At 44.3% G+C, this 63,677-nt stretch overlaps 1 protein-coding gene and 2 long non-coding RNA genes across 4 annotated transcripts; 1 reads left to right on the forward strand and 2 right to left on the reverse strand.

Annotated features, from left to right (window-relative positions):
* Positions 1-8: 8 nt before the first annotated feature.
* LOC112952146 lies at positions 9-1,369 on the reverse strand. The gene is made up of 2 exons (XR_003250332.1): positions 1,250-1,369; positions 9-886 (listed from the first exon to the last, which is right to left on the reverse strand). It is a non-coding gene; the product is annotated as an uncharacterized LOC112952146 (long non-coding RNA).
* Positions 1,370-2,020: 651 nt separating this feature from the next.
* Positions 2,021-2,259, forward strand: LOC112952147. Its single transcript, XR_003250333.1, has 2 exons — positions 2,021-2,079; positions 2,159-2,259. It is a non-coding gene; the product is annotated as an uncharacterized LOC112952147 (long non-coding RNA).
* Positions 2,260-11,590: 9,331 nt separating this feature from the next.
* Positions 11,591-47,166, reverse strand: HUNK (hormonally up-regulated Neu-associated kinase). 2 transcript variants are annotated; one of them, XM_026044958.1, is made up of 9 exons: positions 46,880-47,166; positions 40,383-40,438; positions 34,666-34,801; positions 32,732-32,859; positions 26,398-26,533; positions 22,393-22,561; positions 21,303-21,386; positions 16,238-16,418; positions 11,591-13,996 (listed from the first exon to the last, which is right to left on the reverse strand). In XM_026044958.1, the coding sequence occupies exons 1-9, from the start codon at positions 47,083-47,085 to the stop codon at positions 13,338-13,340; spliced, it is 1,755 nt and encodes a 584-aa protein (XP_025900743.1). In that variant the 5' UTR covers positions 47,086-47,166; the 3' UTR covers positions 11,591-13,337. The 2 variants fall into 2 exon arrangements, with proteins under 2 accessions (XP_025900743.1, XP_025900742.1); XM_026044957.1 differs by having other exon boundaries at positions 16,238-16,301; positions 46,880-47,158.
* Between the last annotated feature and the right edge of the window lie 16,511 nt (positions 47,167-63,677).

Below are 63,677 nucleotides of genomic sequence, written 5' to 3' on the forward strand. Positions count from 1 at the left end.
TGTTTTTTTGGAAGTTATTTGATCTCCTGTGTGCAAAGAAATAATGTTTTTGGTTTTTCACTTCCTCATCCAGGTTGTGCTATGACATCTCCTTCTTCAGGAACAGTTCCTGTCCTTCTGTTTAGACCTCATCCTTGATCCTTATTTGCACTCTTGCCATACGAGTCCCACCTCATGCCTATTTTCCACATGAGCTGTAGCTTTCCCAAAGAAGTGTGAAGAAAAAGCTACTGAAAAATAAGGAAAGATTCTTCTCTCCACCCCTTCCTGTTCTCCCCTGTTCAAGCACTTCACCTTTGAAAGAGCTTCTCTTCAGGAGACAGGCTATTTTGGGACCCTTTATTCAACAAGAGTTGACACTGGGAGCAAAGTCGCAGCTCTGGCCTGGTGAATAGCAGCCAGAGTGACTTGACTGAAACCTTGACTCAACATTGCTAAAGAAGCAGTATTTAATGGAAGTTGTAACTTCTCTGAAGATATATATGGAGTCATTCAGCCATCCCTCTCAATCATTGGAGAGAGATCGTCTCCTTTAGAGGAGCAATCCAGATCACTTCAGYCATGCTCCTCCAGTAGCTGACTCAGAGCTGGAGCCTGTCTCTCCCCATTAACTGGGGAAGGAGGYTTCACTGCTTAATTTGATGAGCTAAATTCAGATCCTTTGATGCAGGAGTTATGAGCTTCCCTGGTAGCCTGTGCTGGTCAACGTCAAAATATGCATCTGAATTATGGGCCAGATGACCAACAGAGAAGGCGTCAGCCAGATTTGATCTTCTATCGCTTTCCATGATGATGAGAAGCATGGCTCTCCCTCAGCAGAAAACATAACTTCTGACGAGGATGGATTTTGCAGACTTGTCGATATTTGATTCCCAAGGTACAGCTTCTACAAATAAATATAGGTTACGGAGAATAAAGAAAAGTGGTCAGAAGGATTTTAAGAACTTGAATGCAAAAATTAAAAAACAATCTCCAAAGGTCTAAACACCTCCTCCATCAAAACTGCAATGAGTCAGGAGTGGAGAATGCAGATTTCAGAGCCTACAAGAAAAGCATCGCCTTGCATCTGCGTCTCCTTCCTTCACCTCCATCGCCCAAGCGCAACAGGTTTCTGAAGGGCTACATTTTGACTTGTGCAGTCTCCCACCAGCTGAGATCTCTGCCTCAGCACTACACACCACAGCTTCCCACCGTTTTTAGTTCTTCTCTCCATCAAAACCCAGAGCTTAATTAATTGGTTCTTCCTTACCCCTTTCTCATAAAGAGATGGTCTCACAAGATAACATCTTTCAAGGTAATTTTCAAGTCCTGAGAAACAGATATCAGAGTTATATGGGCATTTAGCAGCACAGGGGGCAGGGAYTGGGAAAGATCAGGAGACTAGAACATGCAAGCCTTAGGTACCTAAAAGAGCAGTCAGAACACCTGAAAGCAATTTAGCTACTTAGAAAGGTTAAAGAGCACATAGGTGAATGAGCACYTCTCATCCATGCATGAGCCTGGGTTGTTCTGTCATCGTGGTGCTTGCCTGGAGCTTGAGAAGGATCAGGAAGACAAATGTTAATTACCAGTTGAAAGTAGCTGGTTGCATTTTAAAAGTGGGACTTGGGGCACTGTGTGAAAGCAAAGGAAAAGAAAGTAGCTGGGTGGGTAGAAGGACTAACTAAGCATGGGCTCCTCCAGACCAGTGTAACAGAGTCTCTGGAGTCCAGTAGGGCATGTGTGGGCTTAGATCGAGGCTTTTCCACAGCTGCACTCACAGCACCTATGTCTTCAACAGATGCTCTGGCTGCTGTTACGAGTTGAGTGCAACCAGCAGCCCTTCCTCTGCCCAGGCATCTCCCTCCTCTACCTTGCTGCATCTTTTCATGAAACACATAGGCTTTTGCCATCCTGTCAACTGCAGCTGAGCTTGGCCAGCAACACAGCAATGACTGGAGAAGACAGACATGCACCCTGAGGGGCAGAAAATGGCCAAAAATGTTGCAAGCCTACCCACTCCCACCTGGCAAGTTGGTCCATGTGGYAGAGGCTTGAAGGTCTCTCCTGCAGATTCCTTATCTGCTGCCCATGTCACCTGTAAGTTACAGTCATATATTAATRTACAATAAGAGTGATGTATAGGAAAAATGCATGAATGCATGATTGTAACCCACAGGTACATTAATAGCTACTAAAACCCCATCTGCAGCTGATAGATCTTTAAAACTCTGAAGACAAAGCGGCAGCTCCAGAGGATCGGCTGCTTTTCCTCTTAAAGGTGAAAGAGCACACACGGCTACAGCACTTTTCCAGGTCAGTACCTGGACTTAAGCAGCACTGTCCCCATGGTGCTTCCTGGGACTTAAGAACCAGACTGACAAGTGCAGCTGTCAGCAGTTTGCCTTTCTCACTGCTGATGACCAGAGCACAAAATACAAAYGCAATAGGTTCCAGGGACCACCTTGGAAATTTCACTTACATGCCTGAAAGGACTTGAGGCGAGGATGTTCAGTGTAAAATACTTGTAAAAATTATTTCCCGGCTGTCAGCATCTCCTTAAATCGACTGAGTCAGATCTCTGTAATTACCATATAATCCTACACTTCTAAAATGGGATGCGCAGGTAACTAATCGGTTTTCTAATCTAGCTGTGTTCTGGGGATTTGGTGTTTTCATTCAAAAAGGATTGCAGGTAACTGAATAAGATGAGACAGGGCTCTGTAAAGATGACACGGTCCATGAAAGCTGCATTTTTGGCAACTACAGTTTGAGAAACCAAAAATATTCAGAGGAGCTGAGGATTTGGAAAGAAGCACACTTGTCTGAGCATTCAGATGCCAGACTCTCCCAGAATGCAGCCTGCAAAGACGAAAGTGAAGGATACATTTTTTTAGGGGATCTTTTTTCCTCTTGACCATCTCTAAATCACTRTAGCGAGAAGTTCAGCCCCTTCAATCTCTCCAAACAGCCAGTGGCCTCAGGTGGGGTTCAGATCTTGTTTTTCAGGAATGAGGGCTCAGCACATGCTTCAGTGGATGCCACGAGGCTTTTCATCCTCGTGTGCTGTCAGCCTGTGCCTTCTCATCACTTATGCATTTGGATCAGGTGCAGCAGGCAGGGAGAACTGCTGAAGTGCCATCTTGCATGAAATCATTCGTTTGGGTTATGGAGGGAATTTTCCGTCTCGGAGTTCTGCCTTGTGCTCTATTCTCTCAACTCCTTCCGCAGACCTAAACAGACCGAGATACAGCAGGGATAACAGAGAGCAGATCCACTGAGTGCAGTGAATGAAGTGCGTCTGTCCCCATTTTTTTTTTCTATAACCAGGGAGTCYTCCTATTTCTGCATCTGGTTTCCTTTGCCAAGTCATAATGCCCTGTCTGCGGAGTTACAATTAATCACTATGGAGACTGCTGCAAAGTCACCAATTTGGGATTAGTATTTCAGCTGAGAACTAAGCAACAGGTGCCGTGTGGCTCTGAGGAAACAGGAATTGCTTTTTTTCTTTTTTTTTTTTTTTTTTTTGTCTACTGGTATGCAGTGGCTGAGGGTGAAGAGAGGCTTTCCCTGGCAGCTGTAAAGCTCAGTGTGCAGGCCAGGTGCTTTGATGGGGTTTTCCAAAGAAGCAGAGCCTTCATCACAGGCTTGGGGTCTCTGTCTCAGATGGGGGTAGGAGGAGGCCTGATTTGTTTGTTAGAAGGGTTGAATTTGGATTCATGCAGAAGGTCTCTGACTTTCCGTGCTGCAGAAGACTTGAACCCCACATAAACCTCTGTCCTCTATCTGGAGGTGTGCGGTGGAGGGGGTCACCTCAGAGGGCAGAGAAGCAGCAGGAGCTGCAGGGGTCCCAAGGTAGATCTATGCGGATGGGTGCCGGTGGAATTTGGGGTTCCTGCACTGGGGTTCCCCTTAGGGTTTGGATGAGAATGCAGACAGCTGTATTAGCACAGAAGCATGGCATGCGCTGCATGCAGAGCAAAGCCATGTGCCTTTCTGCAGCCAAGGTGCATGCAGGCCCCTGTGCAGCAGCATGTCCTCCTGCAAACAAACCTAAATGCAAGAACACAGCCCAGCAGGCAAACTGAGAGGGGGCGGCAGGAGCTGCTGCTGCTTAGAGCCCTGGTAAGAGCGTTACAGGCTCTAATCGCAGCCCTGGGCCATCTGCTGCCCTGCTCTTCCCTCGGAGACAGCAGCCCAGGCATCCTCTGGCTCTGCCCATCACTCCCAGCATGAGTGGTGCTGTAGACAGAGCGCGGCTCTGCAAAGCTCTGCATGAACATGTCCTGGGGCTGAGACTAGCACCAACTGTAGACATGTGGCTCGTTCCCCAGGACCTCAGCACAGGCAAACCGAGGGGCTGCAATCAGCTGTAAGTTGTTGTGAGCTTGTAACCTCACTTGAGCTTCTGGAGAGCAGACCTGAATATGTCATCTTTTCCATTTGGAAGGGAGAGCGCAGCCCTGAGCAGAAGGGAATTGTGAGCATCCTTGGGATTTGCCAGAGCAGGAACCAGCTTCAGGGAAGCACGGCTTTGTGAACCCAGACGGATGGCCCTGGATCCTCAGCAGGTTGGGGTGACATCCAACACACAGAAGAGGAATGACAGCCCTGGACGACGCTGCATAGGTTTTTGTAGTTGAATCCTCTCCGTGTTTAAGCAGCCTTGGAGCAACTGAATGCACAACCTGACAGGTGCTCTGCAAAATAGCAGTGATGAATAAATGCATCCAGAGGCACTCCAGGAATGCAAAAGCAGCGTTTYTGAGCAGGTGGTGCCTCTGCAAAGTCATCAGCAGGGCTCCGTGTGAGCTCCCCATGCAGCTAAAGGTTTATGCCCTTGCCCAGCTGCTGCAAAAAGGACGGGGGCTGGGGCAGATCCAACGCATTCGTGGATGAAATATTTAAGTGAATTGCTGTGGAAGGGCCTCTAGGGGCATGGTAGTATATTGTCCTTGTAATGCACAAGACACTGAGCCTTTCTCTGTGGCTCTGCTTCACCATGGTACATTATCACAGCTGTGCAGTAAAGACAACACTTCTGGACCTCAAATCATTGCCACCACATCCTCTCCCAAGTGCTTTCTTGTTAGGTCAGATGCACTGAAACATGTGCCGGACTCATAGTCCAGTTTTGGCTTTAGGAGTGTCCTGAATACTCCCCAAAGGAGACACTGCTGAGCCCACCATATTGTGCCTGCCCCAAGGAGCCCTTAGGGAGACAAGTGGCCCTTGTGAGTTCAACCAGCTCTGCAGCTGCTCCAAGTGAGCTGGSACAGAGCCCACGTCCCAGCAGTGCTCCCTGGCAAGGAGCCTCTACTCCAGCCCTCTGCACCTTTGGATGTTGCTCCAGCCCCCAAACTGCATGTTCCCAGCATCAAGCAGCAAGTACAGAAAGGTTTGCTGCCTCAGAAGAAGAACTCAAAACACAGCTGCTGGGAAGGACGAGGCATGGTTTCAAAAGCACCCATTCCATCTATTTTCAAAGCTGAGGAAAAGGAAATGTTAGAGCTGCTTTCAGTCTGGGGAAGAGGAGCAGATGCGTTCCGATTTTATCTAAATCCATGTTCTCAACACGTGGACCATATGTCCCTGGTACTGCGGTAGCCCCAGAAAGCTTGCCCTGCTACACAGCCTTTCAAAATAAAGTTGTCCAGTCATCAAAAGTGGYCTAGCAGAAGCCCAGAGCAGCTGCTGAGGCAGAAGCCAACTTTCTTTAGTGCTGCAATCAGCACTGTGATACAAAAAAAATGAGGTTCCTCCCCCTGCACATTTTTATGCAGCTTCTACTCTTTTGCACTTTTTTTGTCATCTAGGGCACTCATTGTTTTGGCAGCTTTGTATCCTGAAAAAAAAAAAAAAAAAAAAAAAAAAAAGGAAGAAAAGAGCTTTCGTTGCCCAAGTATCAGCATTTTATCACATGGGTTTTGCACTCAGACATCTAGTCTGGCTGCAGCGTATCTGCTGTCAGTGCCTCAGGGCTGCAGAAAGTTTAGTAGCAGCGAATCCATCCAGATTCACGTGTGAGAGATTTGGGCCAGTGGAAGTGCTGGGAGCCTGTCCCAGTCGTCACCATACGTGGCTCCATTCCTGGCAACCACGAGTGCCCCTTGGCACGAGCTCGCCGGCTCCTGATCCTCTCCTGTGAGAGCCACAGAGATTTCCCTGCCTCTGGGGCCACGTACAGGAAGGGCTGGTAAGATTTGCTTGGAAGAAACTTGTTCAGCTCTCAGGAGAGGTCCTGCCTGGAGGGAAAGCACCTGAGGGGGCAGTTCTGCACGGCACTGCTTTGGCCACAYGCCTGGCCCTGGACAGCCAGGTCGCAGCTTCCCTGCGCCCTCCGCGCACTTTCCCTTCTCCATTTTTTTTCTCAAGAACATAGGTGGGTTCAGGGAGTTGATCTAACTGAACACTAGCCCAGTAAATTAGATGATTATTTTTTAGCTATCTTCTTAGCTATTTTTTGAGGAATGGAGGCAAGAGAGGAAAGGGAGGGAAGACCCAACAGGCAACCTGGATTTTGAGTTGCCCAAACTCTGAGAGAATCTCCCCTCATTTATTCAATTTCTTCTGCCTGTCTGCCACTCTTCTTTATTTCTTTCATCATTTTGTTCTTTCATTCTTTCTGAGTTAATAATTAGTAACTCCAGGACGGTAACTCCAGCATAAAGCAAAACGTGACTGTCTTTGCTAAGGCGGTTTCTGTCGTGCTTTGYTGCAGGTAACAACAAGTAGAGACATGGGATTCACTCAAGAACAACAGTCTGCAGCAGAAGTGAAGGCGAAAGTTAGGTTTTCCCACCTACCGCACAAAACAAGCCCAAGCAACAGAGATGAACTCCTAAGGCTGCTCCCTGCTAATAAGCCTAGCATCCAGCACGGCGGATTTTACCCTGCAGTCATCTGTGCTGGGCAGTAAATGAAACCTCTCCTTTCCCTTCAGGACACCTGTCTCCGAGGGAAGTGTCACTTATTAACTTTTCCTGCGGCATTTCCCAGGCTCAGTGTGCCCGCAGTGCCCCGGAGGCATTGCTGAGCGCTCGCCTTGACGGGTAAGCTCCGGCATCACCCACTCGGGCGAGGAGCAGCTCCTCATTCCCTAGGAGGAAAAGCAACTCTGCACCTTCGCAGTCTTGTGTGCTGACAAGTGAGCTCTTGCTACACYTTTTTTCCCACAAAACACACTGTCTGAAGCACGTTCCACATATTTTCCACTGGAAAGTATAAAGGAGACCCRCTTGCTCCCAGGCCAGTTTTAGTCATGCAGCAGAGCAGGAGAGCCTCGTCAGAGAGCTGCTCCCCCGGCCACCACCAGCCTCCTTGGCCTTGGCTGCTCCTCAGGGCTGGCTCCCGCTGCCATCGCCGTCTATCGAGCAGTGGAAAAGAGGCTCCTTCCTTTTACCTTCCCTCGCTCCCAAATTCACCTGACAAAGCAGCTCTGTACACTAACACGTTGGCTGAGACACCCACCGCATTGTTGATTTTATAAATAATAGCCGGCTTTGTAGCTTGCAATTTTGCCGCATGCCTAAGTAAGTAAGTAAGGTTTGCATCACTCTTGTTTTTTAAGAAGGTAAGCCTTAAGCCCATCAGTAAAAAAAAAAAAAAAAGAAGTTTTTAACTCTAGCCCTGGGGTTCAGAGTAAAATCTAATTAATTCATAACCATAACAAATTGGTGGCCTCTGCAGGGCCTGGAGACCGGAGCACTGGTTTAACATGTTTTCTGTTAGGATAGAAACCTGAACCTGCTCTGTTCAAAAGACAAGCTGAGCAAACAGACTTTTTCACTCCTCCGAAGTTGTTTTCCACTGGTGTTTTCCACAACRTGGTAGTAACATTCCCATGGACGAGGACGGGCCCAGTGATGGCAAACATCTGACTACATTTCCTTCCTGAGCCCCAGCACCGTGCCTTAGAAGCACAGAAAGATTCTGACTGAACTAAAAGAGATCCACCAGCCAAGCAGAGAAGGAGAAACATGAGGATATCTAAGGATATCTAAGGATTATAAACAGGTGCATAGGGAACATGAGTGCAAGTTCACATAGAGGCAAGCCAAAAACATTGATTATCTGGGGAGCAGAAAGGCTTGGGGGGGATGYCTATTTATCCAACAACCAGTCCTGTGCAGTAAGCACAAGGCAATACTTCTACCTCAAACTGTGAAAGAGGAAAAATTAAAGTATTTTGGAAAAAAAGCCCCTTGTYGCTTTCCTTTGCTTAGTTTTAGATTGTGAGTTTAATTTTACTGCTTGCAAGGAATACAATGAGGGGATTTATATATTTGCAAGAGGAAGATGGTATTCACTTGCACATTAATAAACACATTCCTGTATGATATATGCCTCCAAAACGCAGTATTCTTGCTTTAAGAAATTACCAACATTTTTAAGCAAGTTAAACCACTCACCTTCAATCAGTAAAGCTCTTTCTTCTCCCTCAGGCATACTGCTGCCAAGGTGTTAGCAGCCGCACAGCAGGGGAACCCAAACAAACTCCAGATTTGATTTTACATCCTATCCTGACACCTTTTGTTCCTAACAAGAGTGAATTGCATGTACCTCCGTACTGAAAAGACTGATATTAGACRGTCCTCCTGCTGTCAAATATTTAAGAGACTCAAAACGACTTAAGCTCTCTTCCTCCTACATAYGTCTGCAAGTCATCTCTGGGAAAGACATTTCCGTGCAATGTGAACACGTCTAATGAAATATATGCCCATGTATACGTCTTCAGAGTTGAAGGCTTAAGCAGCTCCCTGACTGAAAAGCTGCTATAAATAATACACTCATTTACTTCGGAAGGAGCATGTTTATCTCACCAGAAAGCAGTGCCATGGGATTGAGYAGGCTCCCAGTATTCCTCCAGATTATTCTCACTTGGCCCTGGCCCAAAGCAGGTCTTGGATCCAGGAGGCCGGCAGCCCAGGGGAAGGCCAGAACAGTCCCTCCTGGCAATGCATTTGCTGCACACAGTTGTGTTTCTGCACAGTGAGTGATTGGTAGCTCGCCTTCCATGAAGCAGGGTGATAACGTTTTGATGGGAAAAGCGGGCCTTGGTCCTGTACCTGGTGGGTTCATTACGCTCCAGCATGAGCATGTGAGGGGAGGGGAGGGTGGACGTTAACCATTTTGGGTCACTCTGTCTTGAAAAGGCAGGGAAGAGGCAGGCGCTGGCATCCAGAACCACTGCACACAGGAAAAGCTACCCTGCAATCGGTGCTCTATGAGCAAGGCTCGGTGTCTTACCAGCTTGGGCTGATTGAAACCATGAGCTTTTAAGCTTTATCACTAGTGAACAAACCAAAGGCCATCATCCTCTTGGACAGGGGCTGTTCAGCACACCAGATGTGGAGAGTGTGCATCCGTCCCATGCTAAAACACCCTTATCACAGGCAGGGATCCCAGAGCGAGCAACATTCAGTGTCTCAACAGGACAGCCTGGAGCTCTGCTACCAACATGAAATCCTCCATGACTCTTCTACCAAGCTCGCTCTCTCTCCCCTCTTTCCTCCTTGATATATTAGGCACAGCCTGCTGTGCAGGGCAGATTTGTGCATAGCTCTTCCTAGGGAATTGCTGACAGACCCGCTTACTGGCATGCTGGAGACTTAAGAGTTTCACAAAAACCCGACCCCGTCCTTTGGCAGTTGTGCAGTAAGGGATTTTGTGGAAAAGACAGAGTGATGTCAAGTGCAAAAGTATGAAACCAACCATCAGTTACTTACAGGATTTGTGAACTTCAATATTCTGGAACTTGCTTTTTTTTTTTTTTAACCTGCTCATTTACAGAACAAACACAAAAATCAACACCTCCAGCAAGAGATGCCAAATCATGTACTCTGTTTTGCTGAATAAATTTGAAACATATTTTTTTAGACAGAAGAGATGGGACAAAATCAGTTTCTTACCATGGTTCCTGAACTGCTCCCTAATGACCATTTAATTTGGAAAATCCTCTTTAAGTGACCCACGGCCAGCCCATTGATGCCACTGGATTCTGCATACAAATACATCCCCAAAAGCCCTTACAACATCACACTGCCTTCAGCTTGCACCTGAAGAAGCAGAGCAATCTTCTCCTCAATGCATAACCTGAAACAGACAGTATATTTTTGGATCTATCAAACACGATCATTACAGGCTTGGTGCCAAGCCTCTTGAGAACACTAGGAAAAGACTTCAATCAATTCTGGAGATCTTCAGATCGTTTTCTTTAAGAAACAGATTTTTTAAAAGGTAAGAGGAGGAAGAAACGCTGTGTAAAAATATTATCTATCAATAACAGAACTGCTCGAATTGGAATCACAAGGCTGCTCACCAGTCTGCATGGAGTGCTAAATTTAGCCAAGATGGGAGTAATCCCAGTGATCTGGAGTCATTAACTGCAAAGGTGCAGAGGACACGGCTGACTGCCCAGTGCTGTCATGTCCGTGTCACTTATTACAGGTGAGATGTACCTGGTTGTCTCAAATCTAGGTGTCTCACCTCACCTGGCCAGCTCTGTTCCCTCMCTCATCAGTGGGAATGGCTATGTGCTGCTGAGGTCTGAACTCCTGTTTTAGACCTCTGTTTTAAGGCAGGGAGAGGTGCAGGTGACTCTCTGTCTCCACTGGAGGCAAAGAGGGCTTGGATGATGAGCTGAGACTTGACACGCAACTTGCAAAGGGCCAATACCAAGCAAAGGGAAAACTCGTCCTGCAGCAACCACTGCTTTCTAGCTCTCACAGCTCATGGGCAAGTCAGCTGCTAGACTCCAAGGACCAGCCTTTGCTGGGTGAAGGTAAAGTGCTGGGATCCTCTTGCCAAGTCTCGCCACACTTCCATCGGTTGTTCTTACACTTAGATATGTCTCGCTGGGCAGTGACCTGGCAAACAAAGTAAGCACTCCATGGCAATCTCGTTTAAAAAGTACATATATTTAATAATGATAACAAATACATTTCCCCCCTGGAATTTACACTACTGTATTTCAGTAAGCCCCTTATATGGTCACTGCAGTTTCGCTGTACATAGCTGCTGCCTAAGTGGGATACATGTTTATGGTTTAGCAGTGTARTACTCATATATTCTCTATAAATATAATAAAAGATTTAACATTTCTGTTTTCTCTCTGACTCTTATACAAAAAAAAAAAAAAAAAATACATGTCTCTTTCCTGCCTCCCCCAACCTTTTAGTGGGTTTCAAATAAACCTGAGTTTGTAGTTCAAGTCAGTACCTGCCATCTATTCAAGTCTGATGCATGCACGGTATTTCAGGTGTCCTCACTCACTAGCTTGTCAATGCAAACATGTTCTTAGCGTGAACAAAAAGAAACATTTTCATGTTGTCACACAAAAGGAAGAGCTAGAATGGACCTCTGAGATACACAGGTGTTCTGTACAAACAGAAAATGACATTTTTCAAACCTCCATCCTTTAATATACTGGGATTTTACAGGTATTTAACCTTATTGGGGGCTTACCAGCCCCAGGAGCAGGTATTCTCACTACACTGAAGAGTGCAATAAGAAGCACACAAACTCCTCCACACTGAACCACCTACCAGCTTGAGTGCTGGTGGTCCCAGCTGTAGGGATGAGCTGGGCCCTCTCCGGGGCATCCGGTCCAGCTCCTCTGCTGCTTCTGGCAGCAAGCAGTCAAAATTAGCTATCTGGTCTGTCAGTATTTCGATTATCCTGCAATTTATTTCTCATAACTTGCAGCAAAAGGCCCTTTTTTAAACTGGGAGTCAGGAGAAACACCCTGAAGTACGGGCTCTAGGTGCCTTTCACCTACCTGTGCTAGCGTTCTTCCTCCCCTAATCTTTGTAAATCATTAAATCGCAAGAGGGCTTTTTGAGTGGGGAAATTCTTAGTATTTGAACAGAAAACACAGCAATGGAGCCGCAAAATTATTTTCAATAATACAGATAGAAATAGGACTTGGATTCCTACAGATGATCTTGACGCAAAAGATCAGAGGCACAGATCTTTGCCTCTGCTGCCTCATTTTCTGAAATGACATTAAGTGGTGGGCTGTAATAAAATATATGTGGCCAAGGGCAACCCACTTGGAAAACACATTAGTTGAAGCATCATCGAGATGTCCCATGTACACAAACACATACGCAAGCACAACACGGACAAACACAAAGCGAAGTCTTTGGCTAAACCTTCTAATTTATAAGAAACAGTTTAAACACAAAAAAGAGAACCAAAAAATGTCACCGGCTTCTCAGATGWATGATTTACGTAGAAAACCAAGACCAATATGCAGAACATGTTGCCTTTTAAGAAAGTCAATATTCACAGCTCGTATCAATACTTAATTTTTTGGTAACCACTGCATTACCATCCTTGCAGTATAAAATGGCATTGGTACTGCTTCACATGTCCTTTATGAGTCTTTTTAATTCACTGCAGTCTCTCAGAAAAGCCTTCAAGTATGTCCAATGCTGTTTTGCTATAACAGGGGCTAAGACAATCCTGCATGTGAGAGTGCCATGGAACTAGTACAGCTACAAAAATTGGAGGTGACTGGATCATTTAAACACAGCATATTGCAATCTGGATTACTGTCTAAAGCATCCACTTGTAAATCCAATATATATGAAAAGGGACGGGCTCTCAGTGGGGTAGATTTCCATTTGATGAAATTTATTTTTAAGTAATAATATTTCCTTTGAGTCACAGCACTTATTCTATTATCATTTTAAGAAAAAAAAATGATTCTACTGTTAGCTGCTTTTGTGTAATTAACACTAAGATCTGCTTTGACTTTGAATACTCCCACTTTCTCTGAACGTCTTGGGCACCCGTGTCCCTATTCGGGCTTCCACAAACTTTGTTTTCCTTCTCGGAAGCACTTGTAGCAAGCTGAGTTTGGAAAGGGTTTTCTGAGTTCCTCCACCTCTTGAGCCAAATGAGCGCCTGTGTCAGTACCATCCACTGTAGGGCACAGACAGATGGAGCAAGGCCAGTCTTACCACAGGCCCTGGATGGGACCAGCATCCATGGCACCACGTGCATCACATCATTGCTCATTCAAGCTGCTAACACTTGCTGTTCTTCCAGTGAACYTTATTGCAATACTACTTCAGAGCACGGAAAACACATATCCATGTAGCTCTTTCAAGACCTGTTTCACTGTACAGTCAAACGCCAAATGCTAATATTCCTTAAAAGCACAAGCAGGGCCCTCTTCTAACAACTTGAACATGTAGGCCAAACCCTTCCTTACATGTGGACCGCGGATTTTCTAAGCTGCACCACTGCAGGTCTCTCATGCAGTGACAGCAACGTGCCTGTGGCCTTCCCTTCTCCTTCAAAGCAGAAAAGGTGCCAGGGAGCAGCAGCACGAGGCCTGGCACGTCGGGTCAGCACTGGCCGTTGATGGCCTCCGCGGCGCCAAAGGAGATCTGCGTGGGGCTCATCTGCTGCAGCGGCGGCATCCGGGCTTCCAGCGGCTTGTCGCTGGCCGACTGCATGTTCTGGTTCCTCTTGCGCAGCATCTGTCCGATGCCCATCATGGGGAACCGGCCACGGCTTTTAACACAGTTGGGGCTGCCCAGGGGGTTGTTGGGGACCAGCTGAGTGGGGGACACAGCCTCGTCTCTCGCCGGATTTGCCTTCTCGTCATACGTAAAGGAGACCTGGGTGGGATGGATGGGGCTTCTGGCAGGGGATGTACTTCCTGGCTGGAAAAGTGGGGACAGTGTCCTTTCACTTGAGCTTTTGTAAGGAAAATTTATTGGYGAGCCTAAAATGCGGTACTGATGCGAGGGGGAAACTTGGTCTATTTGGTCCTCTCTGTCAACAGATTCGAAAGAATGAACAATATTGAGGATCAGAGGAGAGTCCTTCCCTTGGCTGCCAATCCTCGCGGGCTCTTGCTGTGGGGAATCCTGTCTCTTGAGGAGCCGGGGTGTTCGTGGAAGCGGTTGCTGGATTTCGAGATATTCCAGGGAACTGGAAGTGACGCAGCCCGTCTTGGTTGCCRCAGGTTCGTGGAAAGGGCTCAACCCACTCGTGGAGTCTACAACAGAAAACCAGGAGTCAGGAGCACAAATGACTTCTCTGATTCATGGCAGACAGTACCCGAGCTCACCTGCCACCAAGCAGGACAAATGTGCCAGCGAAAGCAAATCTCAGGTCTTAACGATACACACGGCACAGRGCTTAAGAACCTGATTCCCCAGCTCATATCCAATATTTACATAATAATTTCATGGATAATTTATCTGCCACTTCCCTCAATGGCAGGAGGAGTAAGACAAGAACACGAAACAGAAAACCGCAGATGTCTTCAGCTGTTTGCATTAATTAAATGCTCCTGGGCAACATCTGAGAAATCTGACAGTTCTCCCTTTTTATCACAGCTTTGCACGGTTTTAACTGGATCTGCATAATTTATTCACTGCCATACCTATAGACATAAGGGGCAACAGTGAGTTAATTCCTAATGCCTTTACTTGCATTTTGGAACAAAATCTGTTCTTAGTTTCACACATGTAAATATGGAGTAACTGCATTGGCCAGATTCAGGCTGTTATAGTTGGAACAGATTTGCTGCGTTGCCTTCGGTGGGAATTTTCCCCAGCAAGGACTGAACATAAAYGGAACAGTCTTTCCAGGATTTGGACCAATAATAGAAAACAGCTCACGAAGAAGATCCACTCCGTTCCTGCAGAATGTTGGCACTCATTTTTGCCAAGCTAGTTGCAAGAAAAAACACATTTTGCAGTGTTTATGAAAAACAATCCAAAGAGACTAATTTGCTACGGTCTCCTTTGGAAATCTTCTTCCCAACTGGAAAGARTGGACTGGCTGTTAATCACTGTCCATGAGTTTCTCCAGTCTTAGACTTTCTAATATAGATCCAAAATAATTTAGGTCTGCCAGACCTCAGGGTACAGCCACAAATCTCACAGGCATTTCTTTAGGATTTTTGAAAGGGATGGGCTTGGCAGGGGTTGAGCCCTGAATGGAAGTATGGCATGAAATCACATAGGTTGAGAGTTGTTTGGGAGAGGCAGTCCAGGTTTCATCTGACTCGTTTCTTTCTAAAACTGGTCAAAATGATTTGACTGGTTGATTTGATATATGTCAAAGCACTGTTTCAATAAGCAGAAAAATGCTTCTGCTGAGCTCTGAATTATTTTCAGGTTTCATTTCAAAAAGCAGGGAGAAACCTACAGTGACAAAAAAATGAATGCGGTTATTTCTCCCTGTGCTCTCTCCTGTCAATAAGTAACAAACTCTGAACGTGATTTTTTTTTTTTAAATATTTTTTTTTTCTGCAAAGGTATGTCCCATCTCTGACCAGTTCTATGGTCTACTACTGCCCTACAGCAGAGGTGCCTGCACTGCCAGATGAACACCGGTTTGACATGTTTTCATGCTGAACATGTCAAATAATAAACCATCAAGCCGCGAGGAAGTACATGACAGCCACCATAAAACACAAGCCTAAATTACCTCCTTTTGGTTACCATATTTCCCCATAGTGATCTACGGTTACCTTCCTCACCTTGTACCATCATTTAGGAGCCAGCGGCCTCACCTTCTGCCTCTTCTACATCTCCTGCCTACATATGCAGTACTACATTCTATCCTGCATTAGTGTTTTTCTCTCCTTGAGCTGTCTCATATTTTCCTTTTCCTGCTGATGTTTTTCCTCCTTTTACTGTCTGAAACTCCCTGTGATCCCACTCATGTGTCCTTCTACCTGCCCCCTAATTCACTCAGGAGTCTCTGGATACCAGATCTCGCCTGCAGCTCAGCAACCTCTTTCCTTGAGCCCTGTTATTCCTCCCTTACCCCAACCTATTCGCTGGTAAAGAGAAGCTTCTCTATGAGCTTTGGTTTGTCAGCAAGCAACCCAGTACTGTTCTGGGGTGGGTGTTGATGCTTTCAAAGTGCCAATGTGAAGTACAGATGATTTTGTGTAAGTACATACAAAAAAGGAAAGAAGGCTTTTTTTTTTTAAATACTGTGGAATTTCTGTCATTTGACAAATAAAAATAGAAATAAAACTAAGGATTCATGACTGCTGAGCACTGTCATGGTCTCTTCAGGATGTTTTGCTCAACGTTTGGCTGCATTATTCCATCCTCTTTTACATACCACCTCCAGAGCAGACAGTAAGCACAATCACATGCCTATTTACTAACAAACACACAACACACAAGACTCTTACTAATGCCACATAGCCATGCAAACACATTCACCTGGGTGGATGCAGGCAGACAGATGCTGTGATATTTCTCTTACTAACCTTTCTCCGTACCTCCGGTCTTGGTGGTTTTTCGGTCCCTCAGCAGAGCCTTGGTGTTCTGTATCTGTGAGATAAGACAGGAAGAAGGCTGTCTATATGAAACTGGACTTTTCTCAGTTTTCTTTGGGGGTGGACGGTGAAGGATCTCCCCTTTCTTTTCTTGTTCTTTGAGTTTTTTGTCCTTTAAGTTGTAAAACAAACAAGAACAATTTGGTTTACTTCATGGAAGTTTAAATGACCCTAAAACCCCCAGAAACAATAAGCACACCACTTACTAAAGCCAAATTTAAAAAGATATATTTACAAGGAACTTATCCTGGCTAACTAAAATAACTAAATCTTCCATSTCACATTTTCCTCTGATCCCTGTCACATGATTTCATGGCTCCCATCTGCTCTGACGCAATGTCCAAGTTGTGTTCAGAAAGTTAAAAGAGGGAATGCTTTCTCTTCAAAGGCTATTTGTCCTAGGAGACCTTGCTGAAGCAAGCACACGCAGACTTRTGCTCCTTCGCATCTGAAATGTGCTTTTGCATTTAAGCATAGAAAAAGGTCTTTGATTTCCTCTTACTGCACTTCCTCGGACATTTAAAAAAGTGACTTGCAAAAGCTCTAGAAAAGTTTAAACTCTTTAAACATGAGGACGACAGCCTTTGTCTACAACCACAGGCTCTGGTTCCTCATACATGTTATGTTGTAACACTATGGGTACACCTCGAATGAATGCAAGCTGAGTATTAAACCCAGCTCTGGTAGTATTTTATGGTGTCTTTGCAAGAAGACTGCACAAGATGCAGGGAATAGAAGATCACTGCTGGACAACCCAAACCTTCAGTGAGCCCTGCGTGGCATAAGCCATGACGATGACATGGACATATGATGGTGGGATTGCAAATACGCACGTTCTAAAAAAAGTTTTATTTTCTAGCAGTGGCAGAGGAAAGAAATAGATATCGTGGRCCCAGATCTCTAAAGGGAATTCAATTCTTAAAGTATTGTTTTATGATGAAAATGTATTCTAGCATTTTTAAACATGAATCACTTGATTTTGTAAACCGCATAACACTTTATCTGTCACTGATTTCAGGGGGAGCCAAAAGTCTCATTTGAATTCTAAAAATAAAGCATCAAATGTGTGGCTCATATTTTGCTCCTGTTCAATGACTTCAAGAATCTCCCACCTTCCTTGGGCAAAACTGTGTGGTCTGCTTTTAGACACAGCTATGCTGAATCACCAGGAAGTGGGGGGTTTGTTTTGATTGCTTTGGTGCTGCTTTTCTTAGAGGGGCATCTATGTGACATTCTTTTTGTCACTGCTATTCTCAGTTGAGCAACATGTTTTGTTATATGTCTTAATCAAAAAGTCAATGTAACTGCAAGGCTTAAAAAAAAAGAAAAGTAGAGTTCCTTCCTCCAGCTCTGCAGTGAGGCCTGTATTTTGTCCAAAATTTGCAAACTGACATAAGTCTAGTTATTTTGACCATTTTCTTTCAAAAGAAAACCTATCAACAGCTATCAAAAGCAAAGTAATGTGTATACATGTAGAGGAGGGACGGGAAGAAGTAGAAGACAATTCAATTTCTCCTGAGCCACTAAACAGCTCTGGCAACATATTAAGATACATAAAAGGAAAATAACAGGCCAGCACTGACTTAAAGCATTCCCAGAGCTCAGACAGAGTGTGGTGGCCTGCACAGACTGTGCCAGTCACTGCTGGGCTTGAATTTTCAGAAGTAACATAGTCAGAAGGCAGAGCTCCAGCGAACCCCAACGCTGAAGAAATTACAGCAGTACAACCACACCAGCATTACTACTAATAATGCTGTGAGCGTTACAGGCCAGGATGATGATAAAGCCGGTGRGAGCTGCATGCTTAATTCCAAACTCACAGTACTACTTTATTTCTCCCAAGGCACAGAAACTCTGCTGCCACGTTCAGCAGAGGGTGGGCTCTACCAAGCGTATYTTTTTGCAGGTACTTGTAAGGAGGAGACCAAGTCCTGAATGTATGAAGCCTAAGGGAGYCAAACTAAAGAAAAAAAAAGTTAACCGTTTTCTGCTATTTTGGATAGACAAGGAATTTGCATTTCGGTTGCTGCAGCATCTGTCAGAACCCAGCACATTTCAGGGCTGCAGTATTTTTAGCCTAATGGTGCAAGGGCCAGGCCAGATCTCGGCAGCTCTGCTCGGGGCCGCACGCCACATGCCCCGGCTTGGCTTTCGCACAGCTGTAACGCTTTATTAGCAGCAGCAACACACTCATATTGTACAGATTAAAGCAGCCATGAAAAAGAAAACTCACATATCCTGTATTAGCAGTGAATTATGTTACCCTGGACGGATGTTGTAAATGCCCTTTTAATTATTTAGATTTACTAAGGTTGTTTCTCTTTGGAGATAAACGCGGGTGGGGAAACGAGCAAAACCCTGAGCTCCCAAGGTGCCAAAGCGRTTCCATTCCAAGAGGGGAAGGCAGGATTCCCCTGGGGCAGCGACAGGGAAGCCCACCCTTGGGTGCGCGGCGCATGCGCTGCCCGGTCGCGTCCCGCGCGCGGGCACACAATGCTGCCTTGTCCCGCTCGGGAAGCCGCGCTCGGGCAGCGCTGCCGCTGCGTCACCCCTGCTGTTTCYTGCCCTGACCTCGACCCTGTGATCCCTGCGTCTGGATGGAGATAGCCAGGATTGACGTTGGCCAGGTCTGGTGCTGGCGTGGGACCGCGGCACAAGCTATTAAAGCTACAAAGCCCTGGGGCCTTGACCACTCAGCGTGTCCCCTGCCCACAGGGTGGGATCGTGGTCAGCGTGTCCCCTGCCCACGGGGTGGGATGGTGGCCAGGGTGTCCCCTGCCCGAGGGGTGGGATYGTGGTCAGTGCGTGCCCTGCCCGCGGGGTGGGATTGTGGTCAGCGTRTCCCCTGCCCAYGGGGTGGGATGGTGGCCAGSGTGTCCCCTGCCCGYGGGGTGGGAAGGTGGCCAGCGCRTGCCCTGCCCGCGGCGGCGCTCCGGGAGCCGTCGCTGCTGCCGTGCTTCATGTCGCCGGCATCGCGGGCGGCCGTTCCGTGGATCCCGGCCAGCTCTCGCCGAGGCGTTTCCATGGCAATGTGCAGCTACCCGGTCCTCGCGCTTCACGGAGGGACCAGGACTCCCCAGATCAGCCTGGGAGCTGCGGGTGACGGGATGACCCAACCTCCAGCACACGAGTCTGCCTTAGCTGAGCCCCAGCAGATCCCCGCGGCATCGCATGGAGGCTGCGCTCCCGGCCACGTGAGGGTATTTTGGGAGAAGCGTCTGCCCATCTTGCAAACTGCGACAGCCTCTCAGGGGCTCCGCTCACCCAGGTGTGCTGCCTTAACTGTCCTCACGTAGCAACGGGTGCACAATTCTCTTGTGTAAATACAGCTACCATGATATAATTATGCTTTCTACTGAGCTATGCCCATGCAGAAAGAGAATATACTGTAGTATTATCACAGTGTCTGCACTAGGATTACACCAAGGTAACTATTTTGAGAAAAAAATAACGCCCCCTCAAGCTCTAAATAGCTACACTGGAACTAATTCTGAGTGCAGAACAGGCTTTGGAAGCAACCTTTATCTCCTTGTATGCATACAAATAAAACAGAGGTCAGACAGTGGTGCTATCATTAGTTTTTAATTATCCATACAAAAGCCAGACAGTTCTCTCCTAGGGGCGCAGGGATTTCAGGCAGAGCACCAAAACGAGCCACGTGCGTCTCTTTGGGCTGCAGAAAGGCAGATCTTGCACAGGTGTGCAAGTGCCTTACTGCAGGCTCCCTGACACGTGGCACATATGCAGAAAAAAAAGCCAAAATGCCATTCTGCACAGGCACGTGGCCCTTGCTGCCTGCTCTGAGCCATTGCACCCGCAGCAGGAASGATCTGAGCTAGCGAGCACCGTGGCATTAACCCAGGGCACCTGCACGCGTTTGGAGGGGCAGGCTGCGCTGCAATTGCTTGAAGGCACCTGCCAAAGAGCCTTTTGAAACGCTATATTCATTGAGTATGCCCACTGCTGATGCATTTTAAGTACGGCGTTTTTGATTTATGTAAGTAAAGCATGATAAGCACTTTGCTGTGATACTTACGTCTGGCTTGCAACTCAGCTTCGTTATTAAATTTGCAAGCGGTCTTTAAAATAAACAGAACTTGCCATAAAATCTATCTGCCCCTGCAATTCTTGTCTGAGAAGTAAATTTTAAGGATACCGTTCGTGGTTGTGATCATCAGTCTAACATTGAAGAGGAGCTTCTGAAATAGGCACACTTTGCAGGAATCCTGTTATTTGTGTTGCAACTGTTAGATAAGACTTGCAGGCACAAACTACCTGTCTGGTTTTAGTGCCTGGCAGAGTGAAAACAGGAGAAAAACACAGACATTGAAAAATGTCTATAATCTAGTAAGTGTGCCTTTAGAATAAACTACCTTCTTTATCTGCAGGCAGAACAACTGGAGACAGCCAGAGAAAAAGTAAATTCTTTGCTGTGATTCAGGGAAGTTTCTCCCAAGGCAGTGAGCTAATTCCATACTAGTTCTGCCAAGAAGCAAAATATTAAGCTGGACAGAGTTTTGTGCTGATATGCCCTGACCCAACAGGGTCTTCAGTTAGCTGTGGCCTTCTTGCAACACTGCCAATTTGTGCCTCAAAATGAAAGTTAGGAGCCATCTAAAGAAGTGTACGGATTTTGCTAAGCAGAGCATCTAAAAGGCATTTTTATGTTCTTCACGGGAGCTGAAAGTCACCTTTAAATTTATACTCTAGGTGTTTGCCTTTCTCTTCTTCAAAAGAAAATCGAGGTGATTATTTATCCTGTATGGGCAAGGCATCATCCAATTCTTTTTAATGATGGCACCCAAGCCAACTTGGCACAGTTTGGAACAAATAACTGGATTGYTTTCTTGTAAAGCAAGCCTCACAATATTTCTGGCCTTGGAACAATTTCTGGTTTCTCCACAGGTCCAGAAAYCCATTTTCTTAACCACCATACTGGGGATGCTCAAATTCAGTCTGTTTTCAAAATACTTGAACAAGTTTTAATGAGCTTTACCTCATAGGAGTCTTTATTTGCCTTGTATTTTTCTATCTGGTACAGTTGATTCTTGTGGCAAATATTGTCCTGGCCTTCAGACTTCTGCATAGAGAGAAGCAGAGACAACAAAAGCACATAAGATAATTAGCAAAAACTAATGTTCAACTACTGTTTAATGGACCACATCCACTGCTGGCATTCAGTGGAGTTGCATCAACTTACAGACAGGGTGAATTTAGTCCATTACATTTTAATATCATTAATGGCATCATCACTAAAACATGCTTTTTGAAAGATATGAGAGGAAAAAAAAGAAAAAAAAAGGAAAGCTACTAAGCTGTTAGAGAATGCCTCTGAGGGATAATTTCTGTAAGAAACAAATATGTTAAAAAGAAAATTCCATATAGCCCACGTTGCTGCCTACATAATCACAGAGAAAACTACAGACTGTGGCCATTCAGTTCTTCTCCCCAGGCCATAGATAGTCAGCTGGGTGGAGAGACCAAGGGAAGACAGTGCTGCTTCTCTTTCTGCCCTTTGCCCACCACAACATTTGAATAAGTAGCATTAGCCATACTCTGTGGCCAGGGAGAGCCACAGGAGATCAACAGAGTCCATATTGCCATTATTTCTCACGAACAGCCTTCCTTGAAATTTTCATTTAAAAAAAACTCCAAAATCTCAGTAGCCATTAGCCTTCCTCTTAATTTCCTGAAGCAAATCACACTGTGCTACAGCTCTCTCCAGCAGCAGAACTATCTTGATGTACTGACACAGCGCACTGCAATCGCCAGTAAGGCTCTGCATGGCAACTGTTGGCTTTCCATAAGGGAATACGAAGATGCTAAGCCGGGGGGCRTCTTCTATGCAAATGCAGACTCCTGAGACTTAGAGACAATTATCTCTGCAGCCTGGGGAATTCCTCTCTGAAAAAAAAACGTTATTAGTGTGCAAGGAATATTCCCCTTTCACAGTTATTATTACAAAATGAGAAAATCTCAGGTTAAGCCTTGAGATCAAACATTAGTACAAAGGAAAACTTGTAGCATTTTTTTTTAATTCCCTCATTCCCTGTCTGTCCAAGGAATGGTCTCGAGGCAGAGCTTACCCTTAGGCTTGCCAAGTAGCGCTCCAGCTTCTTATTCAGCAGAAAGTAGATGGCGAGTGTGTGGCTCGCACGGTTGGAGAGCACCGTGTTGATTACGTCGCTGTTCTTGTAGCCGAGCTTCTCGGTCATATGGAGCAGCACGCTCTGGCTGAGGTCCTCCAGGTGGATCCTGCACGAGGGAGAGAGGCAGAGGTGGGCACGGTCCGCGGAAACCACTCGCCCTGCCGGGCTGGCCAGACGGGCGGCCTCTCTCGGCTGTCCTGCCACGTGGGGAGATGGCATCAGGGTGCTCGGGACGCCCAGCTCACCCTAGATGTGGCCAGTGAAGTCCTTCAAGAGTCTCCGTGTGGTTTTGAAGAAAAAGGGCTAAAATCCACCCCTGGCAGCTACGTTCACCTTTCTGAAATGTCCCTTTGCTTGTAAGCAAACACCAACGTGTTTCTGCCTTTACCTGCTACCCAATGTTCCTACACTAAGGAGCAAGGGAATTTCATCCCAGAGAAGAGAAATATAAAGGGACGGTTATTAAAGCAGCTCTGAAAATGTTGACACTGCTGCTATACATGTGTGTTACAAGCAGGAGCATAATGTTAAAAACAGATTTCCCAAAGAACTCTGCTCCTATCTAGCTATCCCAATGAGCTGGCCAGATTCTCACATGCACCCATCAACTCCCATTCATCACAAAAGAAGTGATGGGTTTTGTTTTGTTTAAGGATATTCCCTACTCTTAACATCTAGTCTAATATCTGGCTGAAACAACTCAGTGGAGCTTAGGTGACGTGGGTTTTTTTATAGCCTGCTGCTACCTTTCCCAGTTCTGCTCTGYTGTTCCACTGCTTTGCACACCTGCAACGCCAGGAATCCCTCGAGATCAGACCGGGTCTGATACTTGTATTTCTTTGGCTGTCCAGATGCTGTAAGGCCCAATGACCAAGATAAGTTTTGCTTATGAGCTTAAGGAAAAAAACCAAATCACACATTCCTTTTGTGAAGAGTGTTAATAAACATGCCAAAGAAGGGAAAACAACAGCTATTTGAGATTTCTTAGACTTTGTTTAAATGTTACCCATATCCTTCTTGTATCAGACCCCAACTTCTACCTGAAGTGCTCAGCAAAGTGAGAAATATTTACTTGCCTTTAGGGAATTTCTTTAATAAAAGCAAGCTTTTAGAAACCTTGGGAGAATATTTTCTTGAAAATGCAATTTTTTGTTTCCCCCTTATCTCCATTCTCTCCCCTTCCATACCTTGTTCCTGTCTCAGGAACAACAGACAGTACTGCCAAAATGACAGAAGAGGATTTAAGGAACAGAACAGAGTTTCTCATTTGTGTCATAAAAGCATCATTAAGAGACAGAATTATTCCTTACAAATTCAGTGGTGGGCTTTTCAGAACTACAAGGATCTACTCAGATTTATACTCCAAAAAAAAAAAAAACCTCAGAGAAACACTGCTGAAGCCAACTCAAGTGATGCTTCATGAGCCAAGCTCAAAAGGAGACAAGCCGTGGCCTCAAATATTTCAAACTGAAGGAGATTTTCCCTATCAATCTCCACTATGACAAATTATAGGCAGGTCAAGCTTGGGTCATAAGCCAATAAAACTGAAGAAACATCCAAAAAATGATAGAAAAGAATCTGCACAGCTTTTATCCTTTACAGGTTCACTAACTTCATCACAAAAAGTGGGTTCTGATATAAGGAGTGTCAAGATTTCTCTTGCTTTGATATCAAATAATGAGAAAAAGGAACTTTTTTTTTAATAGCAATGAGTAGCATTCTGCACTGATAGTCCCTTTAAAAGTGTTTTTATACGAAAGGCTTATTAGCACCACATATACACAAACATACCTGCATGAGCAAACACATGCCCCTTCCCTTTAGTTCAACGCTGTGTTTTCATCTGTTCTTACCTTCACCTTGCCTTTGGGAGCAAATGATTAATGGGCACTCCATAGCATTGCACAGCTATTCTATTTAATAGAGACCAGCCTCTCCTATAAGTCGCCTAGCTAACATGCTCCACTAACTCTCTGGATGCTTCCAATGCTATCTGACAAAAATCTGACAACTGCAACAACAACAAAAAAATAAAAATAGGCACAAAAAAGTACCTACGAATGCAAAAGAATTCTGAAATTACATTCAAGCCATGTTTCCTTTTTTCCTCCCTTTTCTGTAGATTAGATACATGCAGAAAGAGAATTATATTACCCATATAGCTCTCAGTTACACTTACATTCACTAAACAGATGCCATGTTTAGTAGATTGATTACGCTCATTATGACAGCAATTTCATTAGCTTAATGACTCATTCAGTTTACACATGTTTTCCCCTTCTTTACCATAAAATGTTCATGTGTACCATACTTTAGTACAGTCCAGTGCACCATGGAAACTCAGAAAATCCTTTTGTTGTAAAGCAGATTATGCAAATAAACTCAATTGCCCTTAAATTCAGGGCACTAACGTTGTGATAATAAGTCTTGCCTATTTGCAGCCTTACTCCTTGCAAAACAATTGCTCTGACAGACACCTTCATATTCTCTGCACGTCGTTCTGAGGACTGAATGCAGCTGGCTTCACATCTGCCCTCCTAAATTCAGTGGATGGCTTCTACAGATGCATCGCTCTGGACAAGAGGCATCCATGCTGCTCAAAATCCATCCAACCATATTCTGAGAGCTGGAGACTTGTTAAAGAGCAGCCTCTATAGAGCAGCCACTTCAGTAGTAAGGGGATGATGTTGGAGGTCCTTCCAGCCTCATAGAGCTTGCACCTACAGCACCTTATTCATAGTAAAAAATGTTGGCTACTAGCACATTTTTGTCCTCAAATGAATGCTGAAAGCACAAATAGAGCATGCCTACAGGACTGGCTGCTTCTGGGAAAAGATGACCGAGCTGGTGACCACCAAATCCTTTCTGAGTGGAAAACTTTGGTACAAATATTCAGCTAAGGTTCAGTCTTCACACCCTAGGCCTATGCTACATTAGACCTCTGGCACTTCAATAAACTATAAGGGAAAAGTCTCCTCTTAAGGACTTGCCTCTTAGTGAGGCAGGACAGAAATTTTGCATAGACAAACTTAGACTTTAAGTCACTGTCTTTTGTCTTAGATCTTGTCCTGCAGGCTAGTACCCCCAGCAATGAAAAAGTACTAGATTTGTGCTGAATATAGATGAAGGTCCCTGATAAAGGAAAGGGGTTTTATCTACTCAAATATAGAAGTATTTCTAAGTGAGTTGCTAGAGGCTTAATTTACAATCGTGWGAGAGAAACACCCTCTTGCAGAATCAAAAAGAGGTTTGATGAATCGCTCCTCAAAAGTGCCCTTATTTCTCTCTCAAAGCTCCAGTTGAGTGGTTCATGTGTGGACTCTATGCTGCAAATGTTTAAAGATAAGCAAGATTAATTCTGTGCAAAGTGGGCCACAAATATCTTCCTTTCTCACCAGATGTATGTTTGACTGGCCATGAGACTTGCTATCTGTTTGCATTTAGTCACCTCAGCACTGCACACGTATTCAAGCTCAAGAATCAACAAAGCAAGATCATTTAAACCTGGTCTTCCTAATCACTGTTTGCATAATATTTACCTAATCCACAGAACCTCAGATGTTTATCACAAACAGGCATTGTCTCCATGGGAAAAATAGGACAGCTCTATCAACAGTGAACGAAAAGATTAAAACTGATGACCTATTTGTAACACATGCCCATTCTAGGGTCTTGAGCCAATTAATCATATGATTTGCATTCAGGCCACCCTGCAAACACATCACATGCCATCTTCTAATCTAAAAAAAGCACTTTTGACCAATTCAGGAAACACACACTTGACAGACAACCCTAGCAACCTCCCATATTGCCTCCCAAAAGCAATGCCCAGGAATACGGTGGGACGTTGTCACACGAGCAGGGAAACAGGGAGCACCCGAGTCYCGAGTGCTTTAACGTGCTTAGACACTGCCAGGCTGTTCCGCCTTCTTTCTCCCATACCTGTTCGGATACGTGACGTTAGGTGGGGGTCTCCCAGGGTAATTCTCGTTAAGCCAGCGGTTTGCAAGCGCCTGCTGGATGTTGGGTCTCTTTGCCGGATCTGGCTCGAGCAGAGATCGCAGAAAGTTTACGGCCGCTGTGAAAACATTAAGGAAAGGAAACAACAGCAATGTCACATGCTTTAGGACTTAACACAGTAGTTGAGTTACTGCTCCCCTCTTACAGTTAGCTAACTGGGAATATAATAAGGAATTTTCTCCTTATGGTTCGCCGTCCTTGAGAAAGAGAGAAGTCRGACAAGGGATTAGTAAGGAAAATAAATATACAATGATATATAGAGCCATAAAAGAGAGGAGAAAAAGCATCTTTTGGTACAGAGCTTGTTTGAAGTTTCTGGGCAGGTTAGCCAAAATGTAATTCCTGCTTGTCTGAGGACAAGAAGGTGAGGTCACAAGCAAGTCACTCATCCTGTGTTTAAAGAAGAAGGAGATGAACTGGACATGAGTGGAGAGGATGGCAGGGATGCAGAGCTGGAAGGAATGACAAGGAGAATTGGGTTTGCTGTTCCCATTAACATTATAAGGACAAATTCTCTTCTGGCTTCCATCCAAACTACAATCAGCTGCAGAAGGCTTTAACCAAACCAAAAGAGCACAGCAAATTTAATAGGCTCTGTTCTGTTTTCAGATTCTGAACCTTCAACTTTCAATGACATTCAACAATCCCTCAGGGAGCTCTTGCAAAAAAATCTAAAAAATACTTTTCTGACATTAGTGAGTCATGTGCTTCTGCTATGGTCAGGAAAAAAGAAGTCAAGTGATTTGTTTAAATGCCCACAAGAAGTCAATATCTGAGCTGAAAATAAACGCTGTTTTAACAAGTTCTAGCCTTTATTAGTCAAATTATCAAGGATGGATTTACTTTACAAACTACAAGATAGTAAAGAATTATGTCCTCTGCACAATTCTCTGCAAAGACACTAAGTTCTAGGATAAACTAAAGCAGAATAATTTTGCAGAGGAGATGGATATGGTCAAGCAGGACGCCAAATGAATCCTGGATGGAGCCAACAGCAAGCAGAAGACAGAAGTGATGTCTACCGCACAATTTTCTCTAAGACAGATCGATCAAGATTTTGGAGAGTTTTTTCAATCTTATTCTGCATCAGAGCTACAGTCCTAGACACTTCTGAGCACGTTTCATCTGCCTGCTGAAGAAATCTGTATAGGAACCCAGTGCAGAAAGTGAGCATTGGCAGCACATGGCCACTGCTCTGCTCTGCACGTGGCACAAGACAGTTTCCCAAGTTACCTTAACTGAACTTCTAACTGAAGTGTTTGGACTCAATTAAGATGTATTTTAGATTAAATAGGAGCTTGGCTTGTGTATAAAAGCTTTGCTATAACTTCTTTGCTGATCAGGCATATGGAGTAATTTGCTCCTCTCACTGATAGAGCCTCAGGACTGGCACAGTTTGCCAAAAAGCTCTATTTTATCTATATCCATATAACTGGAAAACATATTAAATTCTATCTGCAAAAGATGGGGATTTTTTGGTGGGTTAAGCCACATTTTCTAGGTAAGCTGTGGTAGAGCCACACCAACAGTTACATCAGCTGATCTTGATAAGTGTAGACAAGACCATTAAATGTTTGCGATACAAAGAATACCAAACTAGAAGTGCTGTAATGCAATGAAATTATGAAATTATGAATTGGTTCTCCCACTCTGCTTTACAGACCTGTGGCCTCACTTGCACAACACTCCAGCCTGCCCTTTATTCTGAAGTAGAGTGGTGACATTTCACCAAAACAGCAGTGCAAACCCTTGCGAGCCCCCATCCCCATGCCCCATGCACGGGGAAAAACATGCCTGCCCAAAAGGCCATGATGTGTTCTTTGGAAAAGGGCATAAATGTTAACCAAGACACAGGGCCCTCACCTTCAAAAGATTCCCATCTACAAGACTAGGTGCTCTGTGTGCATGTGGGTTGTCTCCTCGAGCACTTTTGGCTCAGGAAGCCCTCATGAATCCGCTCCCACCTAAGGAAGCACCGCCACTACAGAGCACATAGGCACACAGGGAAGCGAGGGATTGTCCAATAAATCAGGATTAGACTCGATAGGTGCTGACTCCTCACAGCTTGTGTAACCWCTATGTTCAACATCCTGTAAAAATCAAGTCTCAGTCGGAAAGGCCCCTGAGAGACTATCCATTTCAGCGCAGGCCTACTGACAAGAAGTTTATAATTGGGAGAGAGAAGGAGAGAGTTATGATTATGTATTTACCAGGTCAGCTAGGCATGAGCTGGATTCCTTTTGTCTTCACAGATCACTGATTTATGTGAGATACTTCAGTTTAAATCTCTCCCAATATTTCTGTATTTTCACACAGCAGCGATATTGCAGGAGTAGCAGGAGGAGACAGCATCCAGGCCCATAAATCTCCTGCAAGTTGATGTTATGACTGTTCTACGAGTATCCTGAAAGCCCTCACATCACATTTCTTGGGAGCAGAGTCCTCCACACTGGAAACAACTAATCCACTGTCTGCTCATTTTAGTCCTCGTCTTTCCAGCATTTCCCTGCTGCTCTGTTACCAACTGCACACAACCCACCCAGTTTCTGAGCAAGTTCCTCCTTAGATCCCAACAGAGCAAAATTCTCCTTAAAAAATCGTTTTAGTTTTTTTCTTTTGCAAAAGGCAGACTAATTAAATGAAGCTTCTGAAGCACTATAAAGATCAACAGAAGAAGACTGGGAGAAATTAAATCCAGAGACAAGGGATCTCCAGGGCGGCTTGCTAGCTGGCAGGACCCGGGCAATGCGGCTGAGACTGGGAACAGCACCTTTGCTCATCTGAACTGCTAGGTAGCACAAGGAAGTGAGGAACTGTTTTGGTTAGCTGTGCAAAATTAATTCCCTAGGAAGCAACCACGAAGCTAACACATCGATTTTTGGACCCATTATATCCAAAGTCATTTTTCATGCTGAACCAAGTAGCTCCATGAGCAAAGGATCCTGTGAGCCGTCCCTGCAACACTCGGTTATGTAAGGCAATGTGATGAACTCAAGGACAGCACTAATCTGATTAGCCAGTGACCTGCACACGATGGAATTTTTGTTTCCAGGGTATAATTTGGGAGCAAAGTTTGCTCTCTGGACAATTGCAAGACCAGTTTCATGAGAAACAGAAATTCTCTTTAAACTTCCTTTAGTGTATTAAGCTCAGTAAGGAGCAGAAATAGAGAGAGAACTCGGAGCATGGGTTACAAGCCATCTTCAGCTTTCATTTTCCTTGCTGTGGACTAGAAAAACTTAGTGTTGTGTTTAGAGAATGCCACATGCAAGTGCGTGCCTGGTTGGGGTCAGCTATACAGTTCCTGCTTATAAAAAACAGACAGGTAAAATAATGTGAGACCATTTTACCTTATACAGCTACCAGTAAACTAACAAAATCCTTTCTCCAAACCATATGAGCGTGGATAAATGCTTGCCCACATTTCTAAAGAATTTAGGCCTTCCTCTGCTGGACCAGACTGCCTCTTTGCTCTTGTCAATGAAAACTTCTAGCCAAGGTGCAGTAACTTCTTAAGACCAACTTCACTGACTATAAGCAAACATTCTATATTTCACAGGCAGGATACAAGCCATCAGATGAACCATGTATTCCCAGAGTTTGAATGATCAATGTCTTAACTCTCATAAAAAGCAATGTTCTTTTTTTCTGCTTCAAAAGCACGAAATACATGCTCACACATGCTGTGGAGGATAGTAGGTGTAGTGCTTGATATGCTTTAAAAGGGGAATCACAAGGTTGTAAAGACTGAAGACGAAACGTGGGTTAATTTTATCTTTCAAACTATCTGCTATGACAGACATGGGATTCTGTAACATTAGAAAATACAACAAGCAGTCAGAAATCACAAAGCCTGCATAACAAAGAAACTATGAATCTACAAAACCAGCTCTTTAGAAGTATTCTTCTAGTCTTCACTTCGCTTCACTCCAAAAAGGAGAACTATAAACATACAGAAGCAATAAACTGAGAAACAAGGAATGCGTGCAAGGTTAATATCAACTTCCTTAACAACTGAACTCTGCTCACCTAAAATCAATATTAAGATATGTTTTGTAAAAGCTAATGAAAAATGGTTTCCTAAGTAAGAAAATCAAACACTAACCCCCATTTTTCTCTGTTGCTACACAGTTGCTTTTGGTGCTCATGGTTACCTAGGATTTTAACTAATACAAATAAAATACACTCTTGCTCAGTGATAGGAATGGCTACTTTCATGACAGAATTGTGTGTTTGGTAACTRTAAGATTAAATGCAGAAAGACAATATACTGAACAATCACAGTCTACTGCAAAAATTCTCTTCTCAAATCCCTAAGTGAATTTAAAAAAAAATAGAAAAGTAGACTGAAGTAAAAGATCTAAATACCTAAGGGTTAAATAGTATCAAAATTTGCAGAGTAGAGGMGTGTGGAGTTGCTATCTACTGACCCAAAGACTAACAGCAGCAAGAACAAATGTCATCTTAAATCACAGTTTGTCAAGTCAGTGAACGTGCAAGCCTGTTGACTTCAATCAAGAATGGATGCATACCTTTATTCACAGTGAGTAAAGGTTAACATGTTTAAATCTATTCCATTAATTTTCCATCTCTGACAGTTCAAACTGCTATACTTCTCACAGGAGAAACAAAATACTGTTTTCATTGGAGAGCATAATGTCAGTAAGCTATGAATTCTACAGAAATGCAACTGTGATAAAATCCAATCTCCATAATAAAATGCTGGGATGAATGAAAGAGTAGAAAGAAGTCTGTTGGCAGCAGTGACTACCTTTTTTTGCTACATAAAATTTAATCTTCCAAAAGCCTTTCGTGGGTGAGTCAACCTTTCTCACATCACTTATCCCAATAAAGTCAGTGAAGTCTCCTACTTAAAGACTACTGTGATTGAAAGCAAGCAATGATCAGGGAGACAGTCCATATTTTGAACACAGTGTATGGCTTATGTGTAGCATCTCTACTGGGAAAGTCTCACTGGTACAGGCCAATTTGGTACATTTTTTGGCAAACTTGGTATATTTTTRCTAGTGAGCCAAAGTCCCCAAATTCAAGAGGAGCTGCAATTGCTGCAGACTTTGGCACCTATGCCAGGACAGTRTGAAGCAGTCAATATAATCTTGCTCTTAATTTACTCAGTGGGGCTTTAGAGCATGTGCTAGAACATTAAAATGGCAACTTTGTGTAACTGAATCCTGAAGGCAATTCTCCAGAATGGAAATACCAAACAGTAATTTGTCAAACACATGGCAAGCCTTGCAGCATCCCAGCTCACTTGTAAAGCTATCGCTTCACAGCATGCCAGCAGCGTGAACTGCTGGCAGAAGGACTGGACTTCATGCAGATGCTGGGAGAATAAACAGCAGCACACTCCACTCGATCCACAGACAAGCTTTGTGAGAAAACCCTTAACTAGCTACTTTTTGCATACACAGGTAAAGCTGCACTGGGAGAATTCATCTTGAGACATAACTTTCACAGGCTTTTTGTTATACCTCATGGCAATGGTTGCTATCATCAGGATACTGAGTAAAAAGATATGCTCTTTCGCTCTTTTTTATTTTTGTAATGTTTTAAATTCATTGAATGTCCCTGGTTAACAGTCTGACAGATAAGGAGAATAGAAGCTCTCTATGAACATAAAATCTAGTTTACAAAAATAAAACCTAAGTATAAAACAGAGTTTGTTCCAAATACTGACACAATCTTGCTATAAGCTTAAAAATAATTCTGTTGCCTAGTGACATAGCTTTCAATGAGGAATTAATACAACTAGTATTAACACAAATAACTTCTCATTTTCTGAACACAAAAGGGTTCTTGTAGGTCGCTATCCCACAACAACCTTCTGTGTGTAACTGATTATTCCATAATAAATATGAGTTAATTCAAAGCAGCTTATCACTCAACTCAGATCATGACAAAATTATTTCAAAATAATGAGTTCATGCATCCAGACCCAATACTAAAATAAATGACCAAAATAATTTTAAAAACCCTTAAAACAGACCATTTCTGTGAAAGAGATTTTACAGATTTGTTCTTCTCTCATATCCATTACTACTTGGCACTTCTCCAACTTATGTTCAAAAGTCAAAGCAAAAGTTCTTACACGGCAGCTTTTGCAAATCTTTTGGAGACTAAACTGAAGAAGAACATTTCTTGCAATTAGCATTCTAGGTTGGTACCAAACCAGGTTTCAACACAGTGGTTGCTGCTGACAGAGTGCAAGCAGACCTGAGCACTCTCCCTCGATTACCTGTGGAGAGTTGAGTGGGAAACGGGTTCATTTCTTTGTCTACCATTTTCTGGTATAAAGCTCTCAGGCTGAACGGCTCCACAGTAAAAGGTAACGTTCCAGTCAACATTGCATACATGTTTACGCCACTGCRAGAGAACAGAGAGAAAACAAAAAGCAAAACACAGTATTTAGTTACTGTACTTTTTTCTGCTTTAAGGTTTGATACCTGTTACAAAAGGCCGAAGAAGCAGCCCTCCAAAACCTCCTTCCTGTTGCATTTCATAATTTGGGCAGGAATTCCCAGAAAATTGCTTATAGAGGTGCCAGTTCAATGGTCAAGGATTTTCACTGGCCTGTAGGGGCCCCAAAAAACTCAAAGCCTACTAGGTATAAACAATTATGTTTTTCAGAGCAGGAAAAAGACTACTTATAAAGACCCAGCAAAGCTAGGCATGACAAGTGACTTGAGTACTCTTGTTCTTTTTTCCTCCTAAAATGGCTTCAAATTCAATGGGGTGGAATTCCTCTCCTCTGAGAATTTGTTTCCCCAGTCTGCTGAATAAATGTATGTGAACAGAAAGGAAACTGAAGCAGCGCACTATTACAAACCATGATCATAGCAGCCATTTGTTCAACTACAAGAAAGGGGAGCAGTTAACCACATTTTTTTTTTCTTAGATAAAAAAGAAAGAACAGGATATTATTACTGGAAAAGGTTGAATGRCTTAGAAGGATGGCTGTGCTGTTTGTCTGCATTCCAGGCCCAGTAAGAGGGCCTGCGTCCCACAGGGCTGGTAACCTCATCCTTGATGTGGACAGATGACCCACTGTTGCAGGGAAAAATAAAGCAGCTCTATGATAATTTAGCTCTGGCTCTCTCCTCTGCACAGACTGCAGATTAGGCTTCAAAACACCAAGTTCTGAAGAGTCTTTAAGTATAAAAAGGCACCAGCGGATCAAACTGAGAGGTGAATTTGATGGAGGTTGTTAAACACATTTTACCATTTCTCCTTGTCTCATATATAATCTATGGCCAATTCTTCTTAGCCATAGTAACACTTACACAGTACTTTACATTTTCAAAGCACTATAAAAATTTTTAAYTCATAAATTATCACAGTTCCCAACAGGAATATAAATTTTATTATCCCCAGCTCACTCATGATGGAAAATCTATCAATTCTACCCCAAAAGCTAAAACTCAACTGAGTTTCAGACTTTGAGATCACATTGATCCTCCTTTGTTTGATTTTACTGCACTTTTACACAGTCAATTCCTATCCTAAATGCAGGACAGCTCCTTTCATTTCTCTGCATGTTCAGTTCATTTCTCTCCAGGAGAGAGAAAGACCACTGACACCTGGCTAGTTGGAGGGTGTCACAGTCTAAACTGTGCTACTGCTCAAATGCGCTGGCTCAAAACCATCTCTGCAACTTCCTCTACCTCTGAGACAAGGGACTCTTATCCACTCTTTTGTTTCAGCATTAAGCTCACAAAGGTCTGACCAAAAGTAGCCAAGTTTCCTGGCTACTTTTTCTTCCCCATTAATACTATGCTTTCAAAACTATGACCTGACTCCATTTCACTTTTCTTGTCAGACATACTGTGGAGCACATCCAGAGCCCATGCATGAKTTTAAGGTTCCTTCAGGGAAAACAAAGCAAGCTGTTTGCCCTCCTGTGCCAAAGCCCTGTCTTCTACTGCATCCAAAGCCTGACACACAGTGCGTGATGAACACTGCTCTCCAGCATCCCTCCACATCACCTGCTATTGCTCTGCATGCAGGCAGGCCAAGGTCTACTTCAAATCAAAATATATGGGCAATACAGTTCACAGCATTCATGCTAATTCAACAGCATGTTTTGCTTGTGGCAGCTAAACATCAGAATAATGTTTCTCATTCGAGCAATAGGCAAAGATGATGGTAATATTATGAAGAGAAGTCACTCACATGGACCAAACATCTATTTTCGGCCCATACTTTTTCCTTGCCAGAAGCTCAGGCGCTGCATATGCTGGGCTCCCACACTGGGTGCTGAACGGATCAGAATAACCCAAGATGCCTGCACAGTTGCTCAAGCCAAAGTCTGTGAAAGACACAGAGATACAGTTAGGAAACAGACAGATACAGTAAAAATGCACTAAAACACAAAGGAAAAGAGCAAGCTTTTGTTTTGCAAAAACAAAGCAATAAACTCCCTAAGAAATCATCCACATGGAAGAGCTTTATACAATTTGTTCCTTTGAGGTACCAAGTAATTAGACATTTCCACAAGTAATAAGCAAATCTTAAGAGCACGCATGATTATCAATTGCATAAATGATGCAGCCATATTTCACTGGGAATTGGATGACAACAGTTGAACTTGTCTGGTACGTTAGATGTTGTGTATAGGGCAGAGAGTAGCCTCAGGCTGCCTCAGATGGCTATACTGTTGCAGTATGTTGCCAAGTAGTTATGTGCTACATCTTCACCATTTTCCACTAAATTGTGTAAATTAACCATCACATTTAGGGGACTTGGGTCTGTCTGCTTCCTGGGACTGCTATGGTGATGCACAACACAGGGCTGCAGAGTCAGCATCGCAGCTCTGAAACGGCACAGGACAAACTCGGGGGAAGAAACAGAACGCGCTGATTTGGCTTCCCCTCCCTTCTCCTGTCTTGAATTATTGTATTTCCAGCCCCTGGGTGTATGCAATGGTCTTTGCTGGCAGTAGTAACAAAGGACCAGCAGAGCCTGGCAGGGAGAGCGAGCAGTGGCAAGGCGGCGGCTGTCGTTTCACAAGAGCCTTTGGCCATCCCAAGTGGCAGCTGGCGCCGGGAAGGGTGTTCCCACAGCCTGCCCTGTCTGCTCCAGAGCCAGCACAGCTGCAGGGTGAGCTGGCCTTAAGAAGGGATCTTCGCAAGTGAACCACCAAGCATGAAAAAGCCCTTTGGTGACGACAGCCATGGAGCTGCTTCCAGCTGGGTCTCACCAGCAAGAGAGGAGGCAGAGGGGCTTGAAAGTGAAGGCACCTTGGGTTGGACGTGGGGAAGCAAGGTGAATTTGCAAAGAGAKGGATGGTGTCGGTAAAGCTGGGGGCCAGTGAAAACTGATTCTGCAGCAGTGATTTATAGGTGCATTGTCGGGGCAGGATCACAGAACCACAGAACGCTTAAAGGTTGGAAGAGACCTCTAGAGATCCTGTAGTCCAACCCCCTGCTCCAGCAGGGACACCCAGAGCACGGCGCACAGGGCGGCATCCAGGTGGGTTTGGTAGATCTCCAGAGAAGGAGACTCCACAACCTCCCTGGGCAGCCCGTGCCAGAATGAATTTGTCAAGGCCACAGAGAGGTACCTCTTATGGGCCAAGCATGAGATGGCAAGAGCAAACTAACTGCTTGAGCTATGCAAATGGATAGGAAACTTGGATAGTGTTTTGCAGCAAGAATATGTGACACTCAGATACATCCAGAGGATTTAGAGAGATCACAAAGATGTTCTCATTTATTAACATCTCGTTATTGATAACATCTGCAACAACGTTTTTTTAATAACACCCACATCTTTGGTTTTTATTTTTTTTTAATTCAGTCTTGTTAAAAATTCCCAGAATGTTTGTACGCTTAAAATGGAACCCACCTTACCCATAAATAAAGCAGTTAGGAGAAGCCAACTACTGAGTCCTGCTTCCTGCAGACTCACATCTCGCACCCGAGTGCCTCTAACGCAGCAGCCCCTGCGTGTCTTCCAGCACTTACTTCCATGTTAAATGTAGCTGAAATCAGACAAGCCTCTCCCAAGGTACTAGGAGCACGCTGACAGGCAGACAGTGCATCCACCCAGGAATGTTCCCTCAGGATCAAACCGGGCTAGAGACGAGTAATGCTTGCACGGAACAAGACCAGCAAGAGGGCTGTGTGAACTGGAGTGCCCAAATGGCTGCACGCTGCCCTGGCCTGGCTGCCTGGCGCTCCGGGAGGAGGACAAGCACAGAGCCAATGTCCCTGGCATCCCAGCGGAACATCCGCAGGGGCTGGAAGGGCTTTGGCTGGAAAAYACTGTAAAGATCAAGGGAGGATCAGGACAATTTCCTTGCCGCTGATGGAGAGCAATTTGTTCAGGACACTGCTTAATCATCTCTGCTGGGTATGTCTTATCCCTGGGGCTTATTCAAAAACCTCTGAGGATCTGTTTTATTTATGTATTTACTGGCTATCATCTGAGATGTGTTATCTCAATGGAAAAATACCTTTCGAAATTCCTACTTCTACATGATTTTCACTTCATTCTCGTATCATCTCAAAACTACATAATTTTAATATACTGCTTTACAGCTAAAGTACAGAACGGCTATAATCTGAGCTGGCAGGAACCAGCATCTCTTCATCATTATTAATGCAATGAAGTATACTCTAGAGAAAACTTTCACTATCTCATTTGCTTCAACTGTAAACAGTTTATTCATTTATATCTAGCTTATTCACTTACTCTAAGCTATTACACCACTCTCCTTTTCACTAGCGCTTATTGAAATTAAGGATGAGCGTAAACACAGGGACTTTATGGCAAAAGAAAGGGGAATTTTCTTAACACTGTGCCAGCACATCATGGTTGCAGCGTGATTTTTATTAAGGATATATTTTTACCTTGGTAAGAATTGTAATGCTAGCATAGACAATATTATTGCCATTACTGTCTCTATCTTGGGCTTTTTTTTTCTTTTTTTTTTAACAAGCTCAGCTAACTACAGAATTCAGACCAAAGGCCAGCCTTGGTTTTCTAAAGTAAATATTATGATATGGAAACTCCACAGCCTCCAGTGTTCATACTGTCAAAGCATCACATTACATTACTGCTTTTTAATGGCTCCAGGAAATCAGCATTAAGCCATGGATATAAGGCAATATATGAAACTATCTATGGAACTCTTGATTGCTAGAATAAGGAAAGTTATCAAATAGCAAAACCCTTAGTGCAAAGCATGGGCTCGTGGAACAGTCTCACCTTTGGGAATGCCAGCAGAGCTACTTATACACCAAATAAGCTGGTGGCTGCTGGTTGGTGCTGGCTGGTGGTCCTTCAAGGGAAGGCCAAGAGCCKCCCATGGCCTGTGAGTGGCATCTGATTAATCCTCTGACACCTACCATCAAAAGCTGGCAGCTGAAGTGAACTGTTACCAACGCTTCCAGCTCAGGTATTCTCAGATCTGTGTCTTAACAAGCTGCTGAGAATGAGTGCACTTAGCACAGCAAAGGGAATGTTCCTGGTAGCAATATCTCAGCATGCATTGCAGACCATCTTATCACCTGGCTAGAGGAGCAATGACAGCAAGCTGGTGTTAAGCAGCTGGACAAAGAATGGGATTCCAGGAATCTAGTTCTCACTGAAATGCACAAGCAGGTAGGGACTTGCAATGTCACTTCATTTTATATTTCCGCTCTTCACCTTCTCCTTCTCTGCTCTGGCTTCTTTCTTTTTACATCTACAAGAAAAAATCGTTTCACTAGCTACTAGTGCRTTTGCTGCTGCTTGAGACACAGCAACAAAGCTCCCATCCCAAAGATATTAAGATGAGATCCTTCTGCAGTTGCTTTTATAGCTCTTTTCTTAAGCAAGAAATGCAGCACGTAACTCCACAAAACATTCTGGGCAAGACCACGCAAARGCCAACTGACCCAGTGCCTTTGTAAAAAGACAAACTAGAAAAAATATGTTGCTACATACTGGATGATCTGAGCAATGTGATGAAAAGGGAGGAGGAAGAGTAGTGAATTATCTGGTCTGCACAGCAGCCAGAGACAGATGCCACCTCCCAGGAAAGAGGTGCAGGTGAGGCAGGAGCGGGGCAGTGGCACCTTGCCCGAGGGAAGGTGCCTGGGGAGCCAGGGCCAGCTGGGCCATCCCCACTCCGGCTCTGGCCCCACGTGCAGCCAGATGAGAGCACGTGGGGAAGGGAGGAGAACCTCATCCCTCTGGGATGATCAGCTGCCAAAGCCACGGGGTTTGGGTCATCACATTGTGGCTTCTCTGCAAAATTAAATCAGAGGATTTCCTTAGGGGACAGGGGGATCTGAAACAACAGATTTACGCCAACTKTTGACAAAATGCAAGTGTTTGAGCCAACTCCGCTCCTCCACCTCTTTTTACTCCCAGTCAAATTATTGCTCATAAAGCTACCTTTCTCCTCCCATAACACATCCAGTCAGACAGTTGGATTACTGTTTTGAGACACATACAGTGTACAATTGCTTTGCTTAAAACGTTGGACTGCAGACCTGAGGACAATTTGTTTCCGCATTAGCTGGTCTATGGAAAAGCGACTGTCTCCTTCTCCCTTCTTCCCACACCACCCACTGCGAGGAGACCTTTCTATGTAACTGAAGCCAACAAGACTGTAGGAAGACTTCTGCATTTTATTTTTTTGGCACAAAAGTTTTAATTGTGCACGCATCATCTGATTAGATCTGGGCTTGGATGTGGATGTGGAGTTTGTGTAACAAACACCCCAAATGAGAAAGTTATAGAAATTCTTTACATTTATCAGATGTTCTTATCTGTTACAAACCATCTGGTCTCCCTTATCTGCTAAATCAAGATAATGGGTGGTATCCATCATTAGTGATGAATGATTCATATTAGTGGCCTCTTGACCCCGAACTGAGGTAATGCAACATTCTGTTTTGCTATTATTTTCCAAGAGCCATTTGATTCATTACTGAGAAATGACTGAAAATTATGGCAATTTTTCTCAAGACTGAATTCCCTAGGCAGATTTTGAATATTTTGAATTTCATTAACCATACCCTTCTTACTTGTCTGGAAATGTATGTGMTTTATACATTACAGTGACTGTCCACTTGACCTGAGTTTTGTTACTGTTTTTCATCACTTTTTAGATGATGAAATCTTTAGAAGAAAGAAAGTCAGTCTACTTTTTAAGCCTGAAACCACAGAAACTGCTGCTGGCAAAAGTGCAGGCATGGAAATAAACATAAACAGATTCCTCTTTTCTTATGTGGGATGTATTTTCTTTTCAATGCCCACATTAACATTAATGGGAGTTATGCAAACACAGCAAGATACTATACCCACAGATGATTCATTTAAAATATCTGCAAAACTTGAAAGAACTGAGCACTGCATACAACTGATTCCGGAATGTAATCAAGACTTTACCATTCATCTTTCATCTTATTTCTTTTTTAAAAGCAAACCTCTAAACCAATTCCTTTTTGGATTTTGGAAGCAAATGTAACGAATATAAATAGAGAACCGAATTTTGCCAGCTGCTATAAATGTGTGCAACTCCCACTGATTTCAACGGAAGCATATGCATAATGGGGGCAGAATTCATCCTTCACTAAATACGAAATTACCAAAGTAACAAAACAAATTACTTCCGTGGGGTCAACTCTTTAATCCTTCACAAATTTCCTGGTTTAAATAGGAGAAGTGTTGCTTAAAAGATGAAGGATTATGCCCATACCCAGTGAAAGCTGCATTATTTGGAACATTTTTTTCCACAAGATGCTGTCAGGAACAGCTTGATTGCTATCTATACTCTCCCAGCTCCTCTCTCTAGCAACATTAGCAGTTGTCACATGGAGGATTATGAAGTCTCAAAAATTCTCTTTATAAGACTACCAATTTCAATTACTGGAATTGCCAAACTGGTTTCATACCAATGAGTTTGATATTGTTGTCTTCATCTAGCAACAGATTTTCTATCTTCAAGTCTCTGAAAAAAATAAAWGATTTTGAGTCAGCCTCTGAAACGATGAAGCAACTTCCTGTCACTCTCGTCAGTTTATTTACAAGGTTCATATATAACACAGCACACATGGTTCTTCATTCAAAGCCCACCCCCCTACACTGTCTCCTCTCCAAGGCTTTCATGCACAGCTTCACAGCAGTTTTTCATGCACAAAATGAATTTCCAATCATTTGTGAGTAAGCCTCATAATCAGTCAGCCTCTTCGAATTATGCACGTAGTTAAAAGTTTGCAGAAATCTTATACGCAGGAAGCATTTCAAATACATGCTCTTAGAATTGGAGGTAATTTTTGTATTACTCTTCATAACCAGAGTCTTTTGTTTGGCTGCAGCTGGAGAGCAAGTGCTCTTCTGCAGAGGTCTGAGAAGACAAACGCCTGTTCTCTTCCACTGCCTGCAAGGGGACAGATCAGCCTCCCCTCTGGCATGAGATGTCCAGCCTCTTCTCAAGAGGTGGCCAGGACTAGTATTTCATACTCCAGAGGTGAAAGCTGAGGCACAGAAATTGAAATGATTTGCCCAATGCCACCCAGCGAGCTTGTGACAGAGCTGAGAGAAGCCACACAGCTTTTAAGTCTCATATAGGTTTTTTTTCCACAGTAGTGCTCTGCTGCTTCTCGGGGTCTGACTTCGACAGAGCCACTTAATGGATCAGGGCCATGAAGTTTTGGGAGACCAATTTTCGGGGGAGTGAGGATAAAACGAAAGCAGTTGCCTTCTACGAGAAGAAAGACCCTTCTTCTGAAACACACTTGAGCACTTCCTTCACCCCGTACTTCATTATACACTTTATCTCCTTCTGCCACTTAAGAGGGTGGTAGCGCTTCCCTAAATCATGATTGAGGTAAGAAAAAAATTGCAGAGTTCACCTCCTTCCCCCAGAAAAAGCCAACACCTACAGACTAAGCTTTAAATACAGTATGAACATYAGTTAGATCACTACACAAGTTGCCTGTGAATTCTGGTGATTGGTTATGCCTTCTTTACCTTTTCTTTTTTCCCCCCAAATCCAGACATAAATTATTTCTAGTGATTAGTATGCCAGGATATCAAGAGCTCAGACCTGCAGTGATGCTTTACTTGATACATTTAAGAAAACTCTGATAATAAAGCCATCAGCTATAAGTACGAGAGGGCAGTGACATCTATGCTACTTTGCCTTCGTAAGAAGAAGGCAGCACTTGAGGAAAGCCTCTATTATAAATGAAGATACACTGTATAATAAAGCAAGACAAGCAAACCAACCAAGCCAAAGGCCTTTCACAAGAATGGATCTAGAAGAAAAAAATGCAGTGAGCAACTTTAAGTATTTTTATACCCAAGCTGTGTTTTAAATAAGCACCCAAGGTAGAGGAGCATTTGTATGTGGGATGCCTCTCAGCTCACGGATACAACCACAAGGACATCCTCTGAACTGAACAGATGTTTCAACAYTCTAATTAGCCAGATTTTTCCTCACCTCATATATTAAAAGAAACAGGAGAAATAATACACAACTCTAAGGAGAATGTTTTGCAAGTTGCAGGTATTTGACGCTACATTCAGCATCTCCTTGTGCCTTTTGCTTAACACAAGATTTTTCTAATGACACTGTCCTGTGTACTCAGCACTTGAATACTTTGGCACAAATTCACTTCATGGAGAAGTAGTGTAATTCAGTCGATAAAAGTGCAGAGGCAGAAGGCCTGACCTCCTCTGACAATAACTTAGTGCACTAATTAACTTAAGGAAACCAAAATCTGCGAGACCCCTCTCCTAGCACAAGGCTCCACATCTGTCACGAAAGCGCTGCAGAGCGATGGGCAGCATGGTTAGCCCCTAGGAAGATCCTGAGGATGGGGATTTAACAGGAAAGGGCATCAAAAGAGCAGCATGGAATTAAAAAAKAAATAAATAACAATAAAAAAAAACAGAGATAAATTGGAAACTAATGGAGTTTCAAGCGATACACTGAAATGCTCAGTACAATGGCTCAAAGTGAGGAGCGAGAGCACTTGGAAGTTCTGAGCAAATTTTAGCAGTAAATTAAATGTTAGCTAAAAAGAGGTAAGATTTTAAAAATAAAGGAAGGAGAGTGGATAGATGAAAGCTGAAAATTTGTGCAGAAGAGACATGGAGGCAATTAGGATAATAAATGAGTGATAGAAGAGCTAAAAATAAATACAAGAGAAGATGCTTTAAAGGAATCAAGGTTAAAAAAATAAAAATAGACAATAATAAAAATTAAAGGGAATTTTAAAAGTACCTGGGGAAAAAATAATAATTAAAAGGAAGTTAATATAGCCTCACTATAAAGTGTAATCAGATCTGGTTAATTAAAGATGTTTACCCWTATGTCTATTCTCAAGAGATTTGCCACTAAGTGGTAACTGATCTCATGATCTGCATGTACCACTTTTTTTTTTTTTTCTTTTAAATCCATGTCAATCCGAGAATCCTTTTTCTGGTGTGACGCTGAACCAGGTCGGTGTATTTGCATTTCCCCGCTGCCATTTAACAAGAATATCCTGTGTCAGGCAGTCTTAGAGACACAAGAGTCCTATGAAGTCAGACCAAAAAAATCAAGAAACAAAAAGTGAGAGACCAGTCTGAGTTCCTTGAAGAATGTGGCCAAAAGGGGAATATATCTAGGTAGTGGTTGGCTCTTGTCTCCTACATTTTATGTTTTAATCACAAAAAGCCCTCCTTTGCTACCAGCCCACAGGCCCTTTAAGGAGCACCAGAGGAGCAGGGAAGGTTGCAGGGACTTGGGTTCATCATCACTTTGAGACCCATTTCAAAGGCAGGGCTTTGTTATCCAAGCAATATTTACTGAGGCTGCTTCCTTTCAATGTGGTTATCTCTGCAAAGGAGGAATCCAGCCCATTGTCTTCACTGAAATCACGTGCAGCTCGTGTGGTTTGTTTACGRCAGAGTATTTGGCGAGCGAATGCCCAAAGGTAATCTGGAAATCCGTCATGAAAGGGGAAGACCAGCCAGCTTTGCACTTCAAAAGGAGACTTTGCTCCACAGCGCAGGGTCTCCCATAAATATTGCATCAGCAGCCAGACCCCTGGCACTTAAGATTAATAGGATGGAAGTTATCAAAGCTAACACGTCAAAGTAACGGGGACCAAAGCAGGAATCCCGTAACGTCCTGAACAACTGACTCATCCGGCATTGCCTTGCTGCTCGCAGCGGGCCAGACTAAGGGAGGCAGGAGCTTATGGAAAAATACACAAATTCCACTCCAACTCCCTGATTTTGTGYGCGTCTTTCAAAGGCCTGAGCTGCTTTAATTACAAAATGGCAGGGAAAGGTAGGAATATACTGCCACGAAGACAGAAAAAGRGGGAATACAGAAAGCTATCCTTGCTACCAACACATCATTAAATCCTTTCCTTTGACGTTCTGACAGTAATTGCACTGGATGGGATTGAATTTTGTTAAAATTACTTTAAAAGGGTTGTTGAGAATTTCCTGTGGGATGCAGATGCTAGTACCAAGGCTTTCACTTCATTTTCTCTGTTGTCCTTACGCTCCCAAGGGGCTTATTGTTCATCCTGCTTTTTGACAGCATGAAGGCCTATGTAAACACCCCCTGAAAAGAGAAAGCTTCACCAGATACTGCCATTTGGGTTTGTTTTCTTCTGTCAGAGGCAAAGATAAATATTCCTACCTGATTCACAGCTGAGCTTGTTGAATGTGTATTTTTAGCAATCAACCAGCTCTTCTGATAAAAGCAATGGAGCACAAACGACTACACAAAATTATATTTAGGGCAGTGCCATTTCTTTTTTCAGGAAGCAGCCACAGACTTCTGAAAATTTGACCTTCCTCACCAAAGACATAACTGCTGCACTCAGAAACTTGCCATCTTCACCCATTGCAGCAGAGAGATATATGGGATTTCAAAATACAACTATGTGGTCAAATACATGGGCAGTTTTTTTCAGCCTCTAAAATAAAATGAGGCTCTTGAAGCTGCTTTTTTTTTTTTCTTTAATTTCAGATTGTTTGCCTGTCTCAGTGCTTCTTACGACATTCCCTTTGAGTTCTGGGTCCCACTTCTTGCCCAAAGACCAGAGTGTTTTTCTGCTATGCCAAGACTTGACTATAAATCATGAAGCTGGCTGGGCAATATCCATTAACTAATGTAGTCAAATTTCATGCAATTTATTAATCTGCTTCTTTTCTCTTTCATCTTGAGTTACAGAGCAGAGCAAATAATCTATATTATTCACTGAATAATGTAGATAAAAATACTTTGGCTGCTGTTACAATAAAATATCCAGCAAATACTTTTATTTCCTTTAAGCATTCTGCCCAAATCAATGTGAATGAATGACGAAAGCATTTTGAAAGGGACACAAACAGTTGTCCACTTCCTGGCGTACGATGTTGTGTTTTGTTTCGCATGCAGTGAATGTGAACACCCACGGATCACCATATAGATGAAAGTGCTGTTATTTTTTAACCATTTTAAAAATAACAACAAGAACAACAATAGAACATTGTCGTTTCCTCCAGGGTGAGAATGAGTCAGACTTCTGCACTACTTTCTTTTTTTTTTCCCCTTCTTCAGCTGCTGATGAAGAAGTCAGTCTGCCTTTAGAGCCTCCATGGTCAAAAGCCCAAGAACAGCTCCTGGGGTAACTATTATTCGTCCTGCCTTCTGCACGCACAGAGCCAATGCAACAACTTCAGATTGTGCTGCTAGTGTTTTCTTGTGCCTCTATGCTCTGCTGCGTTTGTGGAAAAGAAAAAGTAAAAACACTGAATAGTTAAGCCCCTAGAGAAATACTGGCAAATACACTGCCTGTGATGCCATCAAATTTCATGAGTTTAAAGAGAATTGGAGCTGCTCGTTGTTTCAATGGAAGACTCCCACGGAAAATGGCTTCGAGAAATACAGTGGGTGGTGTTCACCCTGTGGCGTGAGGACTAATTTAACGCCACGGGGCTGGATGGTGCTTTGCTGTTACCTGGATGGCCAGAGTTGAGCCGCTGGATGCTGCAGTGCACATCTGTATTCCCAGAGCTGCTGCTTCCCTGAGCTCCCGGGAAGGCCCTCGTGCTCCAGAGGGCCAGGGCTGCTCCAGGCACGCGGCACCGTGCAGGGGCTCAGGCACCTCGCGCACACGCTGCAGCTGGAGCCACGATTCCGGCCGCCTCGCCGCCACCGCAGCCCCTGGCATCTATCAGGCACCTAGTGAATGAGCTATTTTCGTGCAAACTGTGGGTTTGAATCCTCTCTGGCAGAGACAGGAATCAAAGACAGGCCTGCCAGTTCCCCTGTAAGCACTTCAGTCATTAGGCAGAAAGGAAATTTTTTAGTGAGAGGAACTGCTGATTGACAGTGTCACTGTTGACAGAGAAATACACTCATCTGTCCCTGACATTTTTTCTTTCTCTGCCCGTCCCATAAAGTTTGATCTGCTTTTTTCTTCCTCCCTCTCTGTATATATGGGATATATATATACACATATATACTTGAAAGCAATAAGGAGACCTCTTCCATGCGCCAAACTAAGAAGTTAATAATCAAAGGAGTCAGTAGTTCAGCAGCTGACAGAGAATCTGCAAAACAGACCTGGTTACTRCCTCTATCATTTGCTGCCCAGAGACTTCCTCACACAGAGGCAGCCACTCTATTCAGGATTCCTCAGAGGTAGATTTCTCTTTGATTAACTTGTCCAGTTTCCCCTTGAGTCCAGGTTAACTTTTAATTCCCCACTGTTTTTCTCCAAACAGATATACACCCCAGTTACACTTTGTTTAAAAGTATCTTTCTTCCCTTCTCTTTAGGACCCAACACAGCAGTTTTGCATCTCTCTGGAGAAGCACTGAGAGATGAACTGAGCAGCTTCATACTCTGCATCTTCCTCTGCTGTTTTTCAGTCCYGTGAAGTTGTGCAGGAGGGGATATGATTAGTAGAAAGAGCAGAGGAGCAAGAGTGTGGTCTTCTCTGATCCAGTTCTGGCTTTGTCCCACCTAAGTGACTGGGGGGCTTTGGGCAAACCAGCTCATTCCGCTATACTGCTGTACTTCCACCATTGAAACACTGGCATAACCACCTCCTCGAAGAAACAGTGAAGTTATTCATTAGTAAATGACAGTACAAAGCTCTAAAGCAGCAAAATTGTATCACCAGGAGGAAAGGAGACCTCCCTTTGCAAAGCACAGGACTATCTTTAAGTCCATGAAYTCAGCAAGGCTCCCACAAGCTCACTTTAAATTACACACTTACTTAAGTGTTTTTTAGAGATACTTTATATTGTCCAAAATTAGATAAATCAGTCAAAAGAAAAAGCTGTCTGGAATTTATTTTGACAATGACATCTGCTTCTTATATAAAAAAGGGCAGAAACAGTAAACACCACTTAGACACTCTTAGAAAAACTGCACCAGAGAGGTTAAGATTACCTGTGAACTACTCCTGCTCGATGAAGATGCTCTACTGCCAGAATAAGCTGCCTGATATATTTGCGCGCTTCGTGCTCTTCAAGTCTTTTTTTCTCATAGATCTTATGCATCAAGTTGCCACCAGGGCACAGCTCCATGACAAGGTAGTAGCTGTTCTCTGTCTCCAGTATATCCAGCAGCTGAGCAATGTTGGGGTGGCGGATCATTTGCTGGATCTGCCCTTCCCGTCGCAGATTCTTGGTGACATAGGTGTCTTTTTTGGCTCTTTTCTTGTCAATGACTTTCACTGCCACCTAACGAGAAAGAGAGGAGAGGGAGGTTGTTATTAGTCCTACCAGTGGTTTATGGCTTTAATCTTGCACAAAATAAAAAAAAAAAAGGAACAATAACAATAAAAACACAGAATAAATTAAAGGGTGTTAGTCCCAACTGATAGATTTTTTCAGGCACAACTACCTAGCACAGAGAAATAGCTGTTTTCCCCTCGAGCTTAACTTCTCTCTTTATCCCCTTGTAGGATGACAGACAAAAGTTGTCGCAAGGAAACAGGTAACAAGGCGAGGAGATAATTCCTTTAAGCAAACACTCTGTACCCTTAATGCTGGACTTCTATTGCACCCATCTCCTCAGAAAGCCTTCGTCAAAGCCTATGCAGACAATCACACACGGGAAAAGAGCCCCAGCCCGTGTCCTGTGCCGAGGAGCCAGGCACAGCAAATCCCCTGTGCTGCTGTAMTTCGCAGTCCTGCAGCGGGCAAGGCTCTGGCAACGGGGAGACGGGCTCACTGGAAACACACCAGGCCACCTCCCCAGCCGCAGCGAGTGCCAAGCACGCGTCAAGCGCCAGGGTCATCAGCCTCGTATTGGGTTTCCCTTCAAGGAAAGGAAAGGTTAGATTAGCGAACGCTTCGGTTTCCCTTTAAAACAAACGCACACACAGAGTATGATCTGGAAAAAGAAAAACCGACCCTGGACCTTCGACAAGAATCCCTTGAATCCATGTCAAGTTTTATCAGAATAGGAGCTGAAGAAGAAAACTACAGGAGTTTAACAGTTTGCCATAAAACAAGAAGTCAGCAACACTGCATACATTATGAGCTGTGTTCACCTCTTAATTATGTTGTGATGTTAAATGTTTATTCTCATGAAATGCCCTTGCTATAAAGGCAAGGCTAAGGACAGCTACCTGGGTGAAAGACAGAGCCCGGTGCCGCAGTACTGGAACCACAAAYGCCTGGAAGCCGCATTCCTCACTAGTCACATTAAAGAAAGATTACTTGGCTGTAAGCTAAGACAACAGGGAAAATCAGAGCTTAACTTAACCATTTTTGAAAGCCTCAGGTGATTCACCAAGGAAACAGTCTTAAATTAGTACATTCTTCCATCTAATGAGATAAGACCGGGGAGAGAGGCTTGCATAGATTATTTAGACAGCAAACCACAGAAGTTATTCTGGCGAGGACAAACAAATTCATAGGTGACAGAAACGTGGTGTCCCAGTTTGCTGGCTGGCAGCGCAATACAATCTCTGCAAGGGATTATTAAAAAGAAAACAAAACAAAACAAAACAAAACAAAAAAACCATAAAATGGTCATTTTTGCTACAGCTGCAGGATAGAAAATAGAGAGCATTAACCATGCGGAGCAGTAATCTGTTTTCTGAAGCGTCCTGTGAATCCTGTTATCCATATGAGTAAGCCATTCCCAACGCTTTGACTAAAAAGCACAGCCTGCACAGAGGGACTCTCCATAACAGTTTCATCCAGCTTTTGTTCTGCCTCCCAGGAGGGCTTCCTATCTCTTCCACTTATTTTCCTGTCTGCCTATCAACATCCTTTCCTTTGAGCTGCTCCTTTGGCCTGTGCTTTCTCCAAGGATCCCTCGCTTTCCTCAACGGAACGTAGCCCTAGGCGAAAGGCCCAGCACCTGGAGACTTTAGTGGGGCTCGACTTTCTTGGGATTTTCTCCTGATTTACAATCTATTTGGAGCATATAAAGGAAAGACTAAAGGGCCAAACCCTGCACTCAGGTACAACAGGGGTGACTTAGTTGATTTTGAGTTCATCTAGAACTACCCTGATGCATGTGAATGCAGCATGTGTCTCAACGCATTTAATATATACCATGTAGGAGGCTATGCATATATGTGAATATGATCCTGAAAACTTCATCTGCACAAATGGAAAAAAAAATAAAGCATTCACTGCAGAAAATAGAGTAGATAATAGCTAAACAAGAAATAAATGCACCTGTGTTTCCAAAATTGCTCAGGACATGCCAATTATCCTGTTTTGCTATCCAAGCTTCGAGCAGGGGCTCTTTGCCTCTGCACTGCCTGCATTCTGCCTATCTCGCCTCTGAAATTCTCAGCCAATATTGGCAGAGGAATAATAAATAAATGATAAAGTCAGTAATTACTCCGAATATGTAGCAACAGTGGCTCTTGACATTCAACACTTTGCTTTTGGCTACATCTTCGCTCTGTAAATAAATAAACGGTTTAGGTTATTCTGTGTTATGAGATACAAAGATGAGTAATAGGCCATATTTTTGGTTCCCGAGACCTAGAATTGCACTGTTAGAATGAATTACTTTCCTGAAGTTTATGGCGTGACACATCGTATGAGCAATTGCTGCCTCTCCTGATTGTAGCCCTAAAATAGTTCAGGTTTGGCTGAACCATACCGGAACGGAGGTGAGGGGGAAGTGTAAACACCACTAAAGATAGTCGTAGGAAACAGCTACATTGCCTACAGAACGAAGCAACCAAAACAGCAGCAAATACCAGCATGTGGCACCACCCAAACAAAGGCTCATGTCTCACACGTATGGGTAGGAGATTTGGGGCAGCTAGGGCTTCAAGASGGTCCATAAATCTGTAAGAATAGAAGCAAAAAAGATAGGAAAAAAACAAAAAAGAGAACTGAGGGGCCGTAAACAGCAAAGAMGCAGTCGCAGTAACACCCCAAAAAGGGTCAAAAAGAGACAGTCTAAGSTAATGCCTGGAAAAAGCTGAGTGCTGGGCTCCTGTTGATAGATTATAGATGTGTTCACAGAAAGCACATTTTGTGTGTTCTTTGGAAATAGGGATACACTGACTTCCTCCATGCCAGGAGAACTCGTAAGGCTAAGGTTTTGCTTAACCACACTGAGTCCAAAGAAGTAGCCAAAGACAGGTTTGGAGATACACGGGATGAGGCCAAATCAAGCCCAAATTAATCTCATTAAGCTCAARAAAGTGCTGGTAGGGCTAAACCAATTCAACGGCTGTTTGCTGCCCTTGGTTCTTGCAAGGAAGAATCACTCCAAAACTGCGGCAAAGCAGGGAAGGTGGCTCAGAGGAAACACCGAGTTACCCTATGACTGTAAGCGAGGACACAGAATGTCCGTTTTCTCCTGACCTCCTCCACCCTCCTCTCCATTCTCCCCAAAGGAGAAATAGTGAAAAAAMCCCAAAACACTAGTACCAGAGGAAAGACTTATCCAAAGGATGGATCTTGCCTTCAGCCCAGCCCTTGGGCAGCAATCCCCATGCAGGTATCCTGCTGCTGGAGACAACCGGCTCTCCTCCAGCACACGTGATCCCGGGCACACATGACATTCAGCACACGGTGGGTTTCTCCTGGGCCGGCCTGGCTGCCTCTCGCACGACGCCCTGGCCTCGGCCTCCACGTGCCCGAGCACGAGGCCCCGCTCGCAGCGTTGCCGGTGCCGCTCTGCTCCCTGGCAGCGAGCCGGGGCCGGGAGGCACTGCCTGATGGGGGGGCGCAGGGGAGAAGGAGCTTCCAGGTGCTCGGTGGGCACAAGCCAAAGCCGTCTTCTCCTGCTGGTTATTTATAACTGCACTGTGACATCGCGAAAAATCATGGGTCAAAAACACAGTGCTTTCGTCAGCRAAGGAAAAAAAAACATTTCCTTACACAGTGGACATGCAAAGGTTTATTTAGACTGCTGCCCTACTGCTCTACAGCAAAATAAAAGTAATATGGTCTTGTCAGCGAGGGGCTCAGTCTTAGGCTGGGATTTTTCTTCAGCCTAGTCCTCCATAAATACCCCTTCATGCTCAAAATCTACTCTGAAAAGTCCTGCATTTTCCCACCTCAACACTGTTCTGCTCCAAGAGGAAGTTCAAGTCACGGCACTGCTGCAACGTCCTGCCCATGGGAAACCAAGGGTTGGTTCCTGGGGGAAGCTAAACATGAAAAGAGTAACAAGGGAGAGGGAAGGGGAAGGCAAGACAAGGTTGATGCAGAACTGCTTATGTATGTATGTACGTATGTACAAGTATGTACAAGTATGTACAAGAAAAGGCAAGAGATTTGGTTTTCTCTGAGCAATAAAGTTTTATTCCATCTCTGGTTTTATAAGTGAAGGTATCTATTCCTCTACCTTGATGAACCTCCGTCTGGATCCAGGGAGGCTGCACTGTCATTGCATCTGAATCAAAACTAGGTGACAACACACGACGACTGGTGATTGAAGTCACGCAGCATGTGAACACTCAGGAGCCCCAGGTCCGAATTCAGGCTCGAGTTTCTCCTTTGCCACACTATGTGTTTCCGCACAGGCTGCCTCTTGGCAGAAGGAGGCATCTCGATGGAAGCAAGTCTTCCTGTTTGCCAGAAAACAGGTTGTTCTCTGCAGCACGCTTGCTGAGCCAAGGTCAAGGGGTCTTGAACAAAACCAATGTCAGGCACTTGTAATGGGAACTAAAAGAAAAAYCGTGCAGTAATTTTGCTTCAGCCTGCAAAATCAAGTGCTAATATGCTTCACCTTACAGAGGAAATGCAGACCACACGTGACCTTGCAAAATCAGAGCCTGACTCTGAGGACCTTTCTTTTTGATTATTAAGTACCCCCACTTATCCAATCATTCCACTTTGTGCCTCTCTGCAAGTTCTCTCCTCACTCTTAATAAGAGGAAGTCAGTTGCTGCAGTTCTCTGCCAAAGAGAACTCCCACTGAATGGAGAGGAAACTGGTCTGAATAAGGGTCCAACCAGCACAGCGGGGCWTGTCCTGGAGAACTAAACACAACGTGCGACAAGAAACTACGGATTGCTGCATAGATACACTTTTTTTTTTTTTTTCCTTTTTCCAGCAATTGCTTCTSACAGAGCTGCTGGAAATGGTGCCAATGCCAGTGGTAGCAGCCGGTCACAGCAGTGTCCCCAACACACCCTGACCACCCACACACAGAGTGCAGAGCCCTGGACGATGGGACATGGATGGATCAGTTGGCAACAGCCACCGACATCTAAACTCACCAACATTTACTGCCTGATTAAAAACAAAAAAAAAATCCATTTGCTTAAAGACCAAAATATATGTGTATTTAAGCTTAGTGGATAATATGTGTATTTAAGCTCAGAGGGCAGCAGGAAACAAAGGGCCAGACTGTGTATTGCCCAGCTCAAGTTGTTCTTTGAGGTGCCCTACAAGACTGATGGGATTAATTTGTTTTCTTCTCTTCCTTCCTTCTGATGACAGCAGTCTGGCATCACTTGTAGCTTGCTTTGTATTTACCGCTGCTCTCACTACAAAAAAAAAATTCAAATAAAAAWTTTTTTAAAACCACAGAGCTTTATTTTCACAACTGACCAGTGATTTTGGGTGGCCAATTCAAATCATACTAAACAGACCTAGCTTTGAAGTATGTGCAATTCTCAACCTTTCTTGAAAGTGGTCCCCTTAAGGGTATCTCATTTGGGKCACCCAATAAATCAGGCATGCAAAATAAAAGTCACTCTTCGCAACCAAATCCAAGGATTAGAAAATGTAAACCTCATTCACTGGGTAGTGCTTATTCTTTGAGCCAGGTGTTAAAATTTAGCAAATTTTACAGTATAGCAAGGAAACAGCTTTATAAGCAGCAAGTTCCAATATCTTAAGTAATAAAGGATTTAAGAAAGGACTGTCCAAGCAAATGTATTCCATAATTCAGTGAACTGTGCACCTACAGAAAGGACTATACAACTTCCACTCAGACGTGGATGAATAAATACATCATCATGGGAACACAAAATTAACTTCAACCAAGGGAGAAAGCATGATGAAAGTAAAGAAATATTAGCATGCTTGGAGGGAGGCATTTGCCAAATTACCTTGCAGCCCACATCGCCCAACCCAGAGAAACTGTCTCAAGGGGCTCCCAGGGTGGCATTACTGGTGGAACTCCTTTAGGCTATCCTATTTGGCATCCCATTCATTTCCTTTACAAATGTTTGCACTCTAGTCACCTTCCCAAAGCTGATTTCAATGAAAAATTGCAGAAGATCYCCAAAAGTATCACAAGATAACCAGGTGTTATCTTTTCCATTTATAGCTTAACTATTCATTTCAAAAAAATCAGTAATAATCCACACCTGCAGCAACCTCCCTGCAAAAGTGACGCCTGTTCTTTATGAGCAAGGATAGAGAAGAATTACCATTCAGCCTTAAGCCTCAGATACCTTTTATACTTGCCTTGCACTTTTACTAAAAATGGGAGAGGAGGAACAGCCTTCAGCACATGTGTGCATGCAAGCACACAGGTATGCACCTGGAAAGGGTTCTCCAGAGCTATACAACTAGAGATGCATGGATATTTGACATGAAATAAGAAGTATCATCACTTTGCTTAACATAAAGAGCCATGTTCAGCCTTTGATCATCTTTGTGTTCACTTTGTAGGACTTTTTTTTTTTTTTTTTTATAAAGGCCAGAGAAAATTCCAATAAAAAATAAAGAATTAAAAAGGTAAGCAGGAGCCATTTCTCTTATAGGACTCATCTCTTCAAAGCCTCTAACAGTGTGACCAAAGAGTCTTGGGCTTCACGCTGCATAAAGCAACTGCTGTAGAGAATGGAAATGGTTTAAAATGCCTGTGCAGGCAGGGAACCACTCTCTTTGGTGGCAGACTAGATGGTCAAGAAAGCTTCAAATCAGCTTTCAAGGAAGAATATACATAGTAGCTCAGGGTATGATCACTCATATCCTTCAGATTCAAGATAGCTTGAATTAAAAGAACCAAATCATTAAGAGACAAAAGAAGAAAAAAATCTTCCATTACCTACACACCAGAGACAAGAGCATCTAGCAGGGCGGAAAAGGATTCAGGAATACTTTAGATAAGCAAATGAAGATGAACCCTCTTGATGCCACAGATAACTTAAGGAGCATAATCCTCAAAAGTGTAAGCAGAATGGATCAGTTATAAGTAATAAAAGGTATTATAATTATTCCTGTCTGTGGCATTAGGAGACTATTCTTAGATTACCGCATCCGATTTTGGTTCAGTACTTTGAAGATGACATTGAAAATCTGGAAAAGGTTGTGAAAAGGCCCCTGGGAACAGTCTTTTCAGCTTCAGTCAGTTAAGGGGACATTTAGGAGGACTCAGGGGATGAGGACTGGGGTCAACCTAAGCAACGGGCTCTGGGAGCCAGCAGCATTTGCATCAAGGGAGGTAAATTTGAAAAGCTCTCCCCAACACCCTTGCTGGAGCTCCCCAAGACGAAACATGTGAAACATCATGAGAAGTCATTCAAATGTTGATGCTGATGCAGACAGTCCAGCAGAGCCAAGGCAGTGTTTCTATGGAAAGCAAGATTTTTGCTGTGTTGAGGCACTAATGTAAGGACATCCTCTGCTGCCAGCCAACGAGGATAAGGGTAGGTCACGCAAAGGTCTTGAAACTGTCAACTCTGCAAGACTACAAGGACAGATCCCTCCAAGCTTTCTCACAGCTATTGCCCATATTGCTGGAATTCTTCCTCCTCTTCCCATGCATTTAATTCATGAAGTAGAGGAGACTGTTGATTTGAGGCGGCCCATTTCCACACAGCAACTCAGCTTCACTGGAGGAAAGCCATTCTYGGTCATATTCCTCTTCAAAATACTTTTTGCTTTGTACCATATTCATGGATGACTTCATGGAAGACTTTTGATACCCACTCCTGCACGTACTCCTACTCTGCTGTTTCCATAAAGTCTACTGTCTTCTCCCTTCTACATCACTCCATTTTCAAACTGCTGAAAGAAATACTCTCATCTGCTAACAACTGCACCATTTGTAATGATCAAACCTTTACGGCAAAGGGACTGACTGGAGAGGGTAGTAATTCTGCCCCTGAACGTTACAGCTCCCCATGAGCTACACTTGTACGTGGTCCTCTAGCTCCAGAGAGGCAGCAGTTCGCTATACATGCATGTCAGGCACAAGGAGGGAGCAGCACAGCCTGGGAAGCTGGAATTTGCACAACTGCAGTCACTTGCATGGGAAGCAATTCATGACTGGCCTTGGACGGGTCACGGATGGGATCTATCTAGCTGCTGGCAAAAGGAAAGCCAGCCCCGGTGACCTTTCGGTGCTCTCTTGGTCATCTAATCAATGGAGTAGCAGTACCCGTGTCCCCAAGGGACGGCAGCACATTTTTACCTCCCTGGCCTCTGCAGATATCTACACAAGTCAAGAGAGATTAAGCAGAGACTGATGGAGGTARTGGCAGCAGAAAGCCAGGCGCAGAGATAAATGAGGACACAACAAAGAGTTTCCAGAAGAAATCTTTACAAGCCTGTCAAAAGCAGCCTCTAGGCCYGAGTCACACAGGGCAAGAGGAAAACATACACTGGAATGCCTGAAACAGCCGGATTTGCCTAGCAATTTAAATGTAAGAGATTTGTGAAGTATCACTTTCCAAATTTYTTTTTTAATAAAAAAGGGCTTTTTGACCCTCATGCATGAGGCTGAGCTAACATGCTATAACGCTGTCCATCATTCAACATGGAAGCTCTTCGGAGCTCAAGGCATGATCACCAAGTGCTGTTACACAAATGCACTGGGAGTCTGACGGGCAGGCACAGCAGCAAATGGAAAACCTATTATGGCAAACAAAGTCCTTACTTTACATYGACCAGAGTTGATTGCTACTTTCAATTTGTCAAAGCTGAACCAGGGTGGCAACTGCTTGAAAACAGAGGTCCTCTTCACCTAGACGTGGCCTTGTTAAGCTGGAAGAACAAGAAAGAGGGGGGCCTAAAATACAGGCAAGCATGGTTTATGCCTTGGTCACAAATGAACCATATCCTATCCAGCTGTTTCTGATAAAATATAACTTGCCTTTTTAATGCTGAAAATTTCTTCTGTCACAGTGAGATGGATGAAGATCTCAGATTACTTGTGGGGAAACCAAAGCAAGAAACGATACCAAGTAACATTCCTCCGACACCAACCCCTATGTGAGAGACCTTGCTTATGCCTCTTCCCAYTTTCATGATCATGGACTTGTAATATGTTTTGCATTAAACAACCCCTGTTTCACATTTTAGTGATCAAATGCCTAACTAGACATATGGAAGACTAAGRATCTCTAATTTAAAATGCTTTAATACCAATATAGCTTTATGGCTTTGCAAGAAAAAATAAAATATGTCTATTAAAACAACAAGAGCTGCTGCTTTTGAGGACCAGGTATCACTCTCTTTCACAGTCATTTAAAATACAGGAGATAAAATGTTCACAATCATTGGGAGCCARGAAAAGGGTGCTTCCAGTAAAGTATAATTTTTATATATGTTCTATCTCTTAGCTCTGTGGACATTACTCACAGAAAATAAATTTATTCATAAAAAAAAATGTTTCCATGACAATCTTCAACAACAGGCAGAGAGCAAAGGAACTTTATTATGTATAACTTATCTTTTTTTAGTTCTCTAGTTCTCTTGGTGGCATTTTTTYCCCTCATAGCACTAGTAACACTGATGACACACCACAACCAAGAGCAGCACTATCAGGTCTAACATGAGAAGYGTTTCTGAGCTCTGGGTCACGTGAGAGAAGAGCATGACATTCATAGACAAGGGGTCTTCGGTCAGAGCAACACCAGCCTGCTGAGCATTTCTGCAAGTGGTCTCCTCTAGTGACCATTTCAACTCCCCACTGGGTCCTGACCTCCACAAAGAAGAGGTTAGATTTCATTCCTTGCAGGCACCAACTCAAACTCAGATCAAGATGCACTGATTTAGGTACCAGAAACAGAGACATATCCTGGCACAGAGCCCAATGCCTCTCTTACAGATGCGGCCTTCACTCTTAGCCCAATAAAATGTTCCAGAAGAAACTGCTCAGTGCACTTGAGCAGCACCAACACGCTAGGTTCGTGCTCGCTGGAGCTCCACCAATGGTCACACATTGGAAAGGGCTAGTAGGAAAAGTTTCAGCACACTACAGGTGCTTTTGTTCTTCAACTCTTCTGAAAGCAGCCCRCCTGGAATGGAAACAGTGCAAAGCCTACTGCTTTGCAAGCTGAAGAGTACTCGGGATAATCCGAGTGTAGGCAGTACCCGTGTCCTTTGGTTTAGTTGTACCCCTTGCTGCCAGGCATGCACCAACACAGCTATCCACATCCATCTCCTTCCATCTGATACTGACCTAATCATTGGCTTCAGATCAATATCTAGTTTTAAATACTCCTCCAAAGCCTTGAAGCATAAAACAATATACAAATCCTCAAGTGTTGGCTACACAAGTCGACAGCCCAGTTTTTAAGACGCAGCTATTACCATTCCGTTGCTAGGTTTGTCACAACTGCTGCTTTGTTTACAAGGTTATGTCCTCATGAAGGATGACTGCTGTGCATCCATAACCTCCATGTTCCTGAGCACTGGCTAACAAATAACTCGCTACAGCAGAGGGGCAAAGCAGTTTAACGTGTTATGTCTGTCAAAGCACGTGAAGATGTAGTAGCGTTCTCCAGCTCATTAGCTTAAAAAGATAYGGTGCGTTCCAAGACGTTGGAAAGTGAGGCATGTTTTAATTAGCAAGACACTTACAGGTAACACATGCCTACAAAAACAGGCACGCAGTTTTACACCTCATTAAAAACCTTAAAAATACAAAAAAAATCGAAAGAACAAATACAAGGGCCCAGATGTGAGTGCCACATCAGAACTACACCTGGTGTTAATTTAACCTAAACACGCCGCTTCCCTCAGCCCTGCATATGCCTCCAAAATTATAATGGTCCGTATGAAAAGCAGCACATTGCTGACATGCACTGTTAGTGACATCCTTAAAACTGCTGAATGTAAACTTGAAAGCAGATTATCTCAAGAGGATAAGCAACTGCCACATGTGCATCAATTCAGCTCATTGCAGAGAATGTTGTAAGCCACAGCTGAAAAATATTAAAACAATCTTCTTGGAAGACAGACTGCAGTAAGGAAAAGCTCTCTTGGCTATTAAAGACTGTTCTGCTTACGCCAAGCAAGCAACGTGGAATGACCACGGGTTAGGGGGAAGAGCGGGCCTTTATAGCGAGTGCCTGCTGCGACTGGTTATTCTCCAGAAAAAAATCTTTTAGCAGGTGATCCCAACAAGCTGAGCAGGTGATTGCACATCAGCTTTTTGGCATCTCTTCTGCCCTATTTTTAAATGCTTAAATGCACCATAATATGTACTAGGGAGCTTTGTGCTGACGAAGCAACAAATCCAGTCCAGCTTCCAGCAAAGTCCTTACTAATGTCTTTGGAATCGCAGCAGTGTCCTTCAAAATGTTTTCTGAAATGTCTTATGTTCACACAAGCATATGTTTAGTAGCTTCACTTTAAAATGTGCATCTGAATACAGCCTTCTCTGAGAAGAATAGCATCAAAGCAGTGAAAGTGAACATGGAAAAGCAAGGCAATGTGAAAATTAAGGCTGCAGAAACACCAAATTTCATCCCCCAGTGCCTAAAATTGACAGCTGCAAAATAATGCATTACCATCCAGGTGTAACAGGCAGCAGATGTTAATAAACAGCACCCTGGGAGAAAGTCTCTGTACAGATTTACAGTAAGGACTTCTCAAAACAAGCTTTTCTCAGGTACAGCTAGAATTCAAAAATATGTTGAGGGGAAAAAAAAAGGTAACAAGAAAACTACTGCTTAAATACTTCAAGTGAGCAAACAAAAGCAACTCTAGGAAACCAGCACATGTAGTGCTGCCAGAGGAGCGTCGGAGCAATTTGCAAAGCAAAACTGTGGTTTTACTCAAGGAGCCACCGAGAGCCATGAAGGGGGTTCGAGTTTCATTGTTTCATCTGGAACCTCACAGCACCCGGTGGGGGAAAGAGAGAAAGATCAGCGACTCCATTAGCATTTTGACTAAGGATAGCTCATATGGTTGGGAAGAAAGTTTGAAAGTGACCTCTGAGCACAAAATCCAAAGGCAAGGGTGGAGATTTAAGTCCCATGTATGAGTGACTACCAAATTTTCAAGAGTTGGGCCAGCARTGCTGCGTGGGGAAGCCTGGATGTTGAGATCTCAGCACAGACAAGGGCCTAGCCTGACACAGGAGCCCACGCCAGCAGCCCCTGGTTTCCCAGCGGGACAGCGATGCCCCGCAGGGGTGGCAGGGCCAGAGAGAGCCCAGGCAACGTGTCACCCACCACAGCACACGCGGCCCTTGGGCACCAGGAGCAGTTTCCAGGGCCTGAGCCCGCTGGTGCAAGCGGCACCGGGAGCAGTTTCCAGGGCCTGAGCCCGCTGCTGCGAGCAGCAAGCAAGAGCGGCGCGTGTAGTTGGGCAGAGCGCCCGCCGCAGACAAGAGCCCCCGGGGGGTCGCAGGGACTTGCAGCTCCCTCTGCCCACGTATCCCAGCCTGGGCCACCCCCCGGGGCTCGGAAATACTCATTTCCCTCGCAGCATGCGCCCGCCTCCTTACGTGCAGGAAGGGGCTCTGAAGGCAGGCCCTTGCTGGGGAGAAAGCCGCTTCCACATTAATCACTTCACCTTCATAAAAGAAGCTGGGAAACAGTATTTTTAGCATCTGCTTCCCACTAAATGTTGAGCTAGCATTGTTAGAGAAAGCCACTCGACCACCTGTAACTAATTCTGCACCTATTCTGAGCCCGACAATAATGCTAAAGACATGGGTAAACACACATCTCGGTGGATGACAAATCAAATGATTCAGTTTGCTGTGACTATTTTTGTAGTAACAAAGCTTATCCCTAGGAGAAGTTAAATGCAACCTCAGTTCAAGTGTGTCTACGCAAACTTTGGCCTTAGAGCATCCTCCACCCTTAATACACTGCCTTTCTGTAATGCTATGTAGGGTTATCCAGGCATTTCATCAGGGGTCCCCAGCAAGTAACGCTGTATATTCTACGGCCAGAACATGATACAACCCCACAGTATACTGATAGGAATGTAATTTCATCCGCCTAAAGTCACAAAGAGCACCATCTTGCTGTGTCAACCTCTGCCAGATTTCCATTACCCAGTAATTGACCATTCGGAGCCCTAAGCACAAGGTTTGAAACAATCTGAGAGTATATTGTGCACAGGCTCCAAAAATTAGCTGAATAACAATACAGAGAACACAGCAGGGTTTCATAGCCACAATTTAAATCTAAATTGGCTCATTCCTTGCACAGAAACTGTTTCCTTTGGATTAGCAATAAAAACTGCCTGAACTGATCTTACAAATCAGCTTTTCACCCCAAAATGTCAGATTATAGGCTGTGATATTTTTATTCAAAAGCAATGAGAAAAAAAAATCTGCTCAACATTCTCCTCTGCTCAGCTAAAATGCATTTAATTGCATCGAGCATTACCAAACATCTTTCAAGCCCAGAAAGTAATAACATGCCTGGCATTATGGCAATGTAACCCACAAGAAGTACTGTAAAAGATGTGATTTAAACATCCAGTGCTAAGGACATTTACAGTTAAGGCTCAGAGTCTCACCTCAGTTCACCCTCTTGTGCTTAGGTACTTGTAAGAGCTGTTGGTTCAAATCCCACACAATTTACTCAAAATGTACAATCCATCAAATTGCAATTGAAGCAGCTGGTAAAGTAACTAGCATTTGGCCCCTAACATATAGCACCTCATGCTCTCTTGAAGATCTCTTTAGCTTCTAGCAATTTCAGGGTGAGGTAATGGCAGATTTTTGGCATTTGCTCTGCAGTGCCTCGATTCTGTGCAACTCATTGTGTCAGTGCAATGGATCTGCGCCTAGCTGGGGACTCATTAATCCACAGATTTCATTCCTAAATACAGTTTTCTGAAACAATAATGCATATTAACTCCTCCGGAGATGCTGGAGCCTGCTGCAAATCAGAACCCCTTTGGGTACTGCTCGCTGAAGGTGGAGACTTTGATGACCATAATGGCCCGGACTGTGCCAACACAGCCACCAGACATCAGTAGGCCAGACCTCTACTTTACACAATCTCATCGAAATTTGGGTGGCACCTGTGCACAACAACCACTTTGGCAAGACAGAAATCAAACGTCATTTTTTTTTTTCAAAATACACGCAGGCACTAATCCCGGAATAATAGGCTCATAAAACATCAGCTTAGAAAAATGCAGCAAGCGTGGCGATCCAGCGAGCTGTCCACAGGACAAGATTTTGTTTGCATGTCTTGCTCCACTGAACTCCACTTGCAAGCCCATCAGGAACACACTCCCGCGGATTAACTTCTCCTCTTCACACGGAGGCCCCCAAGAGGACACAGCCCATTTCTGGCTCCCGCGAACATGAGAGTGATGAGGTCCTACAGCACCAGGCCCTACAGCACAGCGCCTGCCTACCCTCTGTGTGAGCACCGTGGGGGTTCTCCCTCTCCGAGGGACAGGCTGAGGGATGGAGGTCGGTAGGGAGGAGTGTCAAAGGTAACCTCAGGGTCCTGGTGTGCGTCTCAGGCAGCACCGTTAATGCGACCCAAYGTTCACCAAGACTTCTCAGGAGGCACCAGTACAGCTGTACCAAGGGACCTGGTGGCCCTTGCTGTGTTACTGTGCCCCTGTGCGAAGCATTTGACCATGGCTATAAACTACTTACTGTGCAAAAAGTCCTTCTCTTCCCCCCAAATCTACTCACATGACCTAGCACCACCGCTCCCCACCTCTGCACCAGCTCCCCGCCAGCGTGGTTGCCCTGTCGGCCCAGCCTCCSCTGGAGCGCGGCCCGGCGCTCCGCGAGAGGGGAGCCCGCCGGAGCAGATGTTTTCCTTCTCTTCCTCACGTTACAGCCAGCGCTCAGCCGCCCATGGCGGGCTCCCGCAGGCAGTGCTGCCCGCAGCAGGGAGGCGCATCCCGTTTGGGCACGCAGGGGCTGCTGCTGGCTGCAGGCCACGTGTCAAGCTCGGCAGGAGAACATGGCCAGAAGRGCCCGACGTGTCCCCCAGCTCCCCGTACGGGCTCACGTGTGCAGAGGACATTGTGCCCCTCCGAGGAGAGGCGGGAGCACATCTGGGCTCGTAGCACCCCTGTGAAGCAACTGTCGTCTCCAACCCATCAACTCCAACATGTCAGCATTAGGAGCTGACATGAAATAGGTGCATTTTCTGGGAGGCTGGATCTTTCATCAGCGAATTAGAAATGAGTTGCCTGTCACAATCAGCAGTGAGAACTTCCTTTGAACCCCCAGTATAAAACCAGAGGCCACCCTACTTGTCCATGAGCAAGCACACCAAGGCTCAGTAGCAACTGAGTGCAACTCTCCTAGTGTTGCTGCTTGTCGCTTTGTCAGAATTATCTGCACCCAAAAATCAGTGGGCCTGGGAATCGAGACAGAGGGGCGTGTGGTGGTGCTTTTTATTTTTTCCCTCTCAGCAGGCTGGGATAAATGTAGCAACCCGAAAAAGTGGAGGTGGGAAGGACACGTGTGTGCATGTGCCTTTTATCAACTAGAGGATCATTGGATGTATCTGTTACCAAGGAGAAGTGCACGCTTGGTAACAGAAGAGAACAAAAAAAAAAAAAAAAGAAAGATTTCTTTTTCCTTTGCATTCCTATATGATAACAACCACTCATCTGACCATTTTTCTCGTGATGAAATGCAGAGTCCTATACTAAATTTCACTCCAAGAGAAATGTATACCAGGAAAAAAAAAAAAAAAAAAAAAAAAAGAAAACAACAACAAACACAAATCTCAGGAGCAGCGTGGGTCTGCGTGCTGCACAGATGCAGTCCCAACAACAGCATGCTTACAGTGCTGCTGAATCCCCGGGAAATGATCCTGTGCTTAGACCCACTGCTCCGGGGAGCTGTGGGCATCAGCGAGGTGTCCGGCCACACACACACTCCCCTCCGCTAGCCCTTGGACAAAACGCAAATTCGACAGCTCCAATAAGACCCGCGGAACTCCTCAGTGAGGGGCCCGAGTGCCCTGTCCTTGCTCCGTTCGCCGCCAGGCTGAACCCCAACTACTCTCTGCCGTGGCACATCCCCATGCATGGGCAAAGGCTCCGCTCAAAGATTCTGGCCATGCAGCACAAAGCAGGGACTTTTCTCCAGGGCTATGGCACAAAACTCTCTCCTGCAGCGGTGTCCAGCGTGCGCTCCCACATCCCTCGCCGAGCGGCGGCGGYGCCTCCGGAGCCCCAAACGGGGCCTGCCGAGAGCGGCCACCTCGCCCCGCTCYGCAGCACCCGGGGTCACTGCGGCGGGCGACAGATGCCTGCAGGTATTTCCCATGTAGAGCCAGGGGCACGGCTCCCGAGCAAGAGGGGGCTGGTGGCTTGCAACGCATTTCTGGCCATAATAAATGAATAGAGAGAAACAACAAAAAAAAAGGGGGGGGGGAGGAAGGGGAAGAAGAAAAAAAGGGGGAAAAATAGAAAAATGAAGAAGAAAAAATGAAAAAGAAAGAAGGAGGAAAAAAAAAAGAAAAGGGAGGAGAACTAAGCAGGAAAAAGAAGAAAGAGGCACAAAGAAAAGCAGGGCTGGGGGGCAGGTCGCGGCAGGCAGGGAAGCTGCGCGGGACTCCCGCCCGCGGCAGCGCCCGGAGCCGCAGAGCTGGCGGAACTGGGCGCGAGCGCGG

This window comes from Nothoprocta perdicaria, unplaced genomic scaffold, assembly GCF_003342845.1.
Source record: "Nothoprocta perdicaria isolate Ctin4 unplaced genomic scaffold, notPer1 scaffold_391, whole genome shotgun sequence".
Lineage (NCBI taxonomy): Eukaryota > Metazoa > Chordata > Aves > Tinamiformes > Tinamidae > Nothoprocta > Nothoprocta perdicaria.